The sequence below is a fragment of the Nicotiana tomentosiformis genome, chromosome 7 (assembly GCF_000390325.3).
Source record: "Nicotiana tomentosiformis chromosome 7, ASM39032v3, whole genome shotgun sequence".
Lineage (NCBI taxonomy): Eukaryota > Viridiplantae > Streptophyta > Magnoliopsida > Solanales > Solanaceae > Nicotiana > Nicotiana tomentosiformis.
In genome coordinates, this window is record NC_090818.1 from 105,933,289 (window position 1) to 106,005,377 (window position 72,089).

General features: G+C 39.4%; 2 protein-coding genes and 1 non-coding gene across 3 annotated transcripts; 2 read left to right on the plus strand and 1 right to left on the minus strand.

Moving 5' to 3' along the window:
* The first annotated feature begins 27,100 nt into the window (after positions 1–27,100).
* Positions 27,101–27,568, plus strand: LOC138896147 (uncharacterized). Its single transcript, XM_070180931.1, has one exon. The coding sequence runs from the start codon at positions 27,101–27,103 to the stop codon at positions 27,566–27,568; it is 468 nt and encodes a 155-aa protein (XP_070037032.1).
* Positions 27,569–36,892: 9,324 nt separating this feature from the next.
* Positions 36,893–38,275, minus strand: LOC138896148 (uncharacterized). The gene has a single exon (XM_070180932.1). It carries the CDS (start codon positions 38,273–38,275, stop codon positions 36,893–36,895), a length of 1,383 nt encoding a protein of 460 aa, XP_070037033.1.
* A 21,900-nt stretch (positions 38,276–60,175) lies between these two features.
* LOC117278060 (small nucleolar RNA R71) lies at positions 60,176–60,282 on the plus strand. The gene has a single exon (XR_004508362.1). It is a non-coding gene; the product is annotated as a small nucleolar RNA R71 (small nucleolar RNA).
* Positions 60,283–72,089: the final 11,807 nt, after the last annotated feature.

Here is a 72,089-nt window from a genome sequence, read left to right on the forward strand (position 1 = left end):
ACACATATGAATACGTAGTCCTTGGATCAAATAATACAGAGGCATCTTTGCCGCATACAGAAATAATACTTGTGATCACGGCATCTGAGGCCTCTACATCCGGTCTGGCTGAAAAAGCATAGAACCGAGCCGGAGCGCTACCTAACTGGCCTCCACCTCTAGGATAACCCATACCCACCTGCCCTCCGCCTCTGGGGAGGCCGGACGACTGGTGGAGCAACTGGTGCTATAATCATATCCTGTTGGCCCTGCTGCACTGGCCTACCCCAAAGCCTGGGGCAAAACTTTCACATATGACTAAAATCCCCGCACTCGAAACAACCGCTTGGTATGGTGGACTGCTGACCTGAAGTCTGACTCTGATGAACTGAATACCCACTGGAGGAACCTTGAATAGTTGATGGGCGGTAAGAACTCTTTAGCATAGAACTGAAATAAGCTCGCACTGGAGCACCCCGAGGAGGCGGTGGTGTTGGGTATGGGGGCCTGCTGGACTGACCTCTCACGAACTAACCTCTACCCCCAGACGGGGCACCTCTGAACTCTCCAAATTATCTAAACCTCTTATCTCTCATAACCTGCTCTCGGCTATGTTGACGTACACCCTCAATCCTCCGGGCTATCTCCACAACCAGCTCATAAGAAGTCCCTATCTCAACCTCTTGTGCCATAGTGGCCTGAAAGCCAGTGTGCAAACCTGCAACAAACCTCTGTACTCTCTCCGCATCAGTAGGGAGTATCATAAGTGCATGGCGAGACAACTCAGAGAACCTCACCTCATAATCAGTCACTGACATTTGACCCTGCTAGAGCTGCTCAAACTGAATCCGTAACTCTTCCCTCTGGGAGGGTGGAATATACCTATCCAGGAAAATACGAGTAAATCTATCCCAAGTCATGGGAGGAGAATCTGCTGGTCTGCCAAGAAGATAGGACTGCCACCATCTACGGGCCCTGCCCTCTAGCTAGAAGGTAGCAAAGTCTACCCCTTGGGACTCCAATATCCTCATGTTATGCAGTCTGTGCCTGCACTGATCAAGGAAGTCTTGGGGATCCTCATGTCGCTCACCCCCAAAGATAGGAGGATGTAGCCTGGTCTATCTGTCTAATAGCTTCTGCGGCTCGCCGGCCGCAGCTGGTCTGGGCTCAGGTGTAGCTGCTGCCACTGGCTGGGCTTCGCCCACGGGTAGTGCACCCTGGGTCTGATATACCACAGTTGCATGCCCATGAGCCTATGCGGTAGGGGTCTATGCTCCCCCTCCCGCCCGATATGTGTCTGGGTATGCCGGAAATAAACCGGCCTGAGTCATAGTATCCATGAATCATAGCATACGGCCCATGACCTCCTGAAATCCCGGTGCGGACGTGAAATCCACCAGAACTGGCTCTGCTACGGGCACCTCTCCCTGCTCCTCAATGATAGGATCCTCTGTTGGACCCACTGGTAGCATAGCTGGAGTAACCCTGGGACGTCCACTTCCCCTACCTCGGGCTGGATCCCACCCTCGGCCTCTGGCTCGGCCTCTAACAATAGGGGGAGCAACTCTTCCCTTGTATGGAACCTCAGTAGAGCGTGTTCTCACCATTTAAGAGAGAATAAGAGAAAGATACTTAGTACTACATCAACTGCACGATAGGTGATAAAGAAAGGTAGTTTCCTAACATCCTATAGCTTCTCGAAGATAAGTATAGACGTCTCTGCACCGATCAACAAGACTTTATTAGACATGCTCATAACTTGTGAGACCTACGTGAACCTAGTGCTCTGATACCATATTGTCACGACCCAATTTCACCTATAGGTCATGATGGCGCCCAACATCACCGCTAGGCAAGCCAACTAATGAATTAAACATATATTTCCTCTTTTAGTCGATTTCCGAGTAATTAAACTTTCCGTACTTGCAAAATTTAAGAAAAATAGAAAGTTTAAATAAATAAATAATAAATTTCAACCCATAACTCTACTAAAGTGTGTGCCAAGACCTAGTGTCACAAGTGTATGAGCATCTAGTAGATTGTACAAAATTCTAAATATTGTTTGAATATAAAATAGACAGAATACAAATACAAGGAAAGGCACTAGGTGCTGCGGAACGACTCAGAAAGGCAGCTCACCACTAGGCCTCGGGATAACGTGGGTGCATACCGGTAGGACCACCTAAAGTTCATGTCTCAGATTGTGAATAAAAGTGCAACAAGTGTAGCATGAGTACGTAAACAACGTGTACCTAGTAAGTATCAAGTCTAATCTCGAAGAAGTAGTGACGAGAGGTCGACTTTGACACTCACTATGGGTCAATAATATTAAAATAGAAATATTTAAATAATCATGGTTTATGTAAATAACAATAATTTTCTTAACAAGCGTAAATAAATAATTCTTTCAAAATTCAATAATTTCCAATAAATCATTTATCTTCACAAGCTGCAATAAAATGTCGAGGCATCGTGTAATTATTATTATTAAGCACGATTTATGCAGAGGTCGTACGCCCCAATCCAGAGTGTCGTGTACAGTGCCGAGGGACGTGTGGCACGATCCATAGATACATCTATCTACTGCTGAGGCGTTCAGCCCACTATACAAGAAGAGAATGAATATTTTATAAGCATTTGACTTACACATTTTCAATGATTTATATCCAAGGTAATACAAATTTCGTTAACTACTTTTCAGAATTTCTCTAACAAGTTCTAAAATAATTTAGGCATTTTAATTTAACAAGTATAGTGCAAATTTCCAAATAGTTCATGAATTGGGTCCTAAAACTACCCGAACAATAGCATAATAGTAGCTACGTACGGACTCTCGTCACCTCGTACGTACGTAGCCCCACAATTAGAATACCTATGGGGTAAATTCCCTATTACAAGGGTAGACAAGAGACTTACCTAGTCTCAAAGGTCACTTCCCTGTCAAAATTGTGCGTTAAAACCTCAACTTGATTGCCGAAAAAGCCGAAACTAGTCAAATGTTATATAATTTAATCAATACATGCTCAGTAGTTCGAAATTAGATTATTAGATTAATAACCAACCCAAATTGGAAAAATTCCTAAACTTCACTTCGGACCCACATGCCCGGATTCCAAAAAATTTTGGAGAAAATCATTACCCATAATCTCAAGTACTCAAATATATAAATTTTATCCCATTCCATAACCATTTTCGTGGTTAAAATCTCATTTTTATCAAATCCTAGTTTTTTCATCTCAACCCTTGATTTTCACAATTTACATGGCATAATCTACCCATAATCCATGTATTTAACTCACAATAGGTAGAATTAACTTACCTCCAAGTTGCTAGGTGAATACTCCTCTCAAAAAGCTCCAAAATCGCCCAAACATGAAGAAAATAGGCTAAAAATACGCAACTCCGAACTTAAATGAAGGTTCTCCCTTCTGCGATTTTTGCACCTGCGGAGAGCTAGCCGCACCTGCGGAATAATCCTCGCAAGTGTGAGTTCCCTCACTTGTCCTGGCTCTGCACCTGTGGAAGAATCCTTGCAGGTGCGAGTTCCCCCCACTTGGCCTCGCTCTGCACCTGTGGTCAAGGGGCCGCTTCTGCGCGTCCGCAGGTGCGACCAAAGTCTTCGCACCTGCGCCGCTGCAGCGCGCATGTGCGCTAAATATTTTCGCACATGCGGTTGCCGAGATGCCTTCACTTCTCCGAACCTCTGACTCGTGGCTCGCACCTGTGTCTCTCCAAGCACAGGTGCGATTGCACCAGAAGCTGGAAGCTTCAATAGTTGCTTCCAAGTCCAAATTCGGTCCGAGCCTCGTCCGTTTAACACCCGAGGCCACTGGGGCCCCGCCCGAACATACCAACAAGTTTGAAACCATAAAACTTACTCGCCCTAACCCTTGGAATGTGTAAAACAACATCAAAACTAAGAATCATACCTCACACCGAATTGATTCAACTTAGAAATTTTAAATTCTTTAAACTTACTCCGAACACGCCAAAACATACTTAAACTACTCGGAATGACACCAAATTTTGTATGCAAGTCTTAAATCACCATACGGAACTATTTTCATGCCCAGAATTTCAAACGGACCTCGATTCCTCCAAAATCTACTCCAAACCAAATTTAAATTTAAACCTTCAAATAGTCAACTTTCACTATTAAGCACCGAAATGCTCCCTGATTGTCAAAAACTCGATTCGAACATACTCCCAAGTCCAAAATCATCATATGAACCTATTAGAGCCATCAAATCCCGATTCCGGGGTTATTTTCTCAAAATATTTATCGAAGTCAAACTTAGCCTTTTTAAAGCCGACTAAGGAACCAAGTATTCCGATTTAAACCCGAACCCTTTCAAATCCCGAATTAACCATCCCTGCAAGTCATAAAACAGTAAAAGCACATACGGGGAGTCTTATTTAGGGGAATGGGGTTCTAGAAGGCAAAACGACCGGTTGGGTCGTTACAAATATGACTTTATTATTCTTGTTATTAAAATATTTTGTACTGATTATTTAATTTTTTTCTTACCTTATAAATAATTTGTATACTTTATGTAAATTCTTATTTTGATATTTAAATTTATTTAATTATTAAACTCAATAAAGCTTTAATATCTTAAGTAAATTATAGTTTTATTTTATATTTTAACTTACTCCAAAGTATAAATAGTATTAGGTTATCTCAATTTACGTCTTTCTATTATTTTTATTTTTTTCTATTATAGTTTTTTAATTAATCTTTTACCTTCATATTTCTAGCTAATATAAAATAAAATCTATGAGTGGATCAATATATAGCTATAGATATAGATATAGATATAAATATACATATAAATATAGATATATAGATTAGATTTGTCTAATATCTATTTAGAATATGTATAAGATTCATTAAACTACTTTCATTAATTATGTTTTCATTTATAATTTCTAATTATTAATATTGTTCTAAAATTTCCAAGTGGCTTCATTTTAGCTTACCACTTGGCTTAACCACAATGTATACTACCCTCCTTTTAATATAATATAAATATAAATTTTTGTTCTCATTTTAAAATATTTTGTGAATATAAACTCACATTTTTCTTGCTCTTGCTCTTGTTGTTTCTCTTCCTCCTCATCCTCCTTTATGCTTCTTCTTCTTCCTCCATATTACTCTTCTTTTTTATTGGTCGACACTCAATCTCCTATTGAGTATTCATTTTCTTCTCTTACAAGCTATTATAAAAAATGATCACATTATATTTTTACAGTAACTCGGAAAAGGCTAGTCGCATAATGCGTAGATGCCTTATTTTTGTTTTGTTTTATTATTAACCGACAATATATGTAGAATAAAGATAGTATCAAGTATGTTCATCCGATAAAACTTATAACTAATTGAACAACGCAAGTAAAATTAGCTCATCCAACAAAAATTGTGAATAAATTAACTAGATATATAAAATGAATATAGTATAAAGATTTTCTTCTCCGACAAAGTTTATGAACTATTAAAATAAATAAGAAAGATTTTTCCATCTTACAAAACTTTGTAGAATTTAATAAAATAGGTAGAATGAAGATAGTATTAAATAATATTACAAGTCTTCTATGAATGGTTCATTTCTCTCTGGGCGCATGTTAGCTAACGTGTACCACCATGGGGAAGAAGGGTCGCGTTCCATCATAGAAGGCATTGATGGCTCAAGACTCAACCTCGCAATCGCAACGAGGTAAGAAAGCACTATCAGTTGCTATTGGGGACCAAGCAATTGGCGTCATAACTAGAGCCAGATTGCATGAAATAGTACCAGTGAAAGCTGCATATGGGAAGGTTCAGAAATTGCAAGCACAACAACAATGGATGAAATGATTCAGGCCTCGAATAGTGAAGATAGTAGCGAGATAAAAAGCTCAGGGAAGAAATCATTGTGCCGATCAGGTTGAAGAAGAGGAAGTATCTGGGAAGAAGACATCAATTTGGGATAGCTTTAATATTTTTAAAATTTCGAATGCTGGTTTAAATTAGAGTATGTTTCTCCTACTTTGCATAGGGATACGACTATTATTGAAATTGATTCAAAGGATACTTAATCTGAGATTGAGTACTGGAGGAATTTTGTGCTCTGTTATGTATTGGGTGCTCACTCCTTTTTTTCTGTTATTAAAGGGTACATACATAGAATTTGGGCAAAATATGGACTGAATAAAATAGTCATGCTTAAGAATGGTATCATTTTTGTTAGATTTGATAGTGAAATAGGGAAGAATGATGTTATTTAGGATGACATGTATCACTTTGACAACAAAAGCTTCATAGTTTAAGCTTGGAGTCTATAAATTGAGTTCACAAGAGAAGAACTACACACGATTTCTATATGGATCAAATTCTCAGGGTTAGATTTTAAGTATTAGAGTCCGAAAGGATTGAGTAAAATTGGTTGCTTGGTGGGTAAGCCTTTAATGGTGGATCACAATACTGAAAAAAAATTGGTTTGAACATTGCTAGATTATGTATAAAAGTAAATATGGATGCTGAATTTGTCACGACCCAAAATCTCAACCCGTCGTGATGATGCCTAACACACCGGCTAGGCAAGCCGAAACATAATAATGAAGAACTAGAACAACGAAAATTATAAAATTAGCATAAGTATGAAATCTCAATATAACATGATATTGCTAATACAAGATAAATCCCCCAAGAACTGGTAAGTACTGGGTCATGAGCTCTACATCGGAACACAAGCCCGAAAACTAAATAACAATATTGTCTGAACTGAAACAACAGTACATAAGAAAAAGATAAGTCAAAATTGCGGCCAAGAATGCAGCTCTACCTCCCCTCTCGAAGCTCAGCTCAACAAGCAAATCTATTGTCGATAACTGGTCCCCACACCTAGATTTGCACAATTAAGTACAGAGTATAGTATGAGTAAAACCGTCTACTCAATAAGTATTGTAACTAACCTCGACGAGGTAAAAGAAGCGAGATCTATAAATGATACTTGCTATAACCTGTACAGTTTTGTCAGTTCAACAAGTACTAAACAACAATTAAATCAAGTCATGAAGTACTGAAAGAAACCTCTGTGTGTGTGCGCAATTTCTCAAGCTCTCTGTTCAGTCAAAGAGACAACGTATAAAGATGATATGCACATGAATCAGATAATTAACCACAGAAATTTGCAAGTAGAGATGAAATGCAAAATCCAAACAAACACTGGCCAGATTTCCTCAACTTTTCCATATCCGTACCAAATCACTGGTCAGTTTTCCTCAATATCCGTGTGTACACCATCAAGAGAGAAATATGAGAGGGTGACCCTAGGGGTATGGATCCATATCCACACGCAATCATGGCCAATTCAACGTGCTACCGACCCGGTGTGGTCACAGCTTCACTATCATAATCGGTTAGTCATGGTCACAAGCTCAATATAACGGATTCGCCCTGCGTGGTCACATGCTATATTACAATCCACTCGGCGTGGTCACAGGTATAACAATACAATACGTCCGGCGTGGTCACATGCATAATAATACAATCCGCTCGGCGTGGTCACAAGCACAACAATACAATCCGTCTGGCGTGTTCACAGGCATCCAGTCCAAATCATATTACACATAAGCAAATATAAAAAAAATACACGTATATGATGAATGAATATCATCAATGAAATAGCATTTATCAAGTTCATTCAAGGATTTAACCTCTATGTAGTCTCAAACATGGCTCAACTAGTTCACAACAAGGTTATAAATATGAGAAATGTTATAGCTTAAAGCTTAACAGTCAACGCTAGGCATATCATAGCCTAAGCACTACCCGAACATGGATAAATAAGCCGATACTTGTACATGGGCTCAAACCCCATACATGTGCGCACCCATAGCACGTAGCTATCATAAATAATTCAGGAAACTAGTGCCTCAACTAAGTTTAGGTAAGATACTTACCTTAAGAAAGCCAAATTACTCCTCTAACAAGCCCTTCCCGCGCGTATCGAACTCCGGACGATTCAAATCTAGCCAAAATAACGCAATACCATCAACAGTTAACCCCGGGCCCGCATCTCGAAACATGGCAAAATTCACAAATTCAAAACACTCATTCAGTTTCGAGTCCAACCTTATCAAAATCATCCAATTCCAACCACAAATGACCCTCAAATTTCCAAATTCTACTCTCCAATAATATAGTCCAAAAACACCAAATTTTATCTAAGATTCATGAAAATTAGGTGTAATAATCAATGTGTATTCAATATTTATTGACAAAAGTGATTAAAGTCACTTACCTCTTCAATTAGGATGAGAAATAATCCAAACATCGCCTAAGACCGAGTCCCTCAACTCCAAAAATGAGAAAACAATGAAACCCTCGATTTTTAATAACCTGACCAGTAATCTCGCACCTGCGATTCCTTTTTCGCTTCTGCGGAACCGCTTCTGCGGTCCAAATCACGCATTTGCACGTTTCACTTAAGCTCACGAACTACTGCTTTTGCGATCAATTTTTCGCTTCTGCAGGTTCACACCTGCGGAGTCCTTCCGGATCTGTGGTTCAAGCTCAGCCCATGCTACTCTGCATATGTGACCCATTATCCGCATCTGTGGACATGCAAATGCGGTCCTTCCCTGCAACTGCGATCTTCACCAGCCTTCTCCACTTCGCTGTCCGCAAATGCGGTCCTTCTCTACGCCTACAATCTTCACCAGTCTTCTCCACTTTGCATCTGCGCCCATAACCATCGCAGGTACGAAAGCACCAGAAGCCTGAAGCTTCATCCAACACTCCAAGACCAAAATGATCCGATAATCATCTGAATCACCCTCGAGGCCCCCGAGACCTCATACAAACATACCAACAAATACTAAAGCACAATACGAACTCGCTCGAAGACTCAAATCACATCAAATAACACCAAAATCGCAAATCGATTCAAGCCTAATAAAAAAAATGAACCTCATACTTCTAAAACTAATGTCTGATCACACCAAACCAACTCCGATTGTCCTCAAAATTTGCACCCAAGTCATAAATGACACAACGAACCTATTCCAACTTCCGAAACAAAAATCTGAACCCGACATCCACAATGTCAACTCTCGGTCAAACCTCTCAACCTTCCAAATCTTCAACTTTCCAACTTTCTCCAAAAATCATCAAATCAATCTACGAACTTCCAAATCAATATCCGAACATAGGCCTAAGTCCAAAATCACCATATTAAACTATCGAAATCATCAAAATTCCATTCCGGAGTCGTCTACACAAAAGTCAAATTCCAGTCAACTCTTCCAACTTAAGATTCCAACTTTGAGACTAAGTGTCCCAATTTACTCCTAAACACCCCCGGAACCAAACCAACTGTCACGACCCAAAATCCAACTAGTCGTGATGGCACTTAACATAACCCGCTAGGTAAGCCAAATAGCAACAATCCAACTCAAATGATATTAAATGGGGGGAAAATAATTATAATTAACTGAACTTTTATACAAAGAATCCCCAAGGACTGGTAGTACAAATCATGATCTTCTAAGATTTAGAGTTTACAAAGCTAGTATGAAATAAATACATCATCTGTTTGAAATGTACATAAACAGATTTTTATAAATCTAAAGCTACCATGAACAAGAGACAGCTACAACCGGAACATAAGTTCATCTTCAATGTCAGCTCTCGCCATACACATCAACATCAACTCCAAAATCTGCACACAAGGTACAGAAGTGTAGTATAAGTACAACCGACCCCATGTACTCAATAAGTAACAAACCTAATCGTAGGTTGAAAATAGTGACGAGCTTGAACAATGGTCAGAGTCCAACACCAATAGCCAATAATAACTTATAATAATATAATAAAAGTAGTACAAGAAATAAATCAAAGATATGATGCTCAACTCGTTCACAGTTACGGAAAATAGGCATGCTTTTTAAGTATAACAGTAAAATCCAAATCTTTCACTAAAATCACCAAAATGTGAGTAAGTCAGAAATCTGTGATTTTTTTTAAAAAACTTTCAATAACAGATAAGATGTTTGAATCTCAGATAGCATGAGAAAAATACATCTTTATGCCTACATGTCAATATGCATGTGAAGTCCTGAATGTCACAAAATCGTGTAGCATGAGGAAATACATCTCTATACATGTATGTCAAGTATACATGTCAAATGCAATGCATCACGGTGATGAACTCATGTACTCACACTCTCAGAGTACTCCATCTCTGTCTCGCACTCCCACTCATCATGCTCAATCACTCAGCACACTCAGTCACTCAGTATTGTACGGTACCTGCGCTCACTTTTGGTATGTTAGACTCCGAAGGGGCGGATCTTTCCCAAGTGCTAATATAAAGCCAACATGGCCTACTACGGCGTGCAGCCCGATCCCATCAATAATAATAAGGCCTATAAGACCTATTGTGGCGTGCAGACCGATCCATATAATAATAATAATATATATAAAGTCAATATGGCTTGTTGCGGCATGCAACTCGATCCCATTATGAATCAATAAAACCTGTTGCGGCGTGCAGCCCGATCCTATTATGAATCAATAAAACCTGTTGCGGCGTGCAACCCGATCCCATTAATATCACTCACAATCTGGCCCTTAGGCCTCAACTCAGTCATCAATCTCTCTAGTCTCTTGGGCTCACAAATCTTATGCCAATCAGCCCAAACAATGATAGCATGATGTGACAACAAATGCTAACAGAGACTAAGATATGATATGCAAATGGATGAATATGACTGAGTATGTAATTGAAATTTAAGCAAATAACTCAACAACAGAAATGACCTCAGTGGGTCCCAACAGAATAAGCATATAGCCTAAACATAATTTCTAACATGATTCACATCTCAATTTCTCTAACACGTAGAAATTTCATGGATAGAAACAAGATTAGGTAACTACACAGTATCACAGAATCAACCGAGTCATAATTCAGATGGTGCACGCCCACACGCCCGTCACTTAGAATATGTGTCACCTCAACACCAAACACATAACACGTATGTTCAGGGATTCAAACTCTCAGCATCAAGTTTAGAAATGTTACTTACCTCGAACAAGCTGAATCCAATACCGAGCAAGCCAAACAATACTCTAAAAATGCCATCCCGCGCGTACCAACCTCTGAACGACTTGAAACTAGCCAAAAGCAACTCAAATACATCAAATAATGCCTAAGGAAACAATCCCAATTGATAAAAGTCGAATCTTTACATATTTACTCAAAGTCAACCAAAAAGTCAAACTCGGGCTCACACCTCGGAACCCGACAAAACTTATAAAATTCGACAATCCATTCAATTACGAGTCCAACCATACTAGTTTCACTTAAATACGACTCCGAATCGATGTTCAAAGCTCAAACATTCACTTTATGAAATGTTAGACAACCCTCCCCCCCAATTTCTCTTTTGAAATCATCAACCAAATACCAAGAACAAGGATAGATTCATGAAATATAATCAAAACCAAGTAGGAAACACTTATCCCAATCCATGTGGTGAAATCGCCTCCAAAATCTCCCAAATCCGAGCTCCCCAACTCAAAATATGTTAAAATTAACAAAACCCTCGATATATAGCTTCTGCCCAGCTTTTTCGCATCTGCGAAACATTAGCCACTTCTGCGACATCGCTTTTGAGACACTTCCTCCGCTTTTGTGAAAAGTCATTGAAATCCGACCTCTCGCACCTACAGAATAATTCCGCTTTTGCGACGTCGCAGGTACGGGGACACGTTCCGCTTTTGCGCTCAACTTCGCTCGTGCGCTCCAAGTCACCGCATCTGTGATTCCGCAGATGCACCTAAAATCCCGTTTCTTTGTAAACAGCCCCACACCAGCCTACTTCGCCTCTACGACCAAAGTGTCGCATCTGCGGGCTTGCATCTGCGACCAGCCCTTCGCAGATGCGGACACACTAGAACTAGAACCTCCAGCCAAATCAACTTAGCCCAAAATGATCTGAACCAATTCGAAACATGCACTGGCCCCTCGGGACCCCATCCTAACATACCAACAAGTCCCATAACATAACACGGACTTACTCGAGGTCTCAAATCACACATAACAATATCAAAACGATGAATCACACCTCAAATCGAACTTAAAGAATTCTTGAACTTTCAACTTCTAAAACTCGTACCGAACCATATCAAATCAACTCGGAATGACCTCAAATTTTGCACACTAGTCCCAAATGACATATATAAGCTATTCCAATTCCCGGAACCACAATCCGAGCCAGATATGATCAAAGTCAGTTCTTGGTCAAACTTATAAATATTCCAAACTTTCAAATTTCCAACTTTCGCAAAATAGTGTCGAAATCTTTTAGAAATATCCAAATGCAAATACGGGCATATGCCCAAATCCAAAATCACCATACAGACCTAACGGAACTATCAAAACTCCGATCCAAGGTCAAATACTAAATAGTCAAACTTGGTCAATTCTTCAAACTTAAATCTTCAATAATGAAATTTATTCTTACAAATTAATTATGAATCACCCGAAAACTGAAACCGACAATACATGCAATCTGTAATACATTATACGGATCTACCCATACCCTCAAACCACCGGCCAAAGTGTCAATGCTCAAAATAACTGGTCAAATCGTTACACCAACTACCCCGGCAAGTCACATAACCACAAATAAAATAGAAAATGTAATAAATAGGGAAATGAGACTATAATAAATAAAATGACCGGCCGGATCATTACAGAATTACCTAATGCAGTGCTATTTAGGACTGAAAAAGGCATTGTCATTGAACAAAGGGTATTGTAAGACTGGAAACCTACTCTTTACAAGTTTTGCAAACAGTATGGTTCCTTGGAAGATATATGTAGGAAGAAAAATCCTCCTGCAAAAAAGGATGAGGAACACTCAGTAAAACTGCAGGTCCAGCAGAAGACTAATGAGGGGAAGGATAAGCAGGTAAGTGAGCAACCTCAGTGCCAGCAGGAATCCAGTGTGGTAGAAGGTAGTAACCAATCAAATACAAGTTGGATTACACCTTTGAGAATTGGCATGAGCCATCAAAAACAAGATCAATTGATAGTGAAGATTAACTCATTCATGGCACTGAATAACCCTGGAATAAGTAGCAAGGAATGGAGAATGATGGCAATCAGGGTGGTCAGATCATTTCCCACCTTGGGAATGGTTAACTTTTTAGCTTGGAATGTTAGGGGGCTAAGGCCTTATTTGTTTGCAATTAATAAAGGTCTGAGTCTTAATCTTTCAGATCTAGCCCAATAAGTAAATTTTTTTTAGATCTTAACCCTAAGTATTCAAATCCAACTCATTAAGTCCATTTTTTTCTCTCTTAAAAGCTCTTAATAGGTCTGGATAGATCTGACCGAATCAGACCCATAACAAAGTCCTAATAGCGTTCAGACTCTTTAAAAACTATAAGACTTTATTTCCACAAAGATTCACTCAACCATAAGGCTTTATTTCCTCAAAGTTTCACGCCTCTCTCTCACTCTCCATCTCTCATCGGCCACCCAAAATTTCTTTCTCTTGAACAGGTAAGATTTTAAAACCTTTAGAAAGTAGTTTGTTATTATTTTATGAAATTTTGCCTATTCTTTTGTTCAAATATGCTTGTTGAGAGGATAGAAATTAGGGTTGTAATTGTTGATTATTCTATTTGCCAAATAAGGTTACTTTTTCTCTTGGAAAACTTGGGTTTTCATTTTCAATGACGTTTGCGTAGTGCTGCAACTTCACTGCTCATCATTACACTATGCATTTTGGTGGTTCTAAGTATTTCTTTTATTTGTATTAAAAATTCTTTAACCTCGTCCAACAAAGCAAATTGAAGAAGAACATTCCAGCTTTATTGTACGCTCATATCCAAGTGTTATTTTCATAATGTTAGCCTATTAAAAAGTTTACTACTTACTATCTTTCTGTTATTAAAAAATCGTAGTATTAATTATTTTTTTCGTAATTAGCTTGACAAAAAAGGTCAATAGTACTATTGCAACGATTGTGTGGTTGTGTGCTTGAGATGTGTAGATTTTTGATTAAATATATGGGGTGGATTACTGTTGAGCTATACCTTAACTTGTAACTCTTGGTACAAAGTGAAAGTAACTTCCACAGGATATTTTTCTTTAACTCCATTCATCACTCTCCATAATGTGTTGTTTGTTCTTTCCTTCCAACACAACTAAATTTTTGTTCACTAACTAATAAAGCAGTTGTATTGTATAGTTTTATTTACTGCAACTTTTTATTTTCTGCACGTGTTAGAGGCCCCTTCTCTGAAGATGCCTCTGGATCTTGGTATAGAGGAGGCTAGTCTGTACAAGTTTATTTGGGTGCCACCTTCACATTCTACGTCTAACTCATGCAGCATTGTTTCTGTGTGTTCTTTGTTTGATTCATGTAAACTTGTTTCTTCTTCTAGTTCTAAAAATGTTGCTTTGCCTTCCAATGTTAATAATTCCATTTGTAATAATATTGATGTGAATGATACGAATTTCATTTGGTATCTAAGGCTTGCACATATTCCTTTTGCAAATATGAAGCATATTTCTATTTTGTCTTCTTCTCTTGCTTCTAGACAACCATTTCCTTGTTCTGTTTGTCCTATGGCTAGACAAACTAGGCTTCCCTTCCCTAACAGCTCCATTAGTACGACCAGACCTTTTTAATTAATTCACATTGATACTTGGGGACCCTACCATACACCTACCTCCTCTGGTTTAAGATATTTCCTTACTATTATTGATGATTTTTCTAGGGCTACTTGGACACATCTACTGGGTTCTAAAAGAAATAATTTTCAATGATCAAATCCTTCTTGGCAATGGTTCAAACTCAATTCAATGTTAATGTCCAAATCATTAGAAGTGACAATACTTTGGAGCTAGGCTCCAGCCATGATGGTTGTTCATTCTTCATTCAACGTGGGATTATCCATCAAACTACTTGCTCACATACTCCTCAACAAAATGGTATAGTTGAAAGAAAACATAGAACACTTCTTGAGGCTTGTAGGGCCTTACTTTTTCAGTCCAAGTCGCCCATCACTTTTTGGGGGGATTGTCTTTTGACTGCTACATACTTGCTCAATAGAATTCCATCTAGGATGCTTCAAAACAAATCCCATTATGAGGTGTTATATGGTAAGCCTCCTAATTACTCACATTTGAGGACCTTTGGTTGCCTTGACTATGCTACTATTCCTATTCCCCAGAGAGACAAACTTCAACCTAGAGTAATCCCATATGTTTTCCTAGGGTATCCCTTTGCCAAAAAGGGTTACAAGTTATACAATCTAGCCTCTAAGAAATGTTTTGTTTTCAGGAATGTTGTCTTCCATGAGACTTGCTTTCCTTTTGCCACAACTACTAATTCTGCTACATTACCTTATTCACCTCTTATATTTCCTTTTCCTGATTCCCAGAATGCTGGGGCACCAACTTCTGTCTCTGTCAGTCCTTCTATTTCTTCTCCTGCTCCTAATTCCTTCCCTATTGATCATGTGCAAGCTGATACTTCTTTTCCTTCTTCTTCTACTCTAAACTTTGACCCTGACATTCCTCCTCCTTCCCTCCCCCATCATGAAGTTAGGAGATCTGCTAGACAACATAACACTCCTTCTTACCTGAAGGATTATGTGTGTTAACTTCCTTCCTTTTATAGTTCCAACTCTTCTTCTTCTCCCCTAGAAATTGAACCTTTTTTCATACTCACAAGCTGCCTCTATTCCAGCTTGGCAAGATGCCATGAGAAAGGAGTTTGAAGCATTGGATACCAACCACACTTGGGACATTGTCCCTCTACTTCTTGGTAAAAAAGCCTATAGGTTGTAAGTGGGTATACAAAATTAAATACAAGGCTGATGTGAGTGTTGAAAGGTATAAAGCTAGGCTTGTCATTAGGGGGGATACACAGGTTGAAGGGGTTTACTTCACAGAAATATTCTCTCCTGTCATTAAGATGTCTACTATCAAATGTTTAGTTGTTGTGGCTGTTAAGAAACACTGGGCTCTCTCTCAATTAGATGTCAATAATGCCTTCCTCCATGGTGACCTAGATGAGTAAGTATACATGAAGTTGCCCCAAGGGTTGAGTGTCTTTAGTGTTCCTACCTTCTCTGATTCTGCTCCTCTTGTATGTAAATTGAAAAATTCCCTTTATGGGTTGAGGCAGTCTTCAAGGTTGTGGTATGCCAAGTTGTCTCAAGCCCTATACTCTAGAGGTTATACATATTCCCTTAATGACTACTCCTTGTTTATTAAGGGTAAACCTGGGAGTTTAGTTCTCTTGGCAGTCTATGTGGATGATATTATAGTAACTGGGGATGATACTGATGAAATTGCTGCACTCAAACAGCTTTTGGATGCACAATTTAGGATTAAAGACCTGGGTCATTTACATTATTTCCTGGGCATTAAGGTTTCTGATGTTCCTGGTGGGGTTCTCCTTAATCAAAAGAAATTTGTCTCTGATTTGCTCCAACAGTTTGATTATACAATTGTTTCTCCTGTAGTTTGTCCTTTGGAACTCAATGGTAAATTGCATGCAGATTCTAGTGTTTTATTTTCTTCCCCTAACAAGTATAGGAGCCTGGTAGGCAAGCTCATTTTCCTTACACATACCAGGCCTGATATTTGCTTTGTTGTTCAACATTTAAGTCAATTCTTGAAGTCTCCTCGAGTTCCTCACATATCTCCTGCTCTTCTTGTCCTTAGATATCTTAAGGGAACTGTGGATCTGGGCCTCTTTTATTCAGATTCCCCTGATTTCTCCATTCATGCCTTCTCAGACAGTGATTGGGCTATCTGCCATGATACTCGCAGATCTATCACTGGTTTTGTGTTATTTTGGGAGGGTAGTCTGATCAGCTGGAAGTCCAAAAAGTAGCATGTTGTGTCATTGTCCTCTGTTGAGGCTGAATATAGAACTCTTAGTAAGGTGGTTGTTGAACTGACTTGGTTTTCTAGGCTGCTCACTGATTTTGGTATCTCTGTATCTCTTCATTTTTCTGTATTTTGTGACAATCATGCAACCTTACATATAGTCAAGAATCCAGTTTTTCATGAGAGGAACAAACATATTGAAGTTGACTGTCACTTCATCCGGTCTAAGCTCTCTGATGGACTGATTTCTCTATCTCATGTCCCTACTACTCAGCAATTGGCAGATGTTCTCACCAAGCCTCTCCTTGGTGCTCTTCATCATGATCTTCTGGGCAAGTTGAAGGTTGTTTCCCCCCTCTAACTTGGGGGGGGGGGGGGTTGAGCTAATGGCTTATTTGGCATCTAAGCCCAAACATAAACACTAATTGTAAAGTTTTTTTATTTAATTAGTCTCCTTTTTATATTTGGGTCGCTTTGTATTTTTAGCCCGGTTTTAGTGTTATCCGATTCTTGTATTTTCCAGATTTTATTAGTTAGTATAGCCCATTATATAAATAGGGTCATAGGCTTTTAGAAAGGCCATCGGGTCATTCTCTATGGTAACAAGTCAATATGCAGACCTCAAATTCTCTGTCTTTGAGATATGAAACCCTAATGAAGTTTTCTCTTCTCCTACTCGATTCATAATATTTTCAATTACTCAACAGGAGGTATATCATTCTGGATTTAGTTGTGAATTTGATTATCCTCTCAAGCCCAAGGTGCTTGCAAGCACAGTATTGACCGATTAAAATAGACTAGTTTAATCTGGGTATGGAATCCTATAACTATTGTAAATTATAAACTACTTATGGTTCTCTATATATCCAGAAATTTAGCTAAGTATCGAGATGAATATGTTTAAGTAGCGGGTGATTTTTCTCAATCACGAGGAAAGGAGAACTAGTTGCAAGATGTTCATGCACCAATTGTTCTGCTAATGATGTTTCAATTTAAACCTTTTCAAAAAGTCATACCTAAATTTGGTAGTTGCAGTAAAAGAATACTAGCAATATTTTTATCCATATCTCTATTTGGCAAGACTGTTGCAATTTTTTTGAATATTGCATTAATTTGTTCGAATAAAGATGAAGAATTATGTAGTTTTAATGAAATTACGAATGTATAATTCGAATTTGTGAAATTTCAGCTGTACCTAACATATGGGTGGCATGTGGGCCGGAGCCCGGTCCTAAGTGAGTTTCGCTAGCCCGGTCCTAGGCAGGCCAGTCCTAAGCGGTCCCGGACTTCTTTTTGGAACCGGCCCGGGACCGGGACCACGAACTAATGGTCCCGGGTTAAGTTGGCCGGTCCCGGGCCTAAGCGGGCCCAAGCGGTCCTAAGTGGGCCCAATGGATAATTTTCTATTTTTTAATTTTTATATATATAAGTTAGAGAAAAAAATGGTAATAAAAATATCTAAGGCAATTCCTTGTAAATTATATTATAGAATTGTCACCTAAATTTTTTAATTAAAATTTAAAGACAAAAATATTGTAAAGAGATATTCAAAGTAATGTGTTATAATATATATATATATACACACACACACACACATACTATATTATACTATATATACAACTTAAGATATATAAAAAGACAAAATTATTTTAAGGAGATATTCAAAGCAATGCATTATAATTTTATTATAGCATTAAAAAATATGACAATATCTTTCTTAGTCTTCCTCCCCCCTATGGAATGAGCACAACAAGGTGCTAATACCACCATTGAGAAGAAAAAGAAACTAATCAAGATGTGCCAAAATACAAGTTACATATTAATTTACATGGTATCTCTTACAAATTTCATAAATCCTTCAAGGTCCGGAGGAATTTTCGTTGGTGGTGGCGGAAAAGAAGCTTAGTCATCACCGCTTCCAGGCGAAGCATCATCCTCCGCAAGTTCAGCTAGCATTTCTTCGTAAGCTTTGCCTACCTCTGGTTGTGATTCAAGAAGTCCAAAATTTCTTTTTTCTGAATGGATCCAATCTCTGAAAAGTACTGATTTTTCTAAGCTCTCCCTCATAGATGCTCTATAATTACCGAGTTGAAGTCTTACTTGACTGAAAGCGCTCTCTGATGCCACTGTTGAAACTTGAATAGTTAAAATGTCTCGGGCCATCCTTGAAAGAATCGAAAAGTATTTTTCTTTGTCCTTCCACCATTTCAAAATATTAAAGGAGCCGTCGGGATTCACTTCCTCAATTCCCTGTGACAAATAAATTTCAAGCTCATTTAGTTGTGAAAAATCACTAGTACTAGAACCTTGAGAACCCCTGAACCCTCCCCAAGCACTAAGTGCTCTTACTCCCGCAGTTCTTTTAGTTGATTGAAAACTAGAAAAAGAAGGAGTTGGAACATTTGGTCTAGCATGATCTAATGCAACTTGATAAGTATTATAAATTATTTGAACATTTATTTAATTGAGGCTATTGCCTCCGAAAGTTTAGACAACTCCTCATATTCAAGTGCTAAACCATTATAAACAGTTTCATACCAAAATTGAGGACCTCCTAATTTCATAGTAGGATTTAACAATGCAGCAACACCGTACATAGGGAGAATAGGGAAAAAAAAATTTAAACTTTTTTCTCATAGAATCAATAGCAAGTTGATAAATTTCCCCACCCTCTGAAAAATAATCAAATAAATTTGCAAGTTCTACAATATAAACTAAACAGTTAGAAATAGTAGGATAATATTGCACAGAAGATTCATTTGTAGCAATATGAAATTTTTCTAAAAAAAGTATTTTAACATTAGCCCAATCCGCATTTGTAAGGTGCTCATCATTATCACTTACATGAGCATTAAACGTTGAGTTTATGGGGTTTCTATATTCATATGCAACAACTAAACTTTCATACATGTAATTCCATCTAGTCGGACAAGGTTTAGGAACCTTTCTTTCTCTTAGGCCAAATTCATCGCATCTTTTAAAATATTCTCTAAGTCTACTTCTACGGTTTGAATAAAAAAGCCAATTAAGAGCCATTTTAAACTTTTCAATTTCAACATTTAAAATTCGCATACCATCACCCACAATTAAATAGTAAATATGAAAAATACATCTAACATGAAAAATGTTACTAAATGCAGGACTTAGTATAGTGGTAAGCAAGGCTACACCATTTGTGTTACTAGTAGCATTATCCATTGAAATTGATATTATTTTATCATTAATGCAAAAATATCTACAAATATCCGTAATCGTGCTAGAAATAAACTGCCCTGTGTGACGTGAATTAATTATTCTATAAGCAATAATGCGCTTTTGCATTATCCAATCCTCATCAATCCAATGACTGGTAACAGTAAGGTAATCACAGTTATTACCACTTCTACCAATATCAGTTGTAATAGCAACACGACAATTTATATGAGTAAATAAATAGCACAAATATTGTTCATATTCATGTTTATATTTATAAATATCGCTCTTTACGGTTGTGCGAGGAAAACCTTTATAAGTAGGATTATAAACTTTTCTAATATAATGCACAAAGTGAGGGTTAGAAGGAAAACTATAGGGTAAGAACATAACAGTAACTATTTTTGCCAATTCTTCCCGATATTTTTTTGGATCATAATATAAAAAACCACCGGTAATAATATTAATTCCCGGTTGAAATTGATTTGACCCGGTACTAAGGTCAGCCTGACTAGGTGCACTTGTCCCCTCATCCAAAACTTTCATACGAAAATATCTAGCTTTATCTTGAGGGTGTAGCAATATGTGTCTAGTCAAACTTCCCCCCCCCCCCCGACTTCCAACATATTTAAAAACTAACTCTTTGCCACAAGTTTTACACTTAACCCTATTTTTTCTCTTAGTTGAGTAAAAAATGGCCAAACAAGAGATGTTTCTGCCCGTTTAGAAGGTTGTCTAGAAAAGGTAGGGGCAGTAACAGGAGGGTCAGACGGGGTATCATTTGGATTATTATTAGTTGGGTTAACTTCAGGAGCAGGACTAGTGGGTGTATCGTCATCCGGTTGCGTTTCATCAAAATCTATTTCTTCATCATCATTTTCATCAATAGTTGGATTACCATAAAGAGCATCCATATAGTCATGGTTTAATTGTTCACCGGGTGCAATATTATGGCAAAATTGACTCTCGATAAATTGTAATAAACTATTATCGCTATCAAGAATAAGAGGTATAGGACGGGTAACAGGTTTGGGTCGGGGAGCCGGGGGCAGTGGAGGAGGAACAGATTGGCCACTAGATTCACCACTCTTGGATTTTTTCTTATTTTTACTAAACAATATTTTTAAGGAATAAGCCATCTTAATTAATCAAGCAAAGTAAATAAAACAAACAAAACTATAATATTAAAACTTAAGAGTTGGAATGAGTTTACCGAATTGACGAACAACTTGTTAAAAATTAATTATCGTTGAAGACTTGAAGACTTCAATTCACCAACTTCACAATTTTGCACAAAATGTAACAATTAAGTAAGCAATTATAGAAGAATATTAGAGAGAGATTGATAATTTTGTGAGAAAAATAAAAGAATGAGGGGGTATTTATAGTTAAAAATAGGGAAAAAGTGTAATTATAAAAAGTTTGGGGTTAAAACAAAGTTTGGGGGGTTAAATGGCTATTTTGCAAATAGCCAACGACTATTTTGGTAGACAAAATGGCTAGTTTTTAAATGGACAAACGGTCAAATTATTTTTTTTTTAAAATTATCCGTTGGGCCCGGATAGGCCCGTTTAGGACCGCTTGAACCGGCCCACTTCTCAGCCGGTCCCGGTTTTGCGGGCCTCGCCTATAGGACCGGCCCACTACCCAAACCACCTCCCCACGATCCCGGTCCTATCCGGTTAGGACCGTTTAGGCCCACCGCCCATTTGGGCTTGCGGTCCTGGGCCGGTCCCGATCCTAACCGGCCCACATGCCACCCTTAATCTAACAAGTGAAAAAAATATGTGACAGATTGTAGTATAGTTGTTTCTGATTCTACATATTTTTCTGCTAAATATAAAGTTCTTTTTTTTTTTATTGTTTTTACTGATTGTCTCAGTTCCGTTACTTTTACTTTCATCAATTCATATTTTATAATCATTACTATTTTAAATTTAAACTATGAAACAATCTTGAAAATTCAAGAGTGACTTGGAAAAATATAGATATAGTAAAAACCTTTTAAGAAAGTTGTATTCAGAAAATACTTGAAAGTAGTTTGAAGGACAAAGTTAAACTAGTGCAACTGTTAGTATACTTTGTGAATGTGACAGCTACAAGAAATCATGGAAGAAAAAATTAAAGAGTTGGATTAAGATCATGGGGAAAAACTGGAAATTTTTTTATTTTGCTATTTAGCTAGATTACTCATAGATGTCAATAATATAGAACCTTCTTTGTATTTTTCCAACTAGTATTTATTATGCTTATTTAATTTTTTAATATCATATTATGCTTGTGGAACATTCTTTGTCTATGATATACTTTTTTTAAATATCTTGTTTGGCGTATATTTGATATGTATGCCATTGTTATCGTGTATTATATATTATTTTTGTTAAAAGAGTTTAGACATGGACACTAAAGATCAAATATTATGGTTGATGAGCTTGTATTGATGTACAAATCATTTTAGACTCAAGAATTTCCAAAACAATAAAGATTTAACATCATCATTTGTAATGACCCGACAGATCATTTTTAGATTTAGCATTCCGTTCGATAGTTTGAGGTCTTGAGAAGATTCATATTATGTATTATGACTTGCGTTTATGATCGATTTCGGTTTTCTGGCAATTCAAGATTGATTTGGAAGAAATGATTCTTGTTTTAGAAGCTTAAGTGGAAAGAGTTGACCGGAGTTTGACTTTTTTGAAAATGATCCTGGAACGGTATTTTGATGACTCCGGCAGGTTAGTATCGTGATTTCAGACTTGGGCTTATGCCCAGAATTGAATTTTGAGGTCCCTAGATTGATTTGGTTTGTTTTGCCGAAAGTTGGCAACTTAAAGGCTTAGAATTTTGATAAGTTTGACCGTAGATTAGCTTCATAGATATCGGGTTAGATTTTGGTTTTGAGACTTGGAATAGGTCAGTTTTGTTATTTGTAACTTGTCCGCAAAGTTTGGCATCATTCCGAGTTGATTTGATAGGAATCATACGCATGATTGTGTTTTTAGAAGTTTTTGAGTTTCATGTATATTTCATGTGTTTTGGAGGTCCGATTCATGATTTTGGATGTTATTTTGATGGTTTGATCAGTGAGCAAGTTTGTGCTATATTTTTAGACTTGTGTTGATGTTTGGTGTGGAGCCCCGAGGGCTCGAGTGAGTTTCGGAGGCGTTTCGGAATGTTTGAAGAGTTTTATTTTTTGTTGGTGTTTAAATAGGTGTTGCAGATCTCGCAAATACGAGATTTTGTTCGCATTTGTGAATTGCAGATACTCGGAGTCTGCTAGGTTCTCAGTTGCAGACAATTTGTTTGCATTTGCGATGGGCGTCTGGGCTGGGCAATATCCCATTTGCGATCCAAGAGGTCAATTTTGCGAAGGGCCTGACTTCGCAAATGCGAAGTCAGGGTCGCATTTGCGACATCTACTAGGTTTCATTAGGAGCCGCATTTGTGAGATTTTGTCCGCATTTGCGAGAGTTCGCAATTGCGAACCCTGTGTCGCATTTGCAATATCCGCACCTGAACATAAGGGTTGGAAGTCGAGATTTTAGTCTCATTTTCATATTTTTGAGCCCTAGACTCGGTAGGAGGCAATTTTGAAGAGAGATTTTTATCTACAATTATTGGCTAAGTGATTTTGATGAATTTCCACTATTTTACATTATTATATATTAGATTTAACATCGAATTTGTGAGAATCAAAATGCAATTTTGAGAAATTTTGTCTAAGTTTTGAAAAACGAGAATTTGAGTTTTGAGAGTCAATTTGAACTCGGATTGTGAAACAAAACACATATATAGACTCGTGGGGTTATGGGTAGCCGGCATCTACCCTTGGACATGGGTTTTGACTGGGCAGGCGTTGGCTTTTGTTGACTTTTAAAAAATTATGCAAAGATCATAGCTTTACTTATTAGAATTGATTTCTCTTGAATTATTTGATGTTATCAAGTCCATTTTGGTTAGATTCGGACCGAGCGAAGGTGAATTGTAAAGGAAAAGCTATTTGTGAGTGTTGATTTGGCCTAGTTGAAGTAAGTATCTTGCCTAACTTTATGGGGGGGGGGGAGGGGGAACTACTCTGTAGGATTTGGTTTAATTGTGCTATTTGGATTATGTGGAAGACATGTACATGAGGTGGTGTATGTGCACGACCTTATATGTAGAAATTGATCGGATTAGACTCTTAGGCTTCTTATAGGCACTTAATTGAATTTGTCATTACATGTTCTACATTCCTTTGTTAAGTTTATCCTTATATGCTTTAATTGAATTTTTCATTTCATGTTTTATATCCCACTGTCAAGCTTACTCTTATATGCCTTATTTGAAGCTCTATTACATGATATCCCTTCGTTGTCAAGTTATTCTCATGCATTTAGACGTAGTTGCTAGTTCATACCATCTCTTTCTTTGTTAGCTTATATCATACACTAGAATTGGAAGTTGCCATTTCATGAAAATACCTTCATTATTGATTTTATTCTTAAGCAATTAATTGAATTTGAAGTTATTAAAAACATTTACCTGTTTTAGTTCAATTTGTCGTTTAATGGAGTGTTGTTCATCGTTGAGTAATTTTTCCTATTTCTTCTTGATGCTATTGAGATTCTTGTACACATCGTGGTTGAGCCATGGTCTATGTATTGTGGTGATATTGGTATGGTTGTTTTGAAAAGGTTGTGGCCTATGGGCACTCGTAGTATGAGTTGATATGTCGTGTTATTGTGATGTTAGCACGTGTGGATTTGTTGTATGTATTGATTGTTCTTACGCGGAGCATAAGGGTGACATCTCACTATTATTGATTGTGCGGAGTGATACAGGTGGCTAATGATATATTATCAGGGAGGAGTGATATGGGTGGCTATTGATATACTGTATGTCGGAGAAATACGGGTGGCTATTGATATAATATCTGGGCGGAGAGATATGGGTGGTTATTGATATATTGTCTGGGCGGAGTGATATGAGTGGCTATTACTGTAAGTGTGGAGTGATACGGGTGGTTATTGTGTTATTGTATGGGTGGAGCGATAAGGGTGGCTATTATGCCGAGTGATACTGGTGGCTATTGTGATTTATTGTCTGGGCGGAGAGATAAGGGTGGAAATTAAGATATTGTCAACACGGAGAGATAAGGGTGGCTATACCAGTGATGATATGTGACAGCCTAGGGGCATAATATTGATGATATTCGTGTGATGGTGTGATTTTTCTGGCATGTGTCATGCACCTTACATGACTTGTTGTGTTGTTTCCAATGAGCTATTCGATGTCTTGATATTACTGGCACGTGCATACACCATAGCTTGCCACTTATACCAGTTTAGGAGTACGAAACTTGACATTTATTGATCATGAACATAAGTTCTTGTATATTCTGCTTTCATTGTGACATTGAGCCTGTGACCACGCCGGGCGGATTGTGATAGTGGGCCAGTGACAATTTTGGGTGAATTGAGGCATTGACACGTGAGTTGTCCTTGCGGCACGAGTGCCATGTGAATGTAGTTCATGAACTGGACTCTGAGTTGTGATTATGAGGAGTGGTATCTAGGAGTGATTTTGTTGTAACCCTTGTGTTAGAACGGCATGATTATTTAGTTGTCATTTGTTTACCTTAGTTGGTTTCACTGGTACTTTAATGGTGTTCTGATTACTTTACTATTTATATCACATTTTATTCCTTGTTTTCATTTATTGATTCTTGCTTCCATTATTAGTTTTATATATTTATACAACACGGGTTATTATGACTAGTAGGTGTCTTGACTTGTACCTCGTCACTATTCTACCGAGGTTAGTCTTGATACTTATTTGGGTACCGACCGTAGTGTACTCATACTATACTTCTACATATTTTTGTGTAGATCTAGGTACCTCGGAGCATGCCAGTCATTAGTTAGCTGATTACGAGTTGCGGCGGATACTTCAAGGTATACCTGCCATTGCATTCACATGCCTCGGAGTCACCTTCTGGAGTTTTACATTGATATTGTTTACTTATATTCCAAACAATGATGTTTTTTATATTCTTAGTTATTCTTAGAAAGGCCTATGATTTGTACTACCGATTTTGGGATATTGTACATCTATTGATGGTTGTTGGCTATGAATAGAAATTATTGGTTCATGCTTAATATTCGATTGATTTAAATCTGTTAGGCTTACCTAGTCCTAGCGACTAGGTGCCATCACGACTCCTAAGGAAGGACTTTGGATCATAACAAGTTGGTATTAGAGATATTCATAGGTGCTACGAGTCATAATAAAGTTTAGTAGAGTCTTGTGGATCGGTACGGAGACGTCTTTACATATCTTTGAGAGACTGCAGAACTATTAGGAAACTTCACTTCTTTCATTCCTATCGTGCGAGTTTATGGATTTTGGAGTTTGAGCCTTTGTCATTTTATTTTCTCACAGATGGTGAGAACACGAGCTGTAGTTACTGATGATGTTGCCCCCAGGGCCGGTGTTGCTAGGGGCCGGTGCAGAGCCAAAGGAGGAGCATAGCTACAGCTTGAGCACCTGTTGGAGCAGCAGCTGAGGAGCCACTAGTAACTCTGATTGGGGGACAGGCACCGGAGGTTCCTGTTACTACACCTGGACTTTAAGAGACTTTAGCGCAATTCCTGAGCATGTTTGGTACATTGGCTCAGGCGGGATTGATTCCGGTTGCACCAACTACTTCATAGACTAAGGGAGGAGCTCATACCCCCGTCGCCCGTACTCCAGAGCAGCGAGTCCATATTGGTCAGGTTCCGGGTGTTATGCAGGTATAACATGTTATTCCGGTTCAGCCTGAGGTCAGGCCAGGGGCATCAGACGAGGAGCAGAAGAGGCTTGAGAGTTTCAAGTAGTATCATCCACCTACTTTCAATGGCACAGCTACCAAGGATGCGCATGACTTTCTAGAGAAGTGTCACCGTATTCTCTGCACCATGGGTATTATGTGGGTGAGCGAAGTTGCTTTTACTACATTTCAGTTGTCATGAGCAGCGTATTAGTGGTGGCAAGCTTATGAGGAGGGTATGCCAGTTGATGCAGCACCACTCACTTTGACTCAGTTTTCAGAGATATTTTTTAGGGAGTTTGTTCACCAGACCCTCCGAAATGCGTGGCGCATAGAGTTCGAGCTGCTGCATCAAGGCACTATGATAGTGTTGCAGTACATCATCAGATTCAGCGAGTTGTCCCTACATGCACCTATTTTGGTTTCTACCGTTAGAGAACGGGTCCATAGATTCATCGAGGGGCTCAGCTATGGTCTTAGATTCAGCATGGCTCGGGAGTTGGAGACTGGTACTCCATTTCAGCAGGTTGTGGAGATTGTTAGGAGGTTAGAGCATATTTGGGGTGAGGAGAGGGAGGATAAGGAGGCCAAGAAGTGTCGAGGTTCTGGAGGATTCAATGGATTCTACTCTTCAGCTCTGACCCATCATGGGGGAGGCTCAGTCAGTCCAATGCGTATTTCAGACTACTCGTGGTGCTCTAGCTAGTTAGAGACCTCAGGGTACTCATATGGGGCAGTCGTCTTTTAGTGTACAACCTGCACATGGTTCCTACAGTGGTTATCTCAGTCATCCAGCACAAACTCAATACCAGCAGCCACGCCTGTAGAGGGGTTGCTATGAGTATGGCGATACTAGGCACATCATGAGGGATTGTCCCAGACTTGGGAGAGGTGGATTCATCAAGGCACTCAGACTATGGGCCCCATTCCAGTTGCTACTCCACCTGTACAGCCAGCTAGAGGAGGAGGACATGCGAGTATAGGGCATCCTAGAGAGGGAGGTGATACGCTCAAATTACACCTTAATAAATAGTGTAAAGCGGTCGATGTCAAATATAATAACCCAACTAGGTTAAGGTCGAATCCCACAGGGAATAGGTGTGAAAAGGTTACTTGAGTAGTGTGAAACTTGACTTAATTTGTAATTCTATTCTGTTAGCTAAAAATGAATGTTGTAATTGAGTGAAATGAAGACAAGTATAATATTGTGAGGTTGTAATTAATTTGATTAAGAAAACCAAGATTGTGTCCCCATTGATGGAATGTAATGCTATCGGTATTGATGTGATATATTTCTAATGGAAGGTTCTTTGATATGCAAATGGTTTCTAAGTGACTACCCAATATTTTCCAATAGTTGGGTAATATCTACTCTTTAAGATTTTCCCAAATGTGAAAGAGTTGCGATTGAAAATAACCACTTTATGCCAAATAGAACCCACTTATTCCTAGGCGATTCCATTAAACAAGGGTTAAAGCCTTGGGTTTTTGATATTCAATTCTACCAAACCCTAGCCCACTTTTCCAAGTGAAGATAGAGTGAAATGGAATTAGTTAATGTTTGCAATCACTAACATCACATGAACCATAAGAACTGAATAAATATCAACCAACCATTATATATATAGTCAATGGTAAACACCCATTAACATTACACCCATCTAGGGTCCACAACCTTAGTAATTAAAATTAGCTACTCATACTGAAATCTAAGAACAAAGCGATAAATAGAGTCATAAAGCTTACAAAGATACAAGATTCTTTCTTCAAAAGTCTCCAAAGCAATGGTGCATTCAATGCCCCAAAAGTAGTCTCTTTTTCTAACTTAGCTCACCCACAAAACCCCTAATAAATTTATTTATAGTGAGATAAAAGTCGGAGCCAAAATTTGACAAAAATAACCCTGCAGAGAATTTATGCGACCGCATACTGGTCGCCTATCACGTATGCGGTCCGTATATTATTCGAAATCATCGCATAATCTCATGTCTCCAAACCCATCTCTTGACTGCATTTCAATTATGCAGTCCGCATATACATTATGCGACTGCATATTCCTCCGCATAAGTGCTTCTCAGCTTTTTTAATTTCAGTTATGCGTTCCGCATAGTCGTTATGCGATAGCATAATGGGTCGCATTTTCTCCTCTTCAGTTAACCAACAATCTGCTTCAGTCTGCGATGGTTATGCGGTCCGCATATGCTTTATGCGACCGCATACTTGCATCATTTCTGTCCTTTTGTGGCTTTTTGACTTCTTTTCCATGTTTTTGGGTCCTCAAGCCTCATGCACTGCAAAACACCAAAACTTCATAAGAATTATCTAAAAATGCATTGAAAGATGAGCTAAAGTCTATGTAATTGGTATCAAATGTGCCTAAATTCTACGGCACATCAACACCCCCAACTTAAACTCTTGCTTGTTCTCAAGCAACTAGAATAAAAATTATCCTATTCTAAACTCTTACCGATAATTCACGAAGAGTAGTGACCGTAGATGGTATTGACTGTCAGTTAACAACCATGTAACTTCATTTCTTGACCTTTCATGAAAGACAAATATCACTTAACAATGCGACCAATCAACTTGTAAACTTTGAGCCTCAACCAAACTGACAAAATGTTACTCACAACTAAGTGCACTCGTATTCTACTTCAAGAACCTAACTTCTGTTAAATCTTGCAATTCATGCGCGCTCATAACAAAGAAAATCCCTTACTTACACATATTTATAGGGGATGCAATCAAACACTCTTTCACTCGGAATGAAAACTACATGTTACACGTATCAGTCCATATGTTTGCCCTTATTTTAGCTTGTTCCTATCTTAGGAATGATTGGCTGAAGATCACCTGGGACTTTTCACAGGTTGTAATGTAGGTTTCGGGACGGGTTGGATGAATATCTGGGAACGTAGTGGCTATACCTTCCTTGAACTCTACATATACTTTGCTTCTTTACTACATAGCATTGATCGACCTTGACTTATCGACAACGAATCACCTCAAAGTGTTTATCAATTTCTACAAGACTCCACTTTTTCTTTTCTTTCTTTTATATATAAAATCATTTCTTTTCGGAGCTTGAGTTTCTTCATATATATACAACTTTGAGGAACCATATTTGTTTCTTCTACATATAGTGTCAACCTTTCCAATCTCCACTTTGTACCAGTACCCCTAACTTAGGCTTTTAGCCTCATTCTTACTTGTTCAAGGAGGGCTAGGTTCAAAAGAAGGAATTATTTCACAATGGGGTAAAGGTTTGTAATGTGGTAGCCAAAGAAATGGTTAAAAGTTCAATGGGGGTAACTAGGGTAATTTATGTACCGGGGAGGTCAAATTTTGGTCAAAATTAGCTAGCAGTCACAAAGATAGCCTAAGATCATCTCAGCACCCAATCATTAGCCTGAGATTTGCACAAAGAAAGCAATCGGGCAAGTTCTAGACATCACAAGTTAAGCATGCGCATTATTTACACAAATCCTTACTCACTCACGACGCATGAACTGTTTGACTCAACATAGTTTCAGCCCTTAAGTGAATGCAAGGCAGCTCATAGCTTTTATCACATGATATGTAAGATTCTGAATAAACATAAAGTCAAAGAGCGAACCTCAAGTTCACCAGAATGACTAACCATACAAAGTCAAAGAAGGAAGGGTATAATTTATTCACCAAAAATTTTCTTACATGCTTGAAACTAGACAATCACACCAAACAAGTCAAAATGTTCCATGCTACTTCCATGGTTCTACTATTACACCCTTGGAAAAGAACCTGGAGAAGAAAAACCAAGGGGAATTTTTATTACTAGCTACCAGTCTATACTATTAAAGAAAAGGGATTTAAAGAAGAGGGATTTATGAAAAGGGATTTCATACAACTATTTACACAAAATATCTACCCCACCCCTAACTTTAAGAGCATGCATTGTCCCCAATGCAAAAAAATTAAAAAGCAAAGTTTAGGGGCTTCCTGGGGCGCACTAGGCGCTCGGAGGGTCTGGAGCATGTTGGGCAAATGTGGGATCAACTCCAGACTCTGTAGCACTAGCAAGTGGAACCTCATAATGTGTGGTAGTGGTCTCTGAGGCTGGAGTAGGAAGCTCCACCTGCTGTGTGGATGAAGCAGGAGTTTGGGAGCTACTGGACTCTCCCAGTGATGCCTGTGGGGTAGCTGGATGCGCCTTGGTGACCATGTCAACAAGTGAATATGCAATTGCTTTCTGCACGTCTGCTTCCTCTACAACCTGAGCCTTTGTAGAAGCATCCTCTGTAGAAGCAGCCACCTGCTTACCCTTATAGTATCGCTGACCCTCAGTTTCCTCTCCCAATGCTTCCTCATCAGTTTCCTCATCTTCAGTCGCTCCGTCAGCAGATTCTCCTTCCGACTCTCCGGAATCCTCCTCTAAAGGAGTGTCAATATGGACAATAGCAGTTGGATTCTTTGAAGTCTCCGCACCCTGTGTCTCCGGGTCTGTCATGAGATTGGAGAAGTCCAAATTTAGGCTCGGAATGGAGGTGCTTGTACCTTGCTCACCGCCCTCCGGAAGGAGAGAAATCAAATCGAATTCTAAGTTCTGCAGCTTGTGCAGCTCTGTTTTTAGTTTAGTAACATCTTTCCTTAGCTGTTGCATATCTCTAACCTCGCCTCGCTTAACCTTTTTAAGTCGCACTTCAAAGTGCGTAAGGCGATCTTCATATGATTTATGTTGTTGTTGAAGCGCACTCATTGATGCTTGGATGGGACCCAATGCTTGCTTGATGAGTTTTGGTAGTTCCTTTGTCAGCCGGTCTACCTTGGCGCTGGCATGCTTGGCTAGTAGACCCAACTTTGCGATAGCTGGCAAGGAAAAAGGTGGATGTGCACTACTTGGCTGAGGCTGAGGAGTGGCTGAGGAATCAGCGGGAGCAGCAGGAGCAACAACAGTGTTAGGCATTGATGGGAGAGCAGATGCAGGTGTTGATGAGTCTGATGCATGAGGGAATGAGGTCTCGGGCTAGATGCCTGTCTCCTTATCTACTGCATCACTTAGCCGAGTGATGTCAATGCACTGGAGAGCCTTCTCCATACGTTCATGCTTCTGTACAGGTGGAACGCTTACAGCTTTGCAAAGAGCCGTGATCAAACATGGGAAAGGAAGAGAGGTTTTCTTTTGGTTTGTCCTGATTCCCAGCTCCTTGAAGATAATGTGTCCCACATTAATCTTGATGTCTGACATGATGCATGCAATTATGAGGGCCTTTTCAATGTTGATGTCTGTCTCATTCCTAGTCGGCATCAAATGGGAGCAAACAAAGTTGAGCCAATATCGGGCCTCCTGGGTGAAATCCCGTTTGTAAATCTTGTGGCGCGGGTCAATCCAGGAGGGGGTTCCCTTTGTTATGACAGATGTTATCCAAGCACGCTCGTTATCTTTGTTTGTTACTTTTTCATCATATTCAGCTGTGCCTGATGACCAGTCCTCAAAGAATAGATCATTGATTGTGCCTGCGTCACAGAGAACCTGAACCCCTTGAACTAGAACGGAGTCCAAAAATATCATATTCCGCCTTTGCTCAGCATTTCTTGAGGCAGAATAAGAAGCATAGAACTCCCTCACAAGTGTTTCATTGTAATCATCTAGGGCATCCGTGAAGAATCCCCATTTCCTCTTCTGAATGTTTTCAATTATGTGAGGGTAGTTCTCTTTCACACCATTCAGGCTTGACTGCTTCTCCTCGAGAATGTTTCTCTTTTTTATCCCCTCTTTGTATAGGTTCCATGAGCCTGGGACCCCAAACCTCGAATCTTCCCCACTCTTCCGCCTTGCTTCAGCTTGTAGGTCAACTGATGGAAGGATGTCCGTATGTGCCCCTTCCTCTTCAGACTGGGAGGAGTGTTGAGAAGTGTTACGGGTGGTTTCCAGCCGTTGACGTTTAGACTATTGTGCTTGTTGGTTCGGAGCAGCTCTTTTCTTTCCACGAGCAGGTGGTGATCGTATTGCAATAGATTTCCTTGGTGCCATTCCTGCAATAAAATAGTATGTGAGTGGTGGGCATAGCATAAAACGTATGTGGAGGAAAAATAACAGAGGTAAACAATTTATGCGATGGGTTATGCGGTCGCATACCCACTATGCGAACCGCAAACTTATCACAGAATTTCACACCGCAGGGAATATGTGATCGCAAAAACTACCGCAAAACTAGTTTTGCGACCGCAAAGGGATCGCAGAATTGCACACACGTAAGGTAGTTTAACTGATTGTATTTGCGGTAGCTATGCGATCCGCAAAACACCTTTGCAACCGCATAAGCGGTCGCATAAGTTCAAATCATTAGGCCTTCTAGGGTCTTGTTTGAGATGACTTTGCAGATTGCAACCCAATTATGCGGGCCGCAAAGATCATCTTCTTCGGTCAACAATGTTCAAGCCTCCCACCTACATAATTCCCTACACTCGCAGGCAAAACTTTAACCACCAATCGCCCACACAGGTACCCACCGTACATGTTTGAGAACAAAAACGAGATATGGAGTTCAAATGATGGACATTATATAATGAATCCACAAGAGAAAGAAGATAAAAAAAAGTGAAAGAGTCACATACCAGATATTGGAGCAAGACGAAGGTGAAATCTGAGTTATGAGCGAGGTAAATTCCTTAATTCTGATCCTTGATATGAGATCTATATGCGTGATTAAAATGTTTTTGGCTTTTCTTTCGTTTCTTTTGTTTTTGTGTTTTTGATTTTGTAAGAGTTGTTAAGTGTTCATGTGCAAGTGGGATTGACAGTATGCGAAGGGTTAGGGATTTATACCTGGACGTTTTGCGGTGGGCAAGTGGTCACATAACACATTATGCGGTCGCATATGTGTTATGCGATGATTTTAGAGCTGAGTTATTTTACCTCCATTCTGCAATGCATTCTGCGGTCACATAACTGCTATGTGGACCGCAGAACTTGAACTCTTACCACAGTTTTCAGACCCAAGTTCCCCAAATTCTCTGACCGTGTCTGCGACCACTATGCGGTTCGCAAAGTCATTAGGCGACCGCATAGTTGCCGAAAACCCCTGATCCACCATTTTTGCTTTAGTCCTTGCACTTTGTTTCATGGTAAATTGGGCTACCTGCACTCTAATACATACGTCAACCTGTTCAATCACTGACAAAAAAAAATAAGTTTACCACACATGGGTTGCCTCCCAAGAAGCGCTTGATTTAACGTCGCGGCACGACGATGTTGGTCCCTTTTGGGCTACTCAGTGGTGGGGGGTGGACTATCCTTGAGAGCAATTTGCTCTACCAGGTGTTTGTCTTCTGTTGTGCCCAGGTAATGCTTAACCCGTTGGCCATTTACTTTGAAATTTCGAAGTTCGTCCTCCGACTCTAATTCAATAGCACCGTAAGGGGACACATTCACAATTTTGAATGGGCCAGACCATTTGGATTTGAGTTTGCCCGGAAATAACTTGAGTCTCGAGTTGAAGAGCAAGACCAAGTTACCAGATTTGAATTCCCACTTCAAGATCTTCTTGTCATGAACAAACTTCATTCGTTCCTTATACATGGCTGCACTCTCATAGGCATGGAGACGGAATTCTTCCATTTTGTTGAGTTGTGTCATTCTCAGATTAGCAGCTTCAGCCCAGCCAAGATTCAACCTTTTCAGAGCCCACATGGCTTTGTGTTCAAGATCCACGGGTAAATGACACGCCTTACCAAATACTAACCGGTACGGTGAGGTGCCAATGGGAGTCTTAAATGCGGTACGATATGCCCACAATGCATTATCTAGCTTCCTTGACCAGTCGGTCCTGTTTGCATTGACAATTTTTGCTAGGACGTTTTTAATCTCACTGTTGGAAACTTCAACTTGACCACTCGACTGAGGATGATAAGGTGTGTCCACTTTGTGCTTTACGCTATACTTTTTGAGCAGCCCGGTGAAAGCCTTGTTGCAGAAATGAGAACCACCATCACTAAGGATGGCCTGGGGAGTAACAAACCGCGTGAAAATGTTCTTCCTTAAGAATGCGGTCACACTCCTTGCCTCATTGGTGGGCAAGACGATTGCCTTAACCCACTTGGAGACATAGTCAACTCCCACCAAGATATATTTCATGCCAAAAGAACTCACAAAGGACCCATGAAATCAATCCCCCACACATTAAAGTTCTCGACCTCCATTACAAACTTCATAGGCATCTCATGCCTTTTAGAGATTGATCCTTGCCTTTAACATTGCTCACAAGCCTTGACCATTTGATTCGCGTCATGGTAGATAGATGGCCAATAATAGCCACATTCAAGCACTTTCGCGGCCGTCCGATTTCCTCCATGATGACCCCCCAACCGGGGAGTCATGGCATGCTTTGAGAATTGGCATTACTTCATCTTCCGGAACACATCACCGAATGATGTTGTTGGCACAAATACGAAACAAGAAGGGCTCCTCCAAATAGTATTGCCTACACTCCCACAAGAACTTTTTCTTTTAATATGTTTCTAATCCATCGGTGACAAGGTCGCTAACCAGATAGTTAGCAATATCGGCATACCAAGGAGCGAATGTGTCAGACAATGCCAATATGTGCTCTTCTGGAAAAGCATCATTGATGTCAAAGTTCTCTTTTGGCCTCCCTGCTTCTTCAAGCCTAGATAAGTGATCCGCAACTTGGTTTTTTGTCCCTCTTCGATCCTTGACTTCAAAGTAAAACTCTTTCAACAAAAGGACCCATCGAATCAATCTTGGTTTGGCATCCTTCTTCGCCATAAGATAGCGAAGAGCAGCATGATCAGTGTAGACTATCACCTTAGATCCTAACAAATAGGCCCAAAATTTTTCAAAAGCATAGACAATGGCAAAAAATTCTTGCTCGGTCACAGTATAATTCATTTGAGCATCATTGAGAGTCTTGCTTGCATAGTAGACAGGATGAAGGATTTTGTTATGCCGTTGACCAAGTACTGCCCCAATGGCTACACCACTGGCATCACACATGGGTTCAAATGGAAGAGACCAATCTGGTATAACAATAATAGGTGTTGTGATGAGCTTTTCTTTCAATTCCTCAAATGCTTTGAGACACTTTTCATCAAATACGAACGTAGCATCTTTTTCACGGAGCTTGCACATGGGGTTTGCAATTTTTGAGAAGTCCTTGATAAAACGCCTATAGAAGCCACCGTGCCCCAAAAAACTTCGGGCACCCTTTACTGAAATGGGTGGAGGAAGCTTAGAAATAATTTCAATCTTTGCTCGGTCAACCTCTATGCCTTGTTTGAAAATTTTGTGGCCCAAAACAATGCCCTCATCCACCATGAAGTGGCACTTTTTCCAATTTAGTACAAGGTTTGTTTCTTCACATCTTTTGAGCACTTGTCTAAGGTTGTCAAGACAATGCTCAAAGGAATCACCCATTATAGAGAAGTCATCCATAAACACTTCTAGGAAATCTTCCACCATGTCCGAGAAAATTGACATCATGCACTGTTGGAAGGTAGCCGGAGCGTTGCATAGCACAAATGGCATCCGGCTAAAAGCAAAAGTCCCATATGGGTATGTAAATGTTGTCTTCTCCTAATCTTCCAATGCAATGTTAATTTGGTTATAGCCGGAGTATCCATCCAAAAAGCAATAAAATGACCTTCTCGCTAGCCGATCAAGCATTTGATCAATAAAAGGCATAGGGAAATGGTATTTGCAAGTGGCACTGTTGAGCTTCAGGTAGTCCATGCAAACTCTCCATCCGGTCACAGTCCTTGTTGGGATGAGCTCATTTTTTTCATTTTGGATAACGGTCATGCCTCATTTCTTTGGCACACATTGCACCGGGCTCACCCAAGAACTATAGGCAATGGGGTAGACTACCCCGACGTCTAACCACTTGATGATTTCCTTCTTCACCACCTCATGCATGGACGGGTTTAATCTTCTTTGGTGCTCCACACTAGGTTTGCTTCCTTGCTCCAATTTGTATTTTGTGCTCACAGATTCCGACGGGAATCCCTCGGATGTCTGCTATTGTCCACCCAATGACTATTGATGTTCCCTTAGGACATTCGATAAATGATCTACATGCACATCATTCAACAAGGAAGGAACAATTACCGGTAAAGTATCATTAGAGCCAAGAAATTTATACCTTAAGTGTGGTGGAAGTGGCTTGAGTTCAAGTTGTGGCGGCTCAATAATTGAAGGCTTTGATGGGGGAGTGGCTCTATTCTCTAAGTCAAGAGAAAACTTCTTTGGTGCGTAAGTGTAAGACCCACGTCCTTCTAATGCATTCATCGATTCCATGCACCCCCCCCCCATGTTTTCACCATCAAAATTTACCAATATCGCCGCCAAAGCCTCACCTAGGCATTCTTCTTCCATCTTCATTTCACTTGCGTCCTCTACATCATCAACAACATCATTGACTGAGATGCCTTCATATGCATGTGGAAACTTCATAACTTTACTTGCTTGGAAGGTGACCTCTTCATCATTAACTCGGAACTTGATTTCATTTCGTTCCGAATCCATAAGTGCTCTTCCGGTAGCAAGGAATGGCCTCCCCAAGATGATAGGGATTTCTTTGTCAACGGCACAGTCAAGGATCACAAAATCGGCCGAAAGGAGGAACTTTCCCACTTTCACTAGGACATCATCAATAATTCCCACTGGTATTTTGATTGAACGATCGGCCATTTGCAACCTCATGCTTGTAGGTCTCGGAATGCTTAACCCCGCTTGCTTGTAAATGGCAAGAGGCATCAAGTTAATACTAGCCCCATTGTCACAAAGAGCCCTTGCAAAATCTCGCAAGCCAATAGTGCATGGAATGGTGAATGCTCCCGGGTCTTCTTTCTTTTCAACGATGGTTGTTGCAATAATGGAGCTAACCCGGTGAGTCACATTCACCACTTCATTCTTGGTGGTTCTTTTCTTGGTTATCAAGTCCTTTAAGTATTTAGCAAAACCCGACATCTCTTGAAAGACTTCCACAAATGGTATGTTCACCGATAATTGCTTGAGAATGTCATAAATTTTCTCGAATTTGCTATCATCAACCCTCCTAGCAAGTCTTTGAGGGAATAGAGGGGAAGGTCTAGGAATTTGTGCTAGATATTTTGGTGCCTCTTTCGCCTTTTCCTTTACCTTTTCATGATTTTCTTCTTGGACTTTTACTCCTTTTGGGAGCTTTTCAGCTTCAATAACAATCGGCACTTCAACTTGTGCTTCAACCTCTTGCTCAAGATCATCTACTCCCACAATTTGTTCATTTTCTCCTTGAAGTACCTTTCCGCTTCGCGTGGTGATTGCCATGCAATGAGAAGTTGGACCACTCCCATTTCCTTTAGGGTTTTCAATTATGTCACTTGGGAGTGCGCCCTTCGGCTTTGGATTATGCTCTCTTAACAAATCTCTCATTTGCATTTCTAGATTTTGTATGGATGCGGTGTGTGACCCCACAAGTTCGGCCATGTTTTTTATTGTAGTGTCGCCTCTTTCTTGATTTTGCAATATTCTTTCAAGCATGCTCTCCAACTTGGACTCACTTGAAGAACCTTCCTTATAATGCGATGAGTTAGAGTATTTCCCCTTTGGTGGAACATAGGGGTTTGAACTCCGGTTTGAATAGTTGTTGTTGTTGTTACTCCAATTACCTTGACTTGATCCACCTTGATCATTGTGCCACTATTGATGGCCTTGCCCTTGCAGGTTAGGCCTCCATTGATTTTGTTGGCGATAACCACCTTGAGAATTATGGACATAGTTTGCCTCCTCACAATCTTCGTTTGACAAGGGTTGCACATCTTCCACAATATTTACCTTTTTAGTTTGGTTTTCAGTGAACATCTTGGTTAACACATTAATGTTTGTGGCAAGACCGGCAATTACTTGATCTCTCTCTTGGTTCTCCTTAATCATGTTGCTCAAAGAGGGAGTAACGTATGCAATTCCACCTGTGGTATCTTCCGAGTGCCAAGCTTGATTGTGTTCTGCCATCTTGTCGAGAATTTGTGTGATCCTTGTGAATGTTTTTGTCCATAAAAGATCCATCCGCCGCATTCTTTGCTATGGATTGGTTCAACGGATCCAAACCCGTGTAAAACTTTTCTAACAAGATTTTGTCCGAAAAATCATGATTAGGCGACATCACTAGGTATAGCTTGAACTGATCCCATGCCTCATGTAGGTGTTCTCCTGGTAATTGCTTGAAGAAGAAAATTTTATCCCTGAGCTCGGATTTCTAGCTTTGTGGGAATCATTTGGCTAGGAAAGCACGAACTAGTTCAGGCCAAGAGTGAATGGAGTGAGGTGGTAGATTTTGGATCCATTTCCTTGCCTCTCCAACTAGTGAGTACTTGAATACCCTCAGTCTTAGGGCATCATCTGACACGTTGTTCAGTTTGTGCATCGCACACATACCCAAGACGTTTCTAAGATATTGTGTTGGATCATCATCGGTAGAATTCCTAAGAAACCCCCCTGCTTTAAGCATTAGGATCAAACCATGTTCCACTTTGAAGGTAGCAGTCTCAACTCGCGGAGGGACAATGGCATTTGTGTCCTCGATATACTCATCTATATCCGCAAAAGGATTCTCTTCTTCATCATACACTGCCATGTTTATCTAGCACACCAAGCAAAGCAAGAAAAGTGTGATGGAATACAAATGTAAAGTAACGCACACACCAAATAGTAATTTCAAGACCGTATTCTCCGGCAACGGCGCCAAAATTTGATGCGCTCAAATTACACCTTAATAAATAGTGTAAAGCGGTCGATATCAAATATAATAACCCAACTAGGTTGGAGTCGAATCCCACGGGGAATAGGTGTGAAAAGTTTACTTGAGTAGTGTGAAACTTGACTTAATTTGTAATTCTATTCTGTTAGCTAAAAAAGAATGTTGTAATTGAGTGAAATGAAGACACGTATAATATTGTGAGGTTGTAATTAATTTGATTAAGAAAACCAAGGTTGTGTCCCCATTGATGGAATGTAATGCAATCGGTGTTAATGTGATATATTTCTAATGGAAGGTTCTTTGATATGCAAATGGTTTCTAAGTGACTACCCAATATTTTTCAATAGTTGGGTAATATCTACTCTTTAAGATTTTCCCAAATGTAAAAGAGTTGCGATTGAAAATAACAACTTTATGCCAAATAGAACCCACTTATTCCTAGGCGATTCCATTAAACAAGGGTTAAAGCCTTGAGTTTTTGATATTCAATTCTACCAAACCCTAGCCCACTTTTCCAAGTGAAGATAGAGTGAAATGGAATTAGTTAATGTTTGCAACCACTAACATCACATGAAGCATAAGAACTAAATAAATATCAACCAACCATTATATATATATATATATATATATATATATATATATATATATATATATTTAATGGTAAATACCCATTAACATTACACTCATCTAGGGTTCACAATCTTAGTAATTAAAACTAGCTACTCATACTGAAATCTAAGAACAAAGCGATAAATAGAGTCATAAAGCTTACAAAGATACAAGATTCTTTCCTCAAAAGTCTCCAAAGCAATGGTGCATTCAATGCCCCAAAAGTAGTCTCTTTTTCTAACTTAGCTCACCCACAAAAACCCTAATAAATCTATTTATAGTGGGCTAAAAGTCAGAGCCAAAATTTGACAAAAATAACCCGCAGAGAATTTATGCGACCGCATACTGGTCGCAGATCAGGTATGCGGTCCGCATATTATTCGAAATCATCGCATAATCTCATGTCTCCAAACCCAACTCTTGATCGCATTTCAATTATGCGGTCCGCACATACATTATGCGACCGCATATTCCTCCGCATAAGTGCTTCTTAGCTTTCTTGATTTTAGCTATGCGATCACTATGTAGTCCGCATAATCGTTATGTGACCGCATAATGGGTCGCATTTTCTCCTCTTTAGTTAACCAACAATCTGCTTTAGTCTGCGATGGTTATGCGGTCCACATATGCTTTATGTGACTGCATACTTGCATCATTTCTACCCTTTTGTGGCTTTTTGACTTCTTTTCCATGTTTTTGGGTCCTCAAGCCTCATGCAAAACACCAAAACTTCATAAGAATTAACTAAAAATGCATTGAAAGATGAGCTAAAGTCTATGTAATTGGTATCAAATGTGCCGAAATTCTACGGCACTTCAGGAGGCCACGCCCATTAATATGTTTTCCATGGTAGGGTTGGGGCCGATGCACCAGATGGTGTCGCTACAGGTATGATTCCGATTGGTCATAGAGGAGCATTAGTCTTATTTTGATCTGGTCCTATATATCAGAGTAAGTCCTTCTATCTTACTTCCTATATGGATTTGTTTCGTGATTCCTTTACTCTGCTTATATGTTTGCACCTATTGAGAGATTTTATAGTGTTAATCCGCGTTGATCGTTTTGGTTTGTTCACTATTGAGAATTATGAGACTAGGATGATCTTTCTGTTACTTAGTACGATAGGTTTTGATGTGAATTTTGGATGGGTTGGCTACGACTTGTGATTTAGGTGCCCTGCTGGTATGGGAAGTCCCTTATGTGTTGTGATTTTGTTCCGCAAAATGCAGTTAGTGAAGGTTTTCAATTTGTGTAATGTCTATTCTACTTTTAATTTAGAGCTGAAGATGGGATCCTCGTGTTTTCATATGGGTTGGTATGTTTGGACCGGGTTGCGTGTCGTGGTAGAGTTATATTAGGATGGGGATCTTGTGAAGTTCATATGTTTTATTTCTCCCTTATGGAATGGATTCGTAGTATGATACCGATGGGGAGTTTTACCTATTGGACTTGTTCGATAGTTCTCTCATGTGTTTCTCTTTTCATATTCAGTCATGTTCGAGTTGTGCTTGTCGAGTTTAGATTGCGAGGCATGTGCCCATGTAGCGTTGGGTATGACTTGTTGATTTGGGTGAGTGTTTATGATATCTTCATGTTTCTTACATCGTTAGAAGTGTTGGGAAGGTTTGAGGCATGGCTCTAACTGTTATGAGGTTATTTACCGGTGTTGGGTTGGATTATGGGCAGTTATTGTGGTCAGAGTTGTTGATATGGGCGTATGAGAGATGTGTTGCGTCATGTGGTTAAACTTTGTGGATGTATGCATGAGTTGTTGTAGCTATTTGAGGATTTTATAGTGTGTTTATGTGAGAATCGGGTCCTTGAAGGGTGTTGAAATTTGGTTCGAAGACTTATCGGCATGAGTGGAAGGAATAATCTTCGGTTGAGATGGTGTCGGCGGGTTTATATGGGTTGGGGTGATGTGGGATCAACCGTGTGCATGTGTGTGGTGAGTTTACAAAGTGATTTGATGGCTTGGGGAAGACTCTTGGCATGTTCGAGGACAAACTTTTGTTTAAGAAGGGAGAATGTAACGACCTGACAAGTCATTTTGAGATTTAGCATTTCGTTCGGTGGTTTGAGGTCTTGAGAAGATTAATATTAGGTATTATGACCTACGTGTATGGTCGGTTTCGATTTTCGGGCAATTCGGGATTGATTTGGAAGAATGATTCTTGTTTTAGAAACTTAAGTGGTAAGAGTTGACTGGAGCTTGACCTTTATGAAAACGACCCTGAAACGGTGTTTTGACGACTCTGGTAGTTTCATATCGTGACTTTGGACTTTGGCGTATGCCCGGATATGAATTCGTATGTCCCTAGGTTGATTTGGTTTCTTTGAAAGTTGGCAATTTAAAGGCTTAGAATTTTGATAAGTTTGACTGTAGGTTGACTTCATGTCTATCGGGTTCGAATTTTAGTTTTGGAACTTGGAATAATTCTGTTTTGTTATTTGCAACTTGTCTGCAAAGTTTGGCATTATTCAGAGTTGATTTGATAGGAATCGGACACGCGGTTGTGTTTTTTGAAGTTTTTGAGTTTCATGTAAATTTCATGTGTTTTGGAGGTCCGGTTCATGGTTTCGGATGTTATTTTGATGGTTTGATCGCGCGAGTAAGTTCGTGTTATGTTTTTAGACTTGTGTTGATGTTTGGTGTGGAGCCCCGAGGGATCGGGTGAGTTTCAGACACGTTTCAGAGTGTTTGAAGAGTTTTAGTTTTCGCTGGGGTTTGCACAGGTGTTGCAGATCTTGCAAATGCCATATTTTGTTTGCATTTGCGAACTCCGCATTTGCAAGGAGGGAGCCGCATTTGCAAATATAACTGGAGTCTTCTAGGTTTGCATTTGCGAATAATTTGTTCGCATTTGGGATGGGAGCCTGGGATGGGCTATATCACATTTGCGATCCAAGAGGTCGCTTTTTCGAAGGGCCTGACTTCACAAATGCGAATGCGAAGTTAGGTTGGCATTTGCGACATCCCCTGGGTTTCATCAGGAGCCGCATTTGCGAGGGTTCGCAATTGCGAAACTTGTGTCGGGATTTTTGTCTCATTTTCATATCTTTCAACCCAAGACTCGGCAGGAGGCAATTTTGAAGAGGGATTTTCATCTACAATCATTGGGTAAGTGATTTTGATCTATTTCCAACTATTTTACATGATTGTATATGATATTTAACATCAAATTTGTGAGAAATGCAATTTTGAGAAATTTTGACTATGTTTTGAAAAACGAGAATTTGAGCTTTGAGAGTCGATTTTGACTCGGATTTTGAAAGAAAACACATATATGGACTCGTGGGGTTATGAGTAGTCAGAATCTATCCTTGGACCTGGGTTTTGACCGGGCGGGTCCGGGGTTGACTTTTATTTACTTTTGAGGAATTGTGCAAAGGTTTGCTTTACTTATCTGAATTGATTTATCTTGCATTATTTGATGTTATTAAGTCAATTTTTGTTAGATTCGGACCGAGCAATGGTGAATTGTAAAGGAAAAGCTATTTGTGAGTGTTGATTTGGCCTAGTTGAGGTAAGTATCTTGCCTAACTTTGTGGGGGGGGAACTACTCGTAGGATTTGGTTTAATTGCGCTATTTGGATTTTGTGAAAGACGTGTACATGAGGTGACGAGTGTGTGCACAACCTTAAATGTGAAAATTGACCGGATTAGACTCTTAGGCTTCTTATAGGCATTTAATTGAATTTGTCATTATATGTTCTACATTCCTTTGTTAACTTTATCCTTATATGCTTTAGTTGAATTTGTCTTTTCATGTTCTATATCCCACTATCAAGTTTACTCTTATATGCCTTATTTGAAGTTGCTATTGCATGATATCCCTTCGTTGTCGACGTAGTTTCTAGTTCGTATCATCTCTTTCATTGTTAGATTATATCATACACTAGAATTCGAAGTTGCCATTTCATGAAAATACCTTTATTATTGAGTTTATTCTTAACCAATTAATTAAAGTTGAAGTTATTGAAAACCATTTACCTGTTTTAGTTGAAATTGCCGTTTAATGGAGTATTATTCATTGTTGAGTTATTTTTCATGTTTCATCTTGTTGCTATTGAGATTCTTTTACACATCGTGGTTGAGCCGTGGCCTATGTGTTGTAGTGATATTAGTATGGTTGTTTTGAAAAGGTTGAGGCCTATGGGCACTCGTGGTACGAGTTGATATGTCGTATTATTGTGATGTTAGCACGTGTGGATTTGTTATGTGTATTTATTGTTGTTATGCGGAGCATAAGGGTGGCATCTCATTGTTATTGATTGTACAGAATGATACGAGTGGCTAATGATATATTGTCAAGGAGGAGTGATACTGGTGGCTATTGATATACTGTCTAAGTAGAGATATACGGGTGGCTCTTGATATACTGTCTAAATGGAGTGATACGGGTGGCTATTGATATATTGTCTAGGCGGAGTTATATGGGTGGCTATTGTGTTATTGTCTGGGAGGAGTGATAAGTATGGCTATTAAGCGGTGTGATACGGGTGGCCATTGTGATTTATTGTCTGGGCAGATCAATAAGGGTGGCTATTATGATATTGTCAATATGGAGAGATAAGGGTGGCTATGTCAGGGATGATATGTGACGGCTTTTGGGCATAATGTTGATGATATTCGTATGATGGTGTGATTTTTTAACAACCCGACCAGTCGTTTTGAGCTCTAGCATATCGTTCGGTGGTTTGAGGCCTTGAGTGGCTTCACTTCATGTTTTATGACTTGTACGCATATTCGTAATTGAATGGCAAGTTCGGGGGTGATACAGAAGGAAATTTCTCAATTCGAAAGCTTTAAGTTGGAAGAGTTGACCAAGGTTTGACTTTTGAGTAATCGACTTCGGAATTGGTATTGAAAGGTTCCAATAGGTTTGTATGATGATTTTAGACTTCGGCATAGGTTTGGATTGAGTTTCGGGTGGACCAGAAGCATTTTGACACTTATTGTGGAAAGTTGGCATTTTGAAGATTTTTGAATTTCCAAAGTTTGATTTGAAATGGACTATGGTGGTATTGATGTCAGTTTGGTATTCTGAGCCTTGGACTAGGTTTGAATCATGATTTGTGACTTGTACATCAAATTTAGTATCATTCCGGAATGTTTAAGTATGATTCGGACGCGTTCGTCGAAGTTTGAAAGTTAAAAGAAAGATTTTAATCGTCGATTCATAGTTTGGGTGTTGGTTGGTGTGATTTGAGGCCTCAACCAGGTTTGTGTCAGGTATTGGTAATTGTTGTTGGTGTGATTGGACAGAGTCCCGGGGGCCTCGGGTGTGCTTCGGGGAGGTTTTAGATCATTTCTCCATGTTTTGCTACTGGTGGTACTCATGTCTGGTTTTGTTCTTCGCGAACGCAAAGGGATTCACGTGTTCATGAAGAAGGATTTTGGATGCTGAGATTTTATGCTTCGTGTTCGCGACTGACGTCTCGCGTTCGCTGATGTTTGGAGGGCAATGCTACGCGTTCGCAATGTCAGCTTTGCGTTCGCAATGAAGATGCTGACCTGTGGGAATTTGGCCTTCGCGTCCGCGATGGTGCAGCCTGATAAATCATGTTCCTGAGACTAGTCTCATGTTCACGTAGAAGAGTTTTGGGTCCAACGTTTATTGAGCTTCGCGAACGCGAGGGTAGTGTCGCGTTCGCGATGAAGGGTCTCCTGCAATGTATAAGTTTGGAAATTGGTCTTGGGTTCATTTTTATCTCATTTCCTCCATTGGAGCCAATTTTGGGGCGATCTTGAAGGAGATTTTTCATCATCCGTCATAAGGTAAGTGGTTTCTACACATTATGAGTTAAATACATAAATTATTCATGGATTTGAACATGAATATTGGTGAAAATTGTGAGATTTTGAAGGAAAACCTAAAAATGGTAAATTTAAATTTTTACCACAAAATTGGACTTAGAATTAGGAATAAATAATATATTTGAGTTCGTGGTGTTATGGGTAATATTTATCTTCAAAATATTTCGTAATCCGGGCACGTGGGTGTAAGGCCCCGTAAAACTTTCGCCAAGGAATTTGAGGCTTTGTAGTGCCGAGATAGACTTATGTGTTTGAGTATTGTAGAATGCACTGAGGAGTTGATGGAAATGTTTTGGAAGAAGAACGCAGTTTTGCGGTCAAGTTCGCGACTGCAGAACCACTCCGCGGGCCGCATAATCATCACGGAGTTGAGCAGAGAATTTGTTATATTTTGAAGGTTGTTCTGCGGTTCATTATGCGATCATATACCTGTTTCGCGGTCCGCACTTCCATCGCAGATTTAGCATGAAGAATTTCGAAGGGTGATTCTGCGGTCCATTTCGCGGCCGCATAAGTGGTCTGCGGACCGCAGACTTGACCGTAGACCTGTCTAGCCCAGCCCAGCCCAGTTTTTGGCATCACTTTCGCGGTCCATTTTGCGGGCCGCATTTTTGTTCTGCAGTCCAGTCTGCGACCGCAGACTTGAGTTCAAATTGTCCATTTTCCTATTTTTATAACTCGACCCTCATTTTTAGAGAGAGAAGGAGAAGGCCTAGTATTCTAATCACCCATTCTTGCACCAATCTTCAAGAATCATCTAAGCCACTCACTAGACCAACATCGATCTGGGTAAGTTCTTGTCCTACATCATCCATGCAAGTTTTTTTAGTGTCTAAGTAGATTGTGGAGTTGGAGATAGGCCATGCATGTGACATTAGGTGGTAGTATGTGGGGTTGTTGAACTATTTTGGGTAGTTTCTTATTGATATTGGTTGAGGGAGGAAGGGATTACCATTCTAGAGCCTTGTAGTCGATTTTTGCATATTAGGTGTTTGACAAAATTCCTAAGAGAGTTGTACCATGAGAACCCTTCTAATTATTTTTCGATTTTCGCTATCTTCCTATATATTGGTGTTGCTAAAAGTGTTGGGACATTGTAGAAATTTAAGAAAATCTCAAAGCGAGGTATGTTGGCTAAGCGTCTCTCTTAGAATCGAATTCCATGATGGCCTAAGTTCCTAATTCCCATGTTTCAAGTTATTCTTTATATATTTGACTATTCCGAATAAGGTTGTGTTGAAAGATATATACTAAAAATGTGCACCAAATTCTCCTATCGTCTTGTTTTCTCCGTCGGGAATGTATCCTAGTGTGACCAATATGTCGAGATAGTATGATTTCAAATCATGTTTAAATTGCAAGTTGTTATGTCCAATTATGAAAGAAAACTCAATGCGCCTAAGACCCCTATTGTATATATCTATGCTTAAGACCTTGATTCCAAATGCTCTTATGATGATGATCTATAAATATGCTTGAAAGTGAAAGAACTGAGAGTGAGATATAAAACGTGGCCATGATTGTTGTAACTAGTGCATTTGATTTGGGTCGTGTTTAAATCGTAAATAACCATGTTCTTCTTTATAAATATTTTCAATGTGATTTGAGTTCTTACGTACTCAAGAATTGAAATTGTGTATTGCCTTTTGTGAAAAAGTATTTAAAAAGATACGGTGTTTTACTCGTTTATGATTTTTAACTTGTGTCACAATTATAAGTCATTGTGCTCCATGCTTTGGAAAGGGATGTATTGTGTTTAAAGCCTCCACTACGGATGAACTTAAAATTATGATTTCCGAAATATTCTACATGTCGATGTTTGTGATGATGATCATGGAAAGTCAAGAAATGAAAATTGTGGATTACTAAATACAGCCAACGTGCCATGAATGAAGAATCATAAGTATGGTCAAGAGAGCCAAGAATTGTTGAAAGTACTAATGGAGCTATATATAGTGTGAATGGTTGAAAGTACTAATGAAGCTATATATAGTGTGAAAGGTAATGAGGTCAATATAAATATATTTGTACTTTTGTTTCCCTTGTGTGCAAAACAAAATATTTTTGGGAGTATCGTTAGTCACCAAGGAAGGGTAGGTTGGAATATCCTAACACTGAAACTACATGTATCTGTGTAGGGTGCATTGTGATTATTCTCCTTATTTGGTATGAGATTGTTGTGATGAGAATGTTCCCCTTTATTGTGGTAAGACGACCTAGCTGGTGGGGTCGTGATCGGACGTCATGCCACACACATGGTGGTAATTGTGCTGGAATATATAATTGAAATTGTGATTGTGATACATCTCCACCCGCACACATTGGGATTAGGATGCGGGGCCATTTTGTGTAGAGATTATGATTATGATTACACCTCTACCCGCACACATTGGGATGAGGCGGCGGGGCCGCTTTGTGTAGATCGAATGTCTTTGGGTGAGACAGCCTAGCCAATCGGGCCGTGATCATACTCCGTGCTAAAACACGGTGGTATATCAGTACTAATGATCTCCCAACTAAAACATATATATGTTATATCCATATTTTGAAAATTGTTATGTTTTAAACTTGGCATTTGGATATTGTTGATTGTTACTTGTTGTTTCCATAGTTTTTCCCCTTCTTATATAGGCATTCTGTTTCAAAAGAGGACATTTAGCTTCACCTACTAGTACTATTTCACATATACTAACGTCCCTTTTGATGGGGGCACTGCATCTTCAATAGATGCAGGTGGTTCGTCAGCGGGCAACTTTGACCCTCGTTAGTAGTTACTCCCTATTCAGCAGATTTTGGTGAGCCCTACTCTGTTCCGGGCTTTATGTCATTTGACGTTATATTTTGTGCTTTGAGGTATAGCAGGGGCCTTGTCGACAACACTTTCATTCTTCACTTATGTTGTACTTAGAAGCTCTGTAGACAGGTTGTGGGTGATGTCTGATGTTGGGAATTGAACTAGAAGTGTTGGTATTTGGCAAACCTATTTTTCATCATATCTATAAACTTGTAATATTTTGGAAATCGTAAATGGATATCTTTTGAATAATGGGAAAAGAATGTGGAACACTTTATTATCCTCATGTATATCTCTTGATATTGATTTTGTATTGGTCATGGGTAAGATTGGATAGAAAGCATCAAGTAGGCTTTCTTTACCGGGGTATCTCGATTGAGCGCCGGTCGCGCTCCCCAATGTCGGGGCGTGACAGTGGGCCCGATGGTTGACTTTGTTGACTTTTCCAGCGGAGTTGGAAATTGTTATTAATGGATTAATTATGAGTGTTGGAGTATATTTTTCTTGGTTTACATGTTGTTTGACTAGGTTTGGATTGACGGACATCGGTTTGAGGTGTTAGAGAGGCGTTGGAGCCGGTTATGGAATTTCAGAGTGAGGTAAGTCTTATGTCTAACCTTGTGAGGGATAAACTATCTCGTAGGCATTAAATTGTTATGTTCTACTAGTTGTGGATGCTACGTACGTATGAGGTGATGAGAGTTCGTGCGTAGCTAAAAGTATGTTTATGTAGGGGTAGACTTAGGACTTTATCATATAATATTTGAATTATTTGAACTCAATTTGCTAGTTTAATTACTTGAATTTATAACTGAAATTGATTTGGGAATATAATAGGCCAAGCTTTATCACCTTGAGTTGTTTGGCGAGATATTTAGTAGACAGTAAAAACATGTTTCTTTTATGCTCATGTACTTGTATTGCAAACACTTGACCCGTAATTCAATAAGTTTCTTCATTTCCTGTGGATCGGGTCGAACACCTCGGCTGTATACTGAGATGCATCTCTGATTCGTGTCAGTCGACCCTTGGCAGTGTACACACCACTCTGGATCAGGTCGTACAACCTCGGCAGAATTGTGCGTGATACCGCTAGGAGTCCGAATATTCATGAGATTCCCCCATGATTGAGACATGGAATTTATGTGGTATGTCTTATCCATTTAAGAATGCACTTGATATTTCTGAACTGTTGAGATAGCATATGAGATTTGAGAGATTTATATCGTCAAAAGAAATGTTGGAGGATTGTGTGAGTTACAGTTTTTACCTCATTGTTACTGTTGTGTTTCATATGTGTTTATACTTTATATTATCATTTTATTGGACCACTAGTAAGTGTTGATGTCGACCCCTAGTCACTACTTTTCCGGGGTTAGGCTAAATACTTACTGGGTACACGTTGATTTGCGTACTCATGCTACACTTCTGCACTAAATGTGCACGATCCGATAGGTTCATTTGGTGGTCATCTTGGCGCGTAGGCGCAGCTGCTGAGGGGACTTTATGGTGAGCTGCATTCCATGCCACGTGTCGCAACCCATAGAGTCTCCATCATATTTATTTTCTTTATCCTGTCTAATTTACATTCCAGGCAGATGTTGTATTAGTATTGTACTCCTTAGTAAATGCTCATGCACTTGTGACACCGGATTTTTGGATATTCTAGTTGATGTTAATAGTTTTTCTTTAATATTGTAACCTTTTGTTTTATATCCTACTAATATTTTATGTACTTATGATTTCAAATGCATTAATTTCTTTATTTTAATAAAACTTATGATTCAAAAGCAATAAAATAAATAATTATTTAGATGGTTCACCGTTGGCTTGCCCAACGGCGGCGTTGGGTGCCATTATGGACTATAGTGAATTTTGGGTCATGACAGCTTGATATCAGAGCACTAGGTTCACTTAGGTCTCACGAGTCATGAGAAATTCTAGTAGAGTCTTGCGGATCGATATGGAGATGTCTGTACTTATCTTCGAGAGGCTACATGGATGTTAGGAGAACTTCCCTTCCTTGATTACTCATTGTGCGGTTTGATTCTATTGAAGCTTGTGTGTTCACTTCCTTCCTACTCATTCTTATACGATGTTGAGCGCTTGTTACCAATTGGGCATCGAGAAATTGTAGTGGTGTTGTAGCTATGGTGCAGGATGTTTTTCCCTACGCATTCGGGCGGGCTATTATCATCGCCTTGTGGAAGGGTGATATGCCATCTCAGCTTAGTGGTAGTGTTGTCTACGGTTCGAGGCTATACATGATGTATTGTGATGTTCATGCATTGTTGTCGTGCAGTGCTGGTGTAAATCGTAGGGTGCCTAAATAAGTGTTGTGACAGTGAATGACTCGAGAGGAGGATTATTCGTTTCATGGTTTAGAGGTTCGGTATTCAATTCCAGCGGAAGAGAGGCGATTTAACTATGGATATTCAGTCTTTGGTTGACGGAGTAGCGAGATTTGATATTTCTAACTTGGTGGAATTCTTGTTGTGTTGTGGCATCATCGTCCCTGTTTGAACGTAGTAAGGCTCGTTGGTATGATGGTCTCCATTTGTTTGACTTCGGGGCATGTTATTGTGAAATAGTGCCTTAGAAGCGGTTATTAGAGATGGATTATGATTTGAGGCAGTATCTTGGGAACGAAGGGGGAGGAAGGACATGGTGGGAGGTGTCTCGCGGTGGTTGAATTGCTAGAGGTTGAGTAGTTTGCTTCGGAAGATGGTTAACTCAGAGTGAGAATGTTAGCGTATCGTATGGATTTTATGGTGGGATAGCCACATGCTTGAGAAAGTTTGGTGCGATTATGGTCATGGTGGACAAATGACTATGTCTATGAATTTCATTTGGGATGGTGGCTACTATAATAAGAAAGATTGTAATTTGACGGAAATGAGTTTGCTTGGAATGAAGAGGGGTGTGAAAGCTTGATCATGGTTTTGGGATGCAACATAACTTTGAGTTTTGGAACATATTGTTGGACCTTCAATTGATGCTAATAAGGAATGAACGGACTCTTACAGCTGGTGGACGAGCATGGGCTCGGGAGGGTTTACTGATTTCGTAGTAGTTGTAACCAGGGCTTGTCGTTGGAAGATGTAGATATGGAATTACACAATTGGGCTATATTCTGTTAGAAGGTTAGCGGTTGCATGATTATTGATGAAGTTCCTACGAAGAGTTCTACTTTCTACCCAACGGGAGGTATGTACTGATATATGAGCTTGGATCGCTTGAAGAAGATGGTATGACTTTCAGGAGGTCAGATGTGAGATTGTGGCTGACAATTTGAAATGTTTTATGAAAAGTTTAACAAAAGATTGCGAGAAATTTGATGGGTTAATGGTGTGAGATCATGGTGACTGATAAGGGGAAGTCATTGTGGGTTCTGATTTTATGTGATTATGTCTTAACGCCAAGTGGGGGAGCCTACCGTCTATGATTGGGTCACGTGGTTGTCTGCTTGTGTAGTTTCTGGTCATCAGTACATTAGTGGATCATTTGTGACTAAGGAAAGAACACATTGGGGGTAATTCGAGAAAGGGATTTGATGGGTGTGTATCTTATATTTTTGCCTTATCGGTTTATGTGAAGGTTGGGAAATGACTCGAATTTCATACTTCTTGTGGATGTGATGTAGAAGGAAAAAAATTCATCTGGTTACTTTTTTGGGAGTGTTCATCTACTAACAAAGCACTAGAGTTTGGTTAGATATTCGGGACCAAGTCAGAGTGGGTGACTCACAACAATGGGTCTAGTGGGTTCAATAATTAAATTGCGGTGTCTAAGGATTTTTGGTTTGTTGTGTAGTTAAGGATTGAGTTTTGCAATGTATTATGAAATGGACTTTGGGGTGTTTCTCTGTAGCAACAGGGTCTGTGGTGCGGTGTTAGAGAGATAGAAGGAAACAACTTCGGATTCGCAGAAGATCTTTCAGAACGGGTGTATCAGTTGGAGATACTATTGAGTGCAGGAGGAGAGTATGAGATAGCTTATGGGTATTGAGACAATGCGGTCTGGTGATTTGGGTCACTCGGGATGAGTGTTGTTTTAGGTCCGTTATGTATCTGAATAGAGCTATTATTTTGAAGGCAAGTCAAGAGTAAATTGGAAAAAGTTGAGTCAGTTAGTAATGGTTTGGATCAGCATGGGTTTGGAAATGATCAGTTCCTTCGATGTGGTAAGGCTATATAGGTGATTCGTGGTTGTACGTGTAGCTTGACATCTATCGTGATTTGATTGATTTGGAGGTATTTGATTCTGATGGCTCAGTTATGTGTAAATGGATCCCAGAAAAGTTATGGCGGTTTAAACCACGACTTGAGGTTTGTATTTTCTATGGTTATGGGAAGTTGGTTGTGGGTGGCGATTCTTTTTTGAAATGAGTTAAGTGAAAGGTTCGAGACGATGAAGTGTTAATTGTACTGATTATTCAGGAGTTATGATGAAATTCATGTACTCTCGCATAGCAGCATGATGTGTGCAGTGAGCGGTATAGAATTTGAAAGTTGAGGATCAAGGTTGGGGTTTCGTTTTGATAAGAATGTCACAAGCTCGGAGGAGCGGGGGCGGAGGAAGACTTTAGATGTTCAGAGTATGCTGGTGCTATCTTAGTGTCGCCTCAAAATGGTATCCTATGTAAGAGGCATTCTATATTGATTTGCATATTCTTTATTTGCGTTACAGAATTAATACGGTAGTTGGTATAGATATGCAGACTTTTCGACCGGGTGCGGAAGGTCGTGTGAGTACCTCCCATAGGATGATCGTATAAGCATGGTGTGTTAGTCATTTAAAGGGCAGAGATTGAAATCACGTATGGAGATTGTAGTATTGTCGTTGAATGGAGAATTTATGTCTGAGAGACACTCTATTCCTTTAGTTATGGACTATGGAAGTTTGTTCCGGATTTGAAGGTCGGTCGTATGTGTCATGGATAGGGTCATTGTGGATCTTTGGGAGGTTACATACCTATTTGGAGATGATCAGAATCAGCTTTAAGGTTCTTGGGTAGAATGGGGATGTATATTTTATGCCATATCAGATATGCTTAGTCAGCATAGCGTTGCTTATGGATGATTCTTCGGGCATAGTGGATGATATTCCTAGCGTCGTCTATTTCAGGTGCTACTCTTTTATGCCATATGGATTATGAGGAGGCTTGATTATTCACGCGTGTGTTGTGATCCGGCATAGCTTGTGGTATTATATGAGAGAGATGGCTTTCGAGATGTTGGTTGTTTGATGCAACTTTGTCGTGCTTGACTTCTGTAGCGCATGACGCTACGTCTCCCCCGAGTTATATCTCTGCACTTGATGTGTTGTTGTCGATATTCGGGCATCTCGTGGGTATGAGCATTATGACTTGACGAGTTTTTTTCTTATTGGTTGTTAGGTGTGGATCGGGTGGCACGTCGCCTCGGGTATGATGTTCGGAACGGTATCATGTTGGGTACGGTTCCTTATACGTACCTCAAAAGCTCAGAACACACACCTAAATTATGTTCGCTAGTCAAATATAGTATAGTATAATATTGTATCCACATGGATTGGATTTAAACAGTCAATATGATCAACAATTGAGATTTCTATGATTTCTAACTACAATTAACTAAGAATCTAAAGCTATTGACTAATGACAATCGCAAGAAAGTAAGCAAGGAAGTTATAAATGGGAGAAAATAGGGGTTGATAGGATAGGTGAAAAATAATTGTTGGGATCTAACTCTATGTAATTCACTTCTAATGTTTAAGTGAGTTTCTCTAATTCACTCAATTATTAGTTCAAACGTTAGGCAAAACTCCTCTCTCGATTAAGTCTTAACCTCACAAGATGAACCAATTTAAGCACGTGAAGATATGCAAGAATGCGTAGTGGATTGGTCTTTAGAAAAACCTCTTTCGATTATTCTCCTAACTAGGTTTAATCAATGATTCAACTAGCCTATTTCGATTACTAAGAAGAATTAGTGAACTCAACAAACAATATAATGCAAAAAGATATCACAAGTTATGCATCTCTCGATCACATGAACAAGTGAATATAGATGCAACAATTAAATCATCCAAAAATACTTCAATACATAAAGCTAGAGTTATAATCCACAAAAATACACCAACTCCATCAAACCCTAAAGAGAACTATTCCATAGATATGGAGCAATTCATCACAAATATAAGGCAAAATGGCCTCCTGGCCACCTAAACTTACACTCGTTTGTCAATCCGGTAAAGAAACTTAAAACTTTCCCATTTGAACACCTCAAATCAATGAAATAAATATCAATAAACACAGCCATCAGAGCGTGATCTTCAATTGCCTCACAAGAATGACAAGTCACACTATATAACTTTTTATTTCGACACGTGTAATTTGTGGGTACCACATTTGTATTACCAATTCAGCAAATTTCTAATTTATTATTTTCTTTCTCTTTATCACTGTCATGTACCAACTTTTACTCCACCATAACTCCGCCACCAGCACCACCACACATCGTCAAGTCAAGCCTAAATGGCCAAACCAAAATTTAACAGAAAGCCTACTCCTTCTGCGCCTTCTTCATTATCACCAATTTTACTTACCGATTTTGATTCTCGGCAAAGCCACCATTTTCTCCGGCCAACTCCAACATTTTTAGCCGCGAAGTAATTTGGTCCGGCAACGGAGCAGTAAAGAATTTTATCGGCGTCAATCTGTATCTCCATCTCCTCAATGCAATTTCCTCCTATTATCAATTTCTCTATCCATTAATAGACTAACTATCCGTCAGACTAAACATCCCATCTTCTTCTTATAAAGCCAATCCTTCACACACAGTTATCTCTTCCACCTTCAACTCTTTTTCTTTTTTTAACTGAAAAATACCTTTTGACAAGAAGAAAGGGGAGAAGAAAAAGAACGAAGAGATTCTGGACGGGAAAAAGGGGAGGAGTAGAGGAATGACATAGCATAGAGGAAAGGGGGACAAAGGGTATTGGGGGTGGGGGTGGCATGGGGGGAGGGGCGGAGAAAGGGAGAGATGGGAGAATTTGATTTGTTATATTTGCTTTTTCTTTTTATTCTTTTAGTTACTTTATTTATAATTATTTCTATTTTAGTATTTTTAATCAAATTGTTTCTATCAACGCGCCTTTTAAGTGTGATTTGTACACACTTTTGCCACATAAGAATAGTCAACGGTCAAAGGTATTTATTGATATCCATTTTATTGAGTTTAGGTGTTCAAATGGAAAAATTCTAAGTTGATTTACCGGTTTGATAAACCAGTACAAGTTTAAGTGGTCAGGAGGCCATTTTGCCGAAATATAATAAACGTATAGGAAAACATAAGTTCGATCCAAACTCGGGTCTTGAGCGAGGAAGGAATGATGAAATCCATGTGCTCGTGTTCTTCCAACTCCTCCTTAGCCTCATTAGGTCGATTCTATGTCAAAAGTCCAGAAAATAATATTTTTTCATGTATTTATACCAAGTAGGGTCGGGCCTAGACGAAATCACCTTCTCCTAACCGAAATTGGATTTTCACTCTGTAAACATTGCACAGGAGCATCACATGGGGCGACGCGCCATGCGGGGCATTAGTGGAGAAATCCAGAGAGATAGTTCTGACATGCAGCAGAGAATTTCACAGCCGCGGAGCCCCACACTCCGCGCCGCGCACCGCGGTAGTGAAGATTTCTGAGAGTACAGATTTTTCGTGCGTTTTGACGTTCAGACTTGGTCCTCGACCCCCGAACACAATCTCGGCTTAATCCCTTGGGCTTTTACTCAAATTTCAAAGCTCCAAATCACTCGAATTCATTCCATAACATCTACATAGTTTGGAATCACTCCTACAAGGCATATAACACACAATGAGTGAAAAACACTATCAATTAAAGCTCAAAACAAGTAAAGTGCAGTAAATTAGAGTGCAATAAGAGACTAAAATATGAGATTATAGCCTACCATCAACACCCCACACTTAAACCATTGCTCGTCCTCGAGCAATCAAACTACACTTCACATAGACACGATCGTTTTCAACAACTCTCATAACTCATCATACCAAGAATATATAAAATAGATTAAGCACAATACCGTAACATCCTAGCCTCAAGATTTGACTCACAGGCACCATGCATTATTTATAACCCGCTCACTTACTTTAACATAGAGGTCAACGACATTACTTGTCCTTCATGAATCAAGTGCCCTCACACAACAATAGAGAGTATTTCCACACATAATAAAAATTAGGAACAATTAGGAACTCAAGATAGAAAGAATTTGCTCACTCTCAGAAACAACATTCATATGACACAAAAGATGTATCATAAGCTGGTCCGTAGTGTACTACTCTACTAATTTAGCTCATTCAGTCAAGGATCAAGTAGGACTTTAACTGGTTGTAATATAGGCTACGGGATGGGTAGGATACATTTGGATATAAGAGTGACTACACCTCCCTAAGCACTTTAATACATACATTTCATTGTTCAAAACCTCACACTTATGTCAAACCATACCTCCGCCTTCACATCAATATACATCAACTCCTTACTTCTTTAAGCACAATTACATCAAGAGCCACCACTATCAAGGAATATTTTGTACAACAATACAACTATATTTTATAATCTCTTTCATTTCAAGTGGCTCTTATTTTTTTCAAAACAATGCACTTTCTGTCCTATTTCAATAGTTCCACTCAAAAGCCAAACCAACCATCCCACACTTCAACTTTTACAAAGTTCATAACAAATTCAAGTGCTCACGAGAGGTATAATGTTCAAATAGATTGTCAATTCAAACAAATAGGTAGGGCTTGTAATGTGGTTGCCAAAGAAATAGGATTATAGGCTCAAAGGGGTTAACTAAGATACATAACAATTAGGTGGGTAAACATATCATTGCTCAACAAAGAAATGCCTATATCATTTCCAAGACTGAATAAAACTATTATTTCGTTTTGCAAACACATGGGGCAAGTTCTAGACATCAATTGCAATGCACAGAATACCACAAAACCTCCCACATACATGGCACATGACTTACTCAGGATTGGACTATCAAGATACTCTAGTCAAAGCACTTAAGCAAAGTTAAGATCATACAATTTAAGGTACTTATACAAGAGTTAAAAACTGAGCCTAAGCGTCACAACTAAAGTACTTACTATTCTCAAGGTGTAATAAAGTCAAGAGATATTGCTTCCAATTCAAATTACAGCACAAGGCCTCCTACTACTCTACAAAACAAAAACTAACTACACCCGATTCAAACGAAATCCTTGGAAAAGAACCACGGCACAAAGAAAACCCAAGGAAGAATTAATACACTACCTACAAGAGAAAGTCTTTTTGTCTTTTTTATTTAGACTTTAATCTCTCAAGAAACCAGTCGAATGATATCCATCGTCGGGAAAAATAAAATAAAAAACATTTTTTATGGTTTTTTCAATTATTTTCTATCTCTAACTACTAAAACCAACAAAACTAATACATATACATACAACATACAATATATTCCCCACCCCACACTTTAAGTTGTGGTATGTTCCCATGACACACAATTAAAAAGTATAAGTTAAAGGAAACTTTCTTGAACATCTAGTCGGGGTCTGAGTCGAAGTCGGGAGCCATCCTCGCACCCGAACCAATGCACACATCCATGCCGATAGCTTCTTCTCAGCCTTTTTGGGGTACACCCCACACGTATCTTTCTCACTTAGTGCAGTCTTCTCTTTTAAGCCCTTTACTTTCTACTCAACACTTGCAGCTAGTTTTTTCTTTTGTTCCCTCTTTGCTACATTCATCTAAAAATCGCAATCTCCTCACTCACTCCCAGCGTGAGTTTTCTTTCGTGTATATCTAATATAGCTCTACCCATTGCTAAAAATGGTCTTCCTAGGATGATAGGGACCTCCTTGTTCTCCTCCATATTCACCACTATAAAATCTACAGGAAATACAAACTTATCCACCTGAACTAACACATCTTCCACTATCCCCTCGGGTATTAAAGTTGTTTGGTCTGCCAGCTGCAAAGATATGGGTACAGACATTATCTCTCCAATCTTTGTCTCCAGTTTTGTGTAAATAGATAGAGGCATTAAATTAATTGAGGCACCAAAATCACATACTGATTTATTAAAATGAATAGTTCCTACAGAGCAAGGTATAGTAAAACTCCCTGGATCTCCACACTTTTGAGGGAGTTTGTTTGCAATATCGCGTTGCAATGCTCTGTGAGCTTGCCCACTGAGGTCTCCTCGATTTTCCTCTTATTTGTAAGGATCTCTTTCAAGAATTTTGCATAAGAAGACATTTGTGAGAGCACTTTTGTGAATGGTAAGTTTACATGAACATGTTTCAGCACATCCAGAAATCTCCCAAACTGCTTGTCCAGTTTTTATCTATATAGCTTTTGGGGGAAAGGTAAAGCAGGCATGTGCTCGATCTCATCATGTTCCTCCCATCTTGATTTTTCTTCCTTCTTCTTCTTCTCTGCTTTTATCGGTCCTTCCTTCTTTTTTTCAGCATCACTCTTCAGCTGCTCCCCACTTTCTTTTTTAAGTATCACATCTTTTTGGATCGGGACGGGATCTTTCAACACTTGCCATCTTCTCAGAGTTACAACATTCATTGTTTCTTTAGGATTCTTTTCTGTATCAGTGGGGAGAGTTTCTGGAGCCCTCTCATATAATATTGCTATAATCTGTCCCACTTGTCTCTCCAAGTTCAAAAATCAGTGCCCAGTTCTTTGAAAGTTGCTCCATGGGCATCTAGCCTCTCATCTATTTTCAAAATAAAGGCCTTCATGAGATCTTCTATGCCAGACTAAATGGGTTGTTAAGGCTGAAATTTCTGCCTCTGCTAATTCATAAAGCCAGGAGCTCCTTGTCCCTGAGGTCTAGAGTTATTTTGTTGCCAAGCATTTGCAGTACCTCCAGGTGAACTCCATGAAAAACGGGGGTGCCTCTGACCCATTACATTATAATTTCCCACAGTATTCACTTCCTCATTTGAAGCTTGACACTCATGTGTAGGGTGTCCTCTTCCATATATATCATAAGTTGCGTGAGGCTCCTTTTGTATCGAGGCTAAGGTCAGCTTCCATATTTTCTTAGCCATAGAATCAAGTTGTACCTGCACAGATGTATTAGCATCAGCTTGGTGAACACCAGTCGATCTTCTTATTTCAGTACTTTCAGAGGGCCACTAATTTGCATCTTCCGATAACTCATCAAGAATTGTAACCATCTCCTCAGGAGTCTTCTTCATCAAAGGGCCTCCAACTGCAATGCTCAATGTTCTACGCGAGGCCGGTATCAATCCTTCCCAAAAATCCTGGAGTTGCATCCAGAGTTCAATTGCATTATGTTGACACTTTCTAACAATCTCCTTAAACCTCTCACATGCTTCAAAAATAGTTTCAAACTCTTTCTGACAGAAGTTATGGATTTCTCTTCTAATCCTGCTCGTCTTAGCCGAGGAGAAATATTTATCAAGGATTTTTCTGGTCATCTCCTACCAAGTTCTGATCGATCCACTGGGCAAACTTCGAAGCCATTCCTTAGCATCATCTTTAAGTGAAAAGGGGAATGCCCTTAAGTACACTGCATCTTGTGACACCCCATTATATTGAAAGGTGTTCACGATCTCCTCGAAATCAATTAGATGAGTGTTTGGATTTTTGTTTGGCTTACATATGAAGACACAACAATTCTGAAGGGTTTGAAGCAACCCTTGCTTCGACTCAAAATTGTTTGCCGTAATTGAAGGTGGTCTAACACTTGATAAACCTTGATTGTAGACCGGTCTAGCATATTCTCCAAGTGGTCTCCCATACAAGGGTTGATGTTGATTAAGTTTGAGACCCCTCTTTTCTTCATAGATATTCTGTGTATCTCTAATAATTGCTTCCTCAGCATCCCATGTAACATTTTCTCATTATTGGGTTACCTCTCTTGCAGCCAAATCTACATTGTCATCACCGTTTTCAGCCATATTTGCTTTGTTTGAGGACAACACAACCTTTTCTGAGGTCTCGGTGAGATTTCTTTCCTTCCTCAACTGTCACAGATGTTTTTCTATCTCTGGTTTGTATGGTAGCACTTCCTTCGTAGAAGTTCTAGTCATGCACCACTATGAACCTGTAAACTGCGCACAATCAAAGAGCACCAAACGTAAAAAGGGAAAAATAAAATAAACTAAAACGAAAAATTCTTGAATTAGAACTACAAACTATTTCAAACACTATTAATTGCCAATTTCCGGCAACGGCGCCAAAATTTGACGAGCTCAGAACACACACCAAAATTATGCTCGCTAGTTAAATATAGTATAGTATAATATCGTATCCATAAATATTGGATTTAAATAGTATTCTTTTAGTTTCTAGCTTGATTGCTATCCAATATGATCAAAAATTGAGATTTCTATGATTTCTAACTATAATTAACTAAGAATCTAAAGCTATTGACTAATAACAATCGCAACAAAGGCAATCAAGGAAGTTATCAATGGGAGAAAATAGGGGTTGATAGGATAGGTGAAAGATAATTGTTGGGATCTAACTCTAGGTAATTCACTTCTAATGTTTAAGTGAGTCTCTCAAATTTACTCAATTATTAGTTCAAACGTTAGGAAAAACTCCTCTCTCGATTAAGTCTTAACCTCACAAGATGAACTAATTTAAGCACGTGAAGATATGCAAGAATGCGTAATGGATTGGTCTTTAGGAAAACCTCTTTCGGCTATTCTCCTAACTAGGTTTAATCAATGATTCAACTAGCCTCTTTCGATTACTAAGAAGAACTAATGAACTCAACCAACAATATAATGCAAAGATATCACAAGTTATGTATCTCTCGATCACATGAATAAGTGAATATAGATGCAACAATTAAATCATCCAAAAATGCATCAATGCATAAAACTAGAGTTATAACCCAAAAACAATAATCAATACACCAACTCCATCAAACCCTAAAGAGAACTACTCCATATATATGGAGCAATTCATCACAAATATAATAAAAGTATAGGAAAATATAAGTTCGATCCAAACTCGGGTTTTGAGTGAGGAAGAAATGATGAAATTCTTGTGCTCGTATTCTTCCAACTCCTCATTACCCTCTTTATGTCGACTCTGTCTCAAAAGTCCAAAAAATAATATTTTTCCATGTATTTATACCAAGTAGGGTGGGCCCCAGACGAAATCACCTTCTCCTAGCCGAAATTGGATTTTTGCACTGTACAAATTACACAGGGAAATCTATAGAGCTAGTTCTGATATGCAGTAGAGAATTTCACAATCGCGGAACCCTACGCGATGCGGCAGTGAAAATTTCTTAGAGTACAGATTTTTCGTGTGTTTTGACGTCCAGACTTAGTCCTCGACCCCCGAACACGATCTCGACTTAATCTCTTGCGCTTTTACTCAGACTTCAAAGCTCAAAATCACTCAAATTCATTTCATAACATCCACATAGCTCGAAATCACTCCTACAAGGCATAAAACATACAATGAGTGCAAAACACTATCAATTAAAGCTCAAAACAAGTAAAGTGCAGTAAATTAGAGTGCAATAAGCGACTAAAATACGAGATTATAGCCTACCATAAATACCTTATGTGTTATGTTTCTCACCTTTGATATAGGTATGTAGTATTGTTTTGGATGTCATATTCGTCATGCGGGTTGGGTAGTTCTTTGCCAGAGGTCGTTCTTCTTTATGGGTCATATTCGAGTTGTAGCTTGTCAGTGCATTGATGGCGTCATATGAAATTTTAAAAGGTTTTTGAGGTGGCTTATTGCCCGATCAGCTTGCATTGGTGAGACAAGGTTATTGGACCTGAAATCAGTGCAATCCGATTTATGTAAGTTATATTAAAGAGAAAATGTCACTAATCAGTTCAAAGTGAGGAAATGGTTCTTGTCAAGCAGAGAGACTCCACGAATTATTGATTTAGCAGGTGGTAATGAGTTTCTACACATCTCTTTCATCATTGAAGTATTGCAAGGGTCGAAATAGGGCTTATATGTGTTATGAGGTATCCTAAAGGCATCGGGTTAGTAAATTTGCAGCTTTTACGGTTAGAGGATGCTATTATAGGCATATGAATTATGCAGTGCATTGTGTGGTTTCAACATGGGTGCATGATCATGTTTGGTATAGCGTGTTGAGATTGATACAGTATTCGTATGTTAGAATCAAGTCTCGTAGAGAATTCTGAATGTTAGAATTTGGTTCTAAGGCTTGTGGGCTAAGGTAGCAGGAAGGATCTTCAGTCTGGCTCGAGCTAATGTCCTCACATGGGTTGTGGTGACACGAGTAGGTGCACAAGGTGTTAAACAACGATTTTGGACAGCTCCGGAATGGTTCTTGGCACGTTCAAGGACGAATGTATGTTTAAGTGGGGGAGAATGTAATGACATGGCTAGTCGTTTTGAGTTCTAGCGCGTTGTTCGGCAGTTTGAGACCTTGAATAGCTTCACTTCATGTTTTATGACTTGTATGCATAGTAGGAATTGAATTTAAAGATTTGAGACCTTGGCATTTGAAGATTTTTGAATTTCCTAAGTTTAATTTGAAGTGGACTTTGGTATTATTGATGTTCATTTGGGATTCTGAGCCTTGGAGTAGGTTTGTATCGTGATTTGTGACTTGTACATAAAAATTTGTGTAATTCTGAATGTTTAAGTATGATTCGGACGCGTTAATCAAAGTTTGAAGGTTTGAAAGTTAAAAGAAAGATTTTGATCGTCGATTTGTAGTTTAGATGTTGTTTGGTGTAATTTGAGGCCTCGAGCAGGTTCTTGTCAGGTATTGGGACTTGTTGATGTGATTGGACGGGGTCCCGAGGGCCTCGGATGTATTTCGGGGAGGTTTCAGATCATTTCTCCATGTTTTGCTTCTGCTACTGTTGGTGTCTGGTTTTGTTCTTCGCAAACGCGAAGGGATTCACGCGGTCGCGAAGAAGGATTTTGGCTGCTGAGATATTGTGCTTCATGTTCACAGACGTTTGGATGGCAATGCTACGCGTTTGCGATGAAGCTGGCCTAAGGGAATTTGGCATTCGCGCTCGCGATGGCGTGGACGCGTTCGCGATGGTGCAGCCTGGTAAAGAATCGCGTCTGCGAGACAAGTCTCGCGTTCGCGTAGAATAGTTTTGGGTCCAAAGTTTGTTGAGCTTCGCGAACACGAGAGTAGTGTCGCGTTTGCGATGAAAGGATGTCTGGCAGTGTATAAGTTTGGAAATCGGGCTTGGGTTCATTTTTATCTCATTTACTCCATTGGAGCCGATTTTGGGGCAATATTGAAGTAGTGTTTTCATCATCCATCATAAGGCAAGTAATTGCTACATACTATGTGTTAAACACATGAATTATATATGGATTTTAACCTGAATATTGGTGAAAATTGTGAGATTTTGAAGAAAAAATTAGAAATGGTAAATTTGGATTTTTACCACAAAATCAGACATGAAATTAGGAATAAATTATATATTTGAGTTTGTAGTGTTATGGGTAATGATTATCTTCAAAACCTTTTGGAATCTGGCACGTGGGACCGAGGGTTGACTTTGTTGACATTTTGAGCGGAGTTGAGAATTGTTATTAATTGATTAATTATGAGTGTTGGAGTATATTTTATTGGTTTGCATGTTGTTTGACTAGTTTCAGATTGATGGGCACCGGTTTGAGGTGTTAGAGAGGCGTTGGAGCCGACTATGGAACTTCAGAGCGAGGTAAGCCTCCTCTCTAACCTTGTGAGGGGACTTTATGGTGAGCTACATTCCATCCCACGTGTTGCAGCCCACAGAGTCTCCATCATATTTATTTACTTCATCTTGTCTAATTTACATTCCAGACAGATGTTGTATTATTATTGTACTCCTTAGTAAATGTCCATGCACTTGTGACACCGGGTTTTGAGATATTCTAGTTGATGTTAATGGATTTGCTTTAATATTATCACGTTTTATTTTATGTCTTACTAATATTGTATGTACTTATGATTTCAAATGCATTAATTTCTTTATTTTAATAAAACTTATGATTTCAAAAGTAATAAAATAAATAATTATTCAGATAGTTCACCATTGGCTTGCCCAACGGCAACATTGGACGTCAGCACGGCCTATATTTTTCTTGTATGTGTCATGCACCTTACGTGACTTGTTGTGTTGTTTCCAATGAGCTATTTGATGTATTGATATTACTTGTGGACGTGGACTGAAATAGTTCACTGGCATATGCATACAATGTTGCTTGCCACTTATACCAGTTCAGGAGTACGAAACTTGACATTTATCGATCATGCACATGAGCACTTGTATATTATGCTTTCATTGTAAAATTGAGCATGAGACCATGTCGGGCGGATTGAGGCATTGGCACATGAGTTGTCCCCTGTGGTTGTAATTGTTAATGAGAGCATGAGGTGCCATGTGAATGTAGTTCGTGAACTGGACTCGTGACTTGTGATTATGAGGAGTGGTATCTCGGGGTGATTTTGTTGAAACCCGTATGTTAGAATGGTGTGATTATTTGGTTGTCATTTGTTTATCTTAGTTGGTTTACTGGTAATTTTAAGGGTGTTCTGATTACTTTACTGTTTATATCACATGTTTATTCCTTATTTCCATTTACTGATTCTTGCTTCCATTATTAGCTTTATATTTATATATTGCATAGGTTATTAGGTGTCTTGACTTTTACCTCGTCGCTACTCCACCGAGGTTAGTCTTGATACTTACTAGGTACCGACTGTGGTGTACTCATATTACACTTTTGCATATTTTTGTGTAGATACAGTTACCTCGGAGCGCGCCGGTCATTAGTTAGCTGATTGCGAGTTGCGGCGGAGACTTGAAGGGATACCTGCCATTGAGTTCGCAGGCCTCAGAGTCACCTTCTGAAGTTTTGCATTGATACTATTTACTTCTATTCCAAACAGTGATGTAATTTATATTCTTAGTTATTGCCAAAATGACCTATGACTTGTACTACCGGTTTTGGGATATTTTAACTCGAATTTGACTATTATACATGAATCCATCAATATTTTTATCATTTATTTAGTGTTTTGAGATGGAATAATTGTGAAAACTGCCTAAGCTATAATTTGAGGATTTAAAAGTCGGTTTGAGGTCGGAATTGAATAGTTTTAGTATGGTTGGACTCGATATTGAATGGGTGTTCGGATTTTGTAAGTTTGGTCGGGTTCTGAGACGCGAGTCTGGGGTTGACTTTTTGAAATGACTTTTCAGTTATCTTTAAAGATTGCAATTTTATTATCCAGAATAGTTTCATGTGGTTTACTAGTGGATTGAGTTAGCTTGTTTGAGGTAAAGGCTTACTAGTGGATATTAGCTTGTTTGAGGTAAAGGCTTACTAGTGGATTGAGTTAGCTTGTTTGAGGTAAGTATCTTGCCTAACTTTGTGTGGGGAAATTACCCCTTAGGATTTGGGTTGATTGTTCAATTTATGATTTGTGAAAGCCATGTACGCAAGATGATGAGTGGGTACACGGGCTATATGTAGTATTTACCGGTTTAGGCTATTTGGACTCTTTTCATTGACTTTAATTGAATCGTCATAGCATGTTATTTTTTCATTGTTAGTCTACCCTTACAGGTATTAATCTACCCTCACATGCCTTATTTGACAATGTTAACACATGTTCCACATTTTACTTGTTAATTGCTCTTATATGCTTTAGTTGAAGTTATTGTCTTCCTAATTGTCTGTTACTTCTTTAATTGATGAATTAGTTACTTGAAGTTGTGTTTTTACGGAATAGCTTCTTGTTGAGTTATTGGTGTTGAATTTGTAAAAGTCGTGATCACATTGAGGCAAAGTTGTTAATTGTTTAAATACCATTCTTGTTGAGCTATTCAATTTCAGTTTGCTATTATTGAGACTCTTGTACACATTGTGCTTGAGCCAAGGGCTGTTTGTTGTGGAAATATTGATATTGTTGATTCTTTTGGCAAGTGGTGGCATTTTGGCACTTAGGGTGCGAGTTGTGATATTTATACGCATGCAGTGGTTTAAGGTGGGCTTGATGCACATATTGCTAGTAGGGGAACAACTTGAAGCCATACGGTGTGATAAGATGAGCTAAAGCACGGGTAGCTATTTCAGGAAAAATGATTTTCAAACTAAATTTAAGGCTCTCGTGGTGATATATGGAAAGATTGTGATTGTGAATGTCAAATGAGATACGAGGCGGTACCTCGGTTGTGATTCTTGTGTTACCTTTCATTTACATCACTTGTGTTTGTCTACATCATTTTCTTGGTGTTCTTCTTATATGTTCCTCCCTTGTTACCTTGCTGCCTTAAATTTAGTTGTGGCATATCTTGTTGTATTTCTTCATTGCCTCATTTCCATTGCTTATATTGTGATATACGTGTTCAATATTTTTTTCTTATCCTAGTAGGTGTCTTGACCTAACCTCGTCACTACTCTACCGAGGTTAGGCTTGATACTTACTAAGTACCATTGTGGTATACTCATACTACGCTTCTGCGTATCTTTTTGTGCAGATCTAGGTACCTCATACCATGCTAGGCACCAATGAGTAAAGCATTCAGACCGGAGACTTCAAGGTATACATGTCGGCATTTACAGGCCTCGAAGTCACCCTTTATGTCCTTGTTTTTCTATTGCATACTCTTTATTTAGAAAGTGATATATAATTGATGTTTCAGTATACTCTTGTAGAGCTTATGACTAAGTTTTACAGAGTTATTGTCAGCGGTATTGTTGAGTTCTATTATAGTAGCTAGATAGTTTAATTTGAAGTTCTATTGTTATTTCCGTTATATCTTCATGTATATTAGGATTACCTAGTCTTAGAGACTATGTGCCATCACGATATCCTACGGTGGGAGATTTGGTGTCGTGACAAGTTGGTACCAGAGCTCTAGGTTCTTTAGTATTACGAGTTATAAGTAGTTTTAGTAGAGTATTGCGGATCAGAACGGAGACATCTTTACTTATCTTAGAGAGGCTATGGAACTGTTAGGAAACTTCACTTCTTTGATTACTTATCATGCAAATTTGTTGACTTCGAAATTTTGAATCTTTGTCTTTTATTCTCTCACAGATGGTGAGAACATGCACTGCTAGATCCGACGATTAGACACTCGCGCTCCCTGCTAGAGCCGGGAGAGGCCGGGGCAGAGGCCGTGAGGGGCACATGGTACATCTAGAGTACCTGCCTAAGCTATGACAGAGGGGTCACTAGTAGCTCCAGTTAGGGAGCACGCGCCTGTTGCCACACCTGTACTTCAGGATACCCTCGCACAATTCTTGAGCATGTTGGTACTCTAGCTCAGGCGGGGTTGATTCCACTTGCACCAGCCACATCTCAGGATGGGGGAGGAGCTCAAAATCCCGCGGCCTGTACCCTATAGCAACGGGTCCATGACTCCATGCTAATCAGGTCCCAAAGGTTATACCAGTACATCCTGCCATTCCAGTTCAGCCCAAGGTTAGGGCAGCAGCATCTGAGAAGGAGCAGCTTAGACTTGAGAGGTACAAGAAGTACCATCCTCCTAATTTCAGCGGCCTAGCTACATAGGGTTTTCTAGAAAAGTGTCACTGCACCATGGGTATTGTGAAGACAAGCGGGGTTACTTTTACTCTATTCCAGCTATCAGGAGTTGTGTATCAGTAGTGACGGGCTTACAAGGAGGGTAGCCCCGCCGATGCAGCTTCACTCACGCGGGCTCAGTTTTCGGAGATATTCTTGAGAGATTTTGTTCCCCAGAGCCTTCGGGATGCATGGCGTGCAGAGTTTGAGCAGCTGCGCTAGTGTACCATGACAGTGTTAGAGTATGCTGTCAGATTTAGTGAGTTATCCAGACATGCACCTCCCTGAGTTTCTACAGTCAGAGAGTGAGTCTGTTGATTTATCGAGGGGCTCGACTATGGTATTAGATTCAGCATGGCTCGAGAGTTTGATACATATTCCCTATATCAATAGGTGGTAGAGATCGCATAGAGACTGAAGGGTATGCGGGGCCATGAGAGAGAGGATAGGGAGGCCAAAAGGCCTCCAGATTCTGGTGGATATAGTGGTACCCGTGCCCCAGTTGCAGTCCGTCATGGCAGGGGCTATGTGAGTTGTCGAGTTCATTTAGCACTTCCAGCTTCTAGTGGTGCTCCGGCTACTTCCAACTCTCATGTTGCCCATTATGCATCGCCACTGTCTAGTGCACCTCCTACATGGGGTGCTTTCAGTGGTCAGTCCAACCGACTAGGCCCGGGCCACCTTTAGTAGCCACGCCCACCGAGAGCTTATTTTGAGTGGGGTTATACCCGTCATATGGTGAGGGACTACCCCAGACTCAGGAGGGGTGCACCTCCACCGACTATTCAGGCTCCACGTATTCCACAAGGTCTCTAGACTTCTCAGGCCGTGGTTGCTGCTCCAGTTGCCGTTCCACCTGCACAACCAGCTAGGGGTGGAGGTTAGGCGGGTATGGGTCACCCTAGAGGGGGAGGATAGGCCAGGTGCTATGCTTTTCTAGGTAAGACGGAGACGGTTGCATCAGAGGCAATTATCACAGGTATTGTTCCAGCTTGTCATAAAGATGCATCAGTCTTATTTGATCCAGGATCCACTTACTCGTATGTATCATCTTAATTTGCTCCGTATTTGGGTATATCTCGTGATTCTTTGAGTTCTCATGTGTATGTGTCCATGCTTGTGAAAGATTCTATTATTGTGGACCGTGTGTATCGGTCGTGTTTAGCTGCTATTGGTAGATTTGAGACCAAAGTTGATCTATTATTGCTCAGTATGGTAGATTTTGATTATCTTGGGCATGGACTGGTTGTCACTCTATCATGCTATTCTTGATTGTCACTCCAAGATAGTTACATTGGTTATGCCAAGTTTACCGCGGTTGGAGTGGAGGGGTACTTTGGATTATGTTCCTAGCAGGGTTGTATCCTTCCTTAAGGCACAACGGATGGTTGAGAAGGGGTGTGATGCATACCTAGCCTTTGTGAGAGATGTGAGTGTTGATACTCCTACCGTTGAGTCAGTTCCGGTAGTGAGAGACTTCCCAGATATATTTTCGGCAGATCTTTCGGGCATGCTGCCTGATAGAGATATCGATTTTGGTATTGACTTGTTGCCAGGCACTCAGCCTATTCCTATTCCACCATATCGTATGGCCCCAGCAGAGTTGAAGGAGTTAAAGGAGCAGTTGCAAGAGTTGCTTGATAAGAGTTTCATTCGTCCTAGTGTGTCACCTTGGGGTGCTCCGGTTCTATTTGTGAAAAAGAAGGATGGTTTTATGTGCATGTGTATTAACTATCGGCAGTTGAACAAGGTTACAGTGAAGAACATGTACCCATTGCCGCACATTGATGACTTATTTGACCATCTACATGGTGCCAGAGTGTTCTCAAAGATTGATTTGTGGTCAGGGTATCATCAGGTGAAGATTTGGGATTCGGATATCCCAAAAACTCCTTTTAGGACTCGGTAAGGTCATTACGAGTTCCTTGTGATGTCATTTGGGCTAACCAATGCCCCCAACAACATTTATTGTAATGATCCGGCCAGTCGTTCCGAGAGTTATAACCATGTTTTCCCATTCCTGCTTCTTTATGTGTTGTTCAGCGGTGTTGAGTTGTATCGAGTTGGTAGGTTTGGGTCCGGAGTAGTTTTGGAGTGAAATGAACACTTAGTCTCTTAGTTATAAAGTTAAGTTAGAAAAGTCAACCGGAAGTTGACTTATGAGTAAACGAATTCGGATGTGGATTTTTATGATTCGATTAGCTTCGTTGGGTGATTTTAGACTTAGGAGTGTGTCCGGAATGTAATTTGGAGGTCCGTGGTAGAATTAGGCTTGAATTGGCGAAAGTTGAAAGTTTAGAAGTTCTTAGGCTTGAATCCGAGGTTGATTTGGTGTTTTGATGTTGTTTTGGGTGTTCCGAAGATTAGACTAAGTTCGGGTAGTGATATATGACTTGTAGGAATTATTGGTTGAGGTCCCGAGGGCCTCGGGTGAGCTTCAGATAGGTTTGGGTTGTGTTGCGCTCGTTTATCTTATGTTTCGACGTCGTTTCTTCAAGCATAAATGATATCATATTGAACAAATGAGCTCTGATTTCTTTTTTGATTGAAGCATTAGAACTGTATCATAATTACGGACCCGTAGCAAAAAGAATCGTCGAATTTAGACATCGTATGAGGAGGTTTTGGTCATTTTACTAAGAATTAGGTTGCTAGATTTTTTAGATTAATTACGAAATTGCGACTGACGGCGTATTTAAAAATCTGCACTATTTGCAAATATTAAAACCTACATATCTCCTTCATTATAAGGTCAAATGGAGTGATTCAAAAGCCTAACTTGACTAGAATTTTACAAGGAATCTATTAGAGGCATAAATAGCGGGTTTCGGGGATTGTTTGGCATGATAAATGAGGCAGAATATCTGGCAGAAAAAAATATAAAACAAGAGTTTGTTCATTCGGTCATATTTTGAGTTGGGGAGCTCGGATTTGGGCGATTTTAGGGGCGATTTTAGGGGCGATTTTCACCATAAGGATTGGGGTAAATGTTCTCTACTCAATTTGGGTTATATTTCATGAATCTATCTTCGTTTTTGGGATTTGATTGATGATTTCAAAGTAAAATTGAGGGAGTTAGGGTTTGAGTTTTGGAGAGTTTAAGTGAGGATTTGAGGGACCAAACGGAGTCCGATTTTGATGAATTTTATATGGTTAGACTCGGGAGAGGACGATGTTTATTATTCTGCCATTTTTGACTGATTTCGACACATGTTCCCGGGGGTCGAGTTTTGGCCGATTTCAGATTTTTGGCATGTTTTGTAGTTTTTATTGTGGAATTCGATTCGTTAGCCTATGTTGATGGTACTAATCTGATTTTGGTTAGATGTGAAGTTTTTGGAGACCGAGTCCAGAGATGATGGCATCCCGGAGTAGGATTTTACGATGTTAAGGTAAGTAACAATTTTAACTCTGGCCTTGAGGGTATAGACCCGGAGATTTGACATCACGTGATTGTTTGGAAGTGATACCTATGCTAGGTGACGGGCGTGTGGGTATGCACCGCGATGGATTGAGACTTGGTCCGCCCCGTGAGGTTGTGAGGCCTAATGGCTATTATCTGTGGTTATGTGTTTATTTGTTGTTGAATTTATTTGCCTTCATGTTAGAGATCATGCTTAGGCTTTATTCATGCTCACATTATTTGAACTCAGTCATAGAAATTATTGTACA

What these genes read in the sequence shown, in the direction of transcription:
- LOC138896147 (XM_070180931.1), top strand. Translation starts at nt 27,101, where the DNA reads ATGCCAGTTGATGCAGCACCACTCACTTTGACTCAGTTTTCAGAGATA.
- LOC138896148 (XM_070180932.1), bottom strand. Translation starts at nt 38,275, where the DNA reads ATGCAAATGAGAGATTTGTTAAGAGAGCATAATCCAAAGCCGAAGGGC.